Source organism: Neoarius graeffei, chromosome 2, assembly GCF_027579695.1.
Source record: "Neoarius graeffei isolate fNeoGra1 chromosome 2, fNeoGra1.pri, whole genome shotgun sequence".
Classification (NCBI taxonomy): domain Eukaryota; kingdom Metazoa; phylum Chordata; class Actinopteri; order Siluriformes; family Ariidae; genus Neoarius; species Neoarius graeffei.
In genome coordinates this window covers 115,666,203-115,727,150 of record NC_083570.1, presented here as the reverse complement: position 1 = coordinate 115,727,150, position 60,948 = coordinate 115,666,203, and the positions used below count along the sequence as shown (strand labels likewise).

The 60,948-nt window shown below is 43.6% G+C and overlaps 2 protein-coding genes across 2 annotated transcripts; one reads left to right on the top strand and one right to left on the bottom strand.

The window, feature by feature from the left end:
• The first annotated feature begins 1,231 nt into the window (after positions 1-1,231).
• Positions 1,232-21,633, top strand: lypc (ly6 domain containing, pigment cell). The gene is made up of 3 exons (XM_060911587.1): positions 1,232-1,491; positions 19,535-19,657; positions 21,204-21,633. The coding sequence occupies exons 1-3, from the start codon at positions 1,434-1,436 to the stop codon at positions 21,422-21,424; spliced, it is 402 nt and encodes a 133-aa protein (XP_060767570.1). The 5' UTR covers positions 1,232-1,433; the 3' UTR covers positions 21,425-21,633.
• A 4,883-nt stretch (positions 21,634-26,516) lies between these two features.
• On the bottom strand, positions 26,517-39,619 carry clic1 (chloride intracellular channel 1). The gene is made up of 6 exons (XM_060915391.1): positions 39,269-39,619; positions 34,454-34,563; positions 34,175-34,300; positions 28,275-28,381; positions 28,026-28,207; positions 26,517-27,943 (listed from the first exon to the last, which is right to left on the bottom strand). The coding sequence occupies exons 1-6, from the start codon at positions 39,308-39,310 to the stop codon at positions 27,782-27,784; spliced, it is 729 nt and encodes a 242-aa protein (XP_060771374.1). The 5' UTR covers positions 39,311-39,619; the 3' UTR covers positions 26,517-27,781.
• Positions 39,620-60,948: the final 21,329 nt, after the last annotated feature.

Here is a 60,948-nt window from a genome sequence, read left to right as displayed (position 1 = left end):
AAGTCCCTCACCAGGCTCCTATACTCCTCCTCTCTGTCATCCCTGATACACCCCACGATGGCTGTCATCGGCAAACTTCTGAATGTGACACAGCTCCAAGTTGTAGCAGAAGTCCGCTGTGTACAGGGTGAAGAGAAGAAGGGCCAGCACCGTGCCCTGGGGTGCTCCGGTGCTGCTAATCACAGTGTCAGACATGATGTCCTTCAGCCTGACATACTGCTTCCTGTCGGTGAGGTAGCTGGAGATCCAGGTGACCAGGCAGGGGTCCACTCACATCCTGTTCAGTTTGTCCTGAAGCAGTAGGGGCTGGATGGTATTGAAGGCACTCGAGAAGTCCAAGAACAGGATCCTCACTGTGCCATTTCCGTTATCCAGATGCGAGTAGGCTTGATGTAGCAGGTAGAGGATGGAGTCTTCCACACCAACACCTGCCCGATACGCAAACTGCAGACAGTCCTGGGCGTGTTGCACCTGGGGTCTGAGCAAGAAGGTTCTGGGTTCAAGGCTAATGGCCTTTCTGTGTGGAGTTTGCATGTTCTCCCCGTGTCTGTGTGGGTTTCCTCCGGGTGCTCCGGTTTCCCCCACAGTCCAAAGACATGCAGGTTAGAATAACTGGTGGCTCTAAATTGGCCATAGGTGTGAATGTGAGTGTGAATGGTTGTCTGTCTCTATGTGTCAGCCCTGTGATGACTATCAGCTGGGATAGGCTCCAGCTCACCTGCGACCCTGTACAGGATAAGTGACTACAGATAATGGATGGAGGGGTGGATGGATAACTTCATGAGAAAAAAGAAAACGAGGCTGGTGAGGGAAACTGCCGTAATGTAAGTGACACCAAGAACCAACGTGAACCTGAAGACCTTCCACGACATTAACTGTAACGTTGAACAGATAAAACATACAACATTTAGTCTTTAATGAGTACAAAAGTATTTCAGGACTTTGCTTTGCATCCAGCCACACCAACCTGTCTGTCGCTGATTGTTTTTCTTGAACAGAACAGTGTGTGTTAAACTGAGTTCAAAATCAGGACTGATATTAAAACCATGTGGTGTTTTAATCATCGTCCTGCTCTTGTTCATTAAATCCCACAGTACAATGGTGGAGGCAGGAGATCTGCCCAGTGGAAGAACAAGTCTGACATTGTTCATAACATTAATTCAATAAACACACACACACACACACACACACACACACACACACACACACACACACACTTTTCAGGTCATCATCGAGAGCGAGAGAGAGAGAGAGAGAGAGTTACTCATTTGATGAATACTGAGATTAAATTTCAGTTGTGAATGAGATCAGATTTTGATTTTCAGCAGCAACGCAAAAGAGCAGTAAGGAGAGAAGGTTAAACAGACGAGTAAATATAAGCGAGAAGAGTTTTTCTGAAGTTGAACGAGCCTAGACACTGAGACGTGGTCATCATGTCCAGCTCCACAGCCCTGATCTCCCTCGTCCTGCTGAGTCTTCTGCCTTCCACAGGTACGACCTCTGCAAAACACCCTGCTCCATCAGCACTACATCACCACCACGACACACTTTAATGAACTCACAGCCAGGAACGTTTCACACCTCAGCCAGATCTCCAGCACTGATTGAGGCAGGTTTGTTCCCTGACTAATTTACTATATTGTGAAACTTGTACTTTTATATATATATATATATATATATATATATATATATATATATATATATATATATATATATATATAGTAACAGAAGTGTTGTGGACATATATATTCTCAATGTTAACAATGTAGAATTACTTTTTGAAACATAGGAAGGTGATGTTTTAGCAAATATAATTAATAAACATGTGTAGTAGAATAAACATACACATTCTTTCAATAAGATTAACATGGTATATAGCTAGATTGTAATTAACTTGTAACAGACGCGAGATGGACAATCGTAACAGAAGTAATGTAACAGACATTCTGGAACTCATAGGCTTGACTTTGGCATATAAATATGTTTTTATTACATCTCAGAAAATTAAAGTTATCTTTTAACATATCATTCATTAAAGATTACATGTTTTGTGACCTGATGGTAAAAAAGAAATGGTTTTAGGTGAATTTTTAAAAATAAGTTCATGTCCCCATTTCAGTACCCATAAGCTTGGAATCACTCATATATATATATATATATATAATACACCACATATATATATATATAATACACCACATATATATATAATACACCACTTGTATTTTTCATCTGAGCTCCATCCAGGACACAGAGAACCAAAACCGTGACATAAATCTCTATATATCACTTGTGAGGAAATCGATGATAAATTTTGTTTGGATAAATTTTTGGGGGCTTTTTGTTTGTGAATGTGTTGATATAATAAAAAGAAAATCACACATTGGCTTGAAGATATGAAGTTTATCTTTTCATGTTGAAAAACTCGGATTTTTTCATATGAAATACATTGTGGATCTGAGGGGCATATTTAAATAATATTGGCTGGCATTGAGTGGTACAGTTGTGATCAGAAGTTTACATACAGTGACATAAATGTCATCTTGGATATGAATGTCATGGCAATATTTGGGCTTTCAGCAATTTCTTTGAACTGTTCTTTTTCTGTGGCAGAATGATTGTACGGCATACATCTCATCTCATCTCATTATCTCTAGCTGCTTTATCCTGTTCTACAGGGTTGCAGGCAAGCTGGAGCCTATCCCAGCTGACTACGGGCGAAAGGCGGGGTACACCCTGGACAAGTTGCCAGATCATGGGTAATCACAGGGTCAAAATTATACATACAGGGTCAAAAATTTACATACACTCACTGAGATTATTAACTGAGAGGTACTGAAACTTCCAAAACCTCTTTTATCTTGCCAAGGCCGAGGTCTCTTAACTTCCTGTTATTGATCATGATTGACTACAGCTGGTAGCTTCTCTGTGCCTTCATAAAAAGGGTTTGTTTACAGCACTCATTGGATTGACCAACACAGAAAAATGGGAAAGTCCAAGGAGCTCAGTGCAGATCTGAGTAATAGAATCGCAGATATACACAACTCCTGAATGTCTCAGAGCTATTTCTAAACAACTGCAAATTTCAAGATCAGTTCAAACAATTGTATACAAGTTACTATGAGGTGTAGTCACTTTGCCAAGCCACTTTGCTTCAAGAAAACCCAAACTGTCACCCTCAGCTGAAAGGAAATTGGTTTGGATGGTCAGGAACAACCCAGGAACCACCATGGCACAGCCCTGCCATGAGCTGGAAGCTGATGGATCACTGTCTACAGTTCAGATCACCATGGACTAAGAGGCTGCTATCCAGGAAATAAACCCCTGCTCCAAAATTGACACCTTCAAGTTTAACTAAAGTTTGAAGCTGACCACACGGACAAAGAAAAATCCTTCTGAAGGAAAGCTGCATGGTCAGATGAGACAAAGATTGAGTTGTTTGGCCACAATGACCACCATGTACAGAGGGACACTGTACCAACTGGTGGTGGTGGTAGCAGCATCATGCTCTGGGGCTGTTTTGCTGCCAGTGGAACTGGTTCATTGCACAAAGTGGATGGAATAATGAAGAAGGAGGTCTACCTCAGAATTCTTCAGCATAAACCATCAGAAACTTGAATACAACTTGGGAGTTACAACAGGACAATGAACCTAAACATGCATCAGAGCTGGTTGTGGAGGATAAACCAAGCTAACATTAAGCTTAAAACAAGTCCTGATTTCAACCCTATTGAAAATATATAGACCATGCTTATAAATCGAGTCCATGCCAAGAAAAAAAAAATTAATTGAACTCTACCAATTCTACCATGAAGAGTCGTGAAATATCTGACCAGAATTCTGCCAGAAGCTTGTTCATAGTAAATAAAAAAAAATGTTTGGTCAAAGTGAATCTTGCAAAGAGACATTTTACCCAAATATTAGGTGTGCTGTCTGTATATTTTTGACCCTGTATGTATAATTTTAACAAGATGTATGCTGTACAATCATTCTGCCACAGAAAAAGAACAGTTCAAAGAAATTACTGAAAACCCAAATATTGCCATGACATTCATATCCAAGATGTCACTGTATGTAAACTTCTGATCACAACTGTATATCAGATATATTCCATTCAGCTAGCATGATACTGAATGAGTCGAAGACGAGTAGCTGAATGGAATATATCTAGACCATATATATATAGACCATGATAAAAAGCCAGCCAATATCCATCCATCCATTATCTGTAGCCACTTATCCTGTTCTACAGGGTCGCAGGCAAGCTGGAGCCTATCCCAGCTGACTGCGGGCGAAAGGCGGGGTACACCCTGGACAAGTCACCAGGTCATCACAGGGCTGACACATAGACACAGACAACCATTCACACTCACATTCACACCTACGGTCAATTTAGAGTCACCAGTTAACCTAACCTGCATGTCTTTGGACTGTGGGGGAAACCGGAGCACCCGGAGGAAACCCACGCGGACACGGGGAGAACATGCAAACTCCACACAGAAAGGCCCTCGCTGGCCGCTGGGCTCAAACCCAGGACCTTCTTGCTGTGAGGCGACAGTGCTAACCACTACACCACTGTGCTGCCCCCAGCCAATATTATAATAATAATACTACACTCCGCTCTCTTCATATCAGCATACTCGAAGGCCAACACTACCTTATCTGCGACTCGGTGCTGTTAGTGCAGCAGTGAAGTCACCTTCCAGCCGGTGTAGCGTTCATCAGTAGTGTTAGCGAATGCTAATAAAGTGGTCAAGCCAGTGCCATCAAGAGCAAGTAGTACAGGCTAATGACTGAGAAACTAAGATTTCTGTCTCCAGACTCTTCTTCCACGCTGCATGCTCGCTACAGTATTTTTCACTCAGACTTAAGTATTCATTTCCCTGTGTCATTTACTGAGTTACTTTTAAAATCAACATCGACAGCTACACACAACGGAGCGATCTGGCAGCCAAAATTCTCTCAAAATCTTCCATATTTAACAAAGCAAACCTCACAGCCATGTTTGTTTAAAAATTGTCACAGTTGCTCGCTAGCGCATATGTTTTACATTTCTGACGTGTCTCTTTTCCAGTTTCTCGATGTCTGTTGGTATGTTATTCTCTTGTAAATATGTGTGAAGAATATCTAATGAACTTCAGGGAGCCTTTCGGGTGTTCAGCGCGTCTTTCTCTTTCCCAGCGAGCAAAGAAATGGTGCTGTGCGTGCACAGCAGAAAACTCTCTCATTGGATATTCGCATCAGCTCCGACGTGTGACGTCATGTTGTCTTGACAACCATGCAATATCATAAACCATATTCAACGCTCATTCTCCATTGGGTAGAGTGATGTAATGCATGTAGGATAAGCAATATGCTAACAATACTGCATGCTATCGAACCAAATGAATGAATGAAACCCGCTAGAAGGGAATAAAGCACATTTTTATTCCATCGAAAAAGTGTCCTGTATGGATAATAATTCCTGATATTTCACTCTGATGATGTCACTCCCAGTGTTTTCCTGCTGACTAGATGCGCGTTGTCAAAATGGCGAACCGGTTCAAAATGAAAATTTGTTTGATTAACCTGCATATATTTTGTGTGTCTTCACTTCCCTCACTCATGATATATACATTTGTCACTCGAAGATAAACCTCATATCTTCATGTCACCACGTAATATCCTCTCTCTCTCTCTCTCTCTCTCTCTCTCTCTCTATATATATATATATATATATATATATATATATATATATATATATATATAAACAAAATTGGGGTGGAGCTCATTTCTGGGCCAGAAATATACAAACAGAAGCCGAAGATGAAAGAACGAGCATGAGTCATTGCAAATCACAGTTTCAAGTTGTTTTTTTTTAATTATACGTTTATTAGAAACACAAATACTGTATGAAGCTAATATTAAAAAATGGAAATGATCTTTGTCACTGCAAAGTAAACAAGAGCGAAAGAACGCTTTATGAGCTAATAAAAGTTACTGAAAGTCTCTTTCCTTGTATGAGTCATGCTTATAATGAATAAAGGAGTGTTAGCGTGTTGGTGGGGATGTGATCAGACAATACATCAGTCATGAAGTGTTTAGAGAGAACATCTGTGATAATTCTCTGATATTAGTTCCTCAGTGTAGTGAGATGATGAGAACGAGGCTCAGATCATGTGAGCAACTGGAGTTGACTCCTTCAGCTCCCAAAACTCATTAAAAAAAAAAAAAAAAAAAAAAAAAAATATATATATATATATATATATATATATAAAACCCCAATTCCAAAAAAGTTGGGACAAAGTACAAATTGTAAATAAAAACAGAATGCAATGATGTGAAAGTTTCAAAATTCCATATTTTATTCAGAATAGAACATAGATGACATATCAAATGTTTAAACTGAGAAAATGTATCATTTAAAGAGAAAAATTAGGTGATTTTAAATTTCATGACAACACCACATCTCAAAAAAGTTGGGACAAGGCCATGTTTACCACTGTGAGACATCCCCTTTTCTCTTTACAACAGTCTGTAAACGTCTGGGGACTGAGGAGACAAGTTGCTCAAGTTTAGGGATAGGAATGTTAACCCATTCTTGTCTAATGTAGGATTCTAGTTGCTCAACTGTCTTAGGTCTTTTTTGTCGTATCTTCCGTTTTATGATGCGCCAAATGTTTTCTATGGGTGAAAGATCTGGACTGCAGGCTGGCCAGTTCAGTACCCGGACCCTTCTTCTACGCAGCCATGATGCTGTAATTGATGCAGTATGTGGTTTGGCATTGTCATGTTGGAAAATGCAAGGTCTTCCCTGAAAGAGACGTCGTCTGGATGGGAGCATATGTTGCTCTAGAACCTGGATATACCTTTCAGCATTGATGGTGTCTTTCCAGATGTGTAAGCTGCCCATGCCACATGCACTAATGCCACCCCATACCATCAGAGATGCAGACTTCTGAACTGAGCGCTGATAACAACTTGGGTCGTCCTTCTCCTCTTTAGTCCGAATGACGCGGCGCCCCTGATTTCCATAAAGAACTTCACATTTTGATTCGTCTGACCACAGAACAGTTTTCCACTTTGCCACAGTCCATTTTAAATGAGCCTTGGCCCAGAGAAGACGTCTGCGCTTCTGGATCATGTTTAGATACGGCTTCTTCTTTGAACTATAGAGTTTTAGCTGGCAACGGCGGATGGCACGGTGAATTGTGTTCACAGATAATGTTCTCTGGAAATATTCCTGAGCCCATTTTGTGATTTCCAATACAGAAGCATGCCTGTATGTGATGCAGTGCCGTCTAAGGGCCCGAAGATCACGGGCACCTAGTATGGTTTTCCGGCCTTGACCCTTACGCACAGAGATTCTTCCAGATTCTCTGAATCTTTTGATGATATTATGCACTGTAGATGATGATATGTTCAAACTCTTTGCAATTTTACGCTGTCGAACTCCTTTCTGATATTGCTCCACTATTTGTCGGCGCAGAATTAGGGGGATTGGTGACCCTCTTCCCATCTTTACTTCTGAGAGCCGCTGCCACTCCAAGATGCTCTTTTTATACCCAGTCATGTTAATGACCTATTGCCAGTTGACCTAATGAGTTGCAATTTGGTCCTCCAGCTGTTCCTTTTTTGTACCTATAACTTTTCCAGCCTGTTATTGCCCCTGTCTCAACTTTTTTGAGATGTGTTGCTGTCATGAAATTTCAAATGAGCCAATATTTGGCATGAAATTTCAAAATGTCTCACTTTCGACATTTGATATGTTGTCTATGTTCTATTGTGAATACAATATCAGTTTTTGAGATTTGTAAATTATTGCATTCCGTTTTTATTTACAATTTGTACTTTGTCCCAACTTTTTTGGAATCGGGGTTGTGTGTATATATATATATATATATATATATATATATATATATATATATATATATATATTTTTTTTTTTAGTTACAATTTTGACTGGTAATTATTCATCTCATGGCTAAAATCCTTTCTCGATCATCCAACAATCCAAACAGCATTGTTTATTTCACTGTGACTCATACACACAGCTGAGGCTAAGACTCAAACTCACTGCTCACACATTTGAAGACTTTTTGATTAAATGAAGTCACACAACCTTTCTTTAAACACACAATTAATTTATTTCCACGTGATTTTTTTCAATAGGATTCGTTTCTTGCAGTGATTTGAGACGTGCATTTGACTCAAAGAGCTGACTCTCTCACGAACACCACCTCCTCAGCCACGTGGCTCGTTCAGATCTGCTGCACACTGACTGCTTGTTGTTGGTTTTTTTCAGCATGAATCTGATAAATGTTGCAGCGTGACTGAAATGCGGTGGGCGGAAACTGAACAAGCAGAACAGCAAGACTGAGGACAAAGAGCATTTCTGTACACCATTTAACTGTTCATCTAACATGTTAATACATATTTATATACACTCACCAGCCACTTTATTAGGAACACCCACTCACCCACCTGCTGTTCTGTTTTCTGCAGTTCTCTGATAAGCCGATCCCTTGATGCATCAAATCACGCAGATACAAATCAAGAGCTTCAGTTAATTAATGTTCACAGTGTTCAATCATCAGAATGGGAAAAATTGTGATCTCACAGTGATGTGTGACTTTCATTCACTGTGGCATGGGCGTTGGTTTGAGCCAGATGGAGCATGAAGGTTTGAATATTTCAGAAGATCTCCTGGGGTTTTCACACACAACAGTCTCTTGAGTTTACACAGAATGGTGCGAAAAACAAAAAACATCGAGTGAGTGAGTGAGTGAGTGACAGTTCTGTGGGTGGAAACAAACGCCTTGTTGATAATCGAGGTCAGAGGAAAATGGAAAGATTTGAGGTGGTTCGAGCTTTTTTTTTGCCAGGAAGGATATAGTAACTCATATAATCACTCTTTAGAACCGTGGTGAGCAGAAAAGCATTTCAGCATGCAACAGCAGAACACAAGAACACATTGGGTTCCACTGCTGCAGCCAAGAACAGGGATCTTAGAATCAACAACAAGTTCCTATTAAAGTGGCCAGGGAGGGAACATATCAACATATCCCCAGGTCCAGTTTCCCACCTCTTCCTCCTGCAGATTCTAGACCTGTTTACTTTCTCAACTCGTCACTACTATTGTATTTTCAGGCCCAGGTTTAGATTTTGTATTATTATACATGATATGGTGAGATAGAACTGTTCATTATAGGCTCATTATTTCTCACCAGTTTGGACACCAGGGGCCATTATTTAATATCGGCTCTGGATGGCGCCCTTGGCAGAAAAACATAATCTAGTCTCAGGATGAAACCACAACACCACTATCTATACTGGCACCAGTTTAATGCTCCAAGTATCTGTACATATTTGTGTTTAAACCAGAAGTGGGCGTGGTCTACATCATTAGTTATTTATTGAGCTACTTTTTGGTGAACTTTACATTCCAGAAATACTGGAAAACAAGAAGAAAGAAGTCATTTTTTCATTCAGAAATTAACAACCGAGAACATTTTAGAAATATGTTAAATGTTATGATGTTTCCTTTTATATTATGTTATTGAAAAAAACATATGTTTTTCAGCCGTTCTCATTTAAAACCACATTTCAGATGATTATTATTTGTTGGTTGATTTGTATGAATAATCGCTTATTAAAATATTCATGGTTTGCTAAAGTTTGCAGCCCCGACTTTAACAGCCGAGCTCTGAAGCTCTCGAAGTTCATTCACGGTGCTGTAATATTATTATTATATTCAGCTTGATTTTGTGCCCTTGCAAATATTTTTCTCATAAACTGATCAGGAGCTCTGCTTTTACTATCGGCAGTGACTAAATATCTATGGTATAGTATTTCTTATCATGATTTTTTTTATTTGTACCAATGTCTTTCAAAATTATTAATCCCCATTGGTGTTTGTCCTGTTTTGTCACATTACAAGCTGGAATTAAAATTGATTTTTGGGGGGTCAACACTGTTTGATTTACACAACATGCCTACCACTTTAAAGGGGCAAATTGTTTTGTTTTTTATTGTGACACAAATAATAATTAGGATGAAAAAACAGAAATCTGGAGTGTGCATAGGTATTCCCCTCCCCCCCAAAGTCAATACTTTGTAGAGCCACATTTTGCTGCAATTACAGCTGCAAGTCTCTTGGGGTATGTCTCTATTAGCTTAGCACATCTAGCCACTGGGATTTTTGCCCATTCCTCAAGGCAAAACTGCTCCAACTCCTTCAAGTTAGATGGATTGTGTTGGTGTACAGTAATCTTCAAGTTATGCCACAGATTCTCAATTGGATTGAGGTCTGGGCTTTGATTAGGCCATTCCAAGACATTTAAATGTTTCCCTTTACACCACTCCAGTGTGGCTTTAGCAGTGTGTTTAGGGTCATTATCCTGCTGGAATGTGAACCTTAGTCCCAGTCTCAAACCTCTGGCCGACTCAAACATGTTTTCCTCAAGAATCACCCTGTATTTAGTGCCATCTATCTTTCCTTCCGTTCTGACCAGCTTTCCTGTCCCTGCAGATGAAAACATCCCCACAGCATGATGCTGCCACCACCATGCTTCACTGTAGGGATGGTGTTCTCAGGGTGTTTTGCGCCACACATGGCGTTTCCAATGATGGCCAAAAAGATAAATTTTAGTCTCATCTGACCAGAGAATCTTCTTCCATGTGTTTGGGGAGTCTGCCACATGCTGTTGGGCAAACTCCAAACGTGTTTTCATAAGCAATGGCTTATTTCTGGCCAATCTTCCATAAAACCCTGCCCACTCTGCGGAGCGTATGGCTTAAAGTGGTCCTATGGACAGATATTCCCATCTCCGCTGTGGATCTTTGCAGCTCCTTCAGTGTTATTTTTGGTGTCTTTGTTGCATCTCTGATTAATGCCCTCCTTGCCCGGTCTGTGAGTTTTGGTGGTGGCCTTCTCTTGTCACGTTTGTATTGGTGCCATATTCTTTCCATTTTGCTATAATGGTGCTCTGTGGGATATTCAAAGTTTGGGATATTTTTTATAACCCAACCCTGATCTATACTTCTCCACAACTTTGTCTCTGACCTGTTTGGAGGCTTCTTGGTTTTCATGTTGCTTGCTTAGTCGTGTTGCAGAGTCAGGGTCCTTCCAGAACAGGTTGATTTATACAGACATCATGTGACAGATCATGTGACACTTTGATTGCACACAGGTGGATCTTAATCAACTAATTATGTGACTTATGAAGTTAATTGGTTGGACCAGCTCTTATTTAGGGCTGAATATGAAAGGGGGTGAATACCTATGCACACTCCAGATTTCTGTTTTTTCATCTTAATTATTATTTGTGCTACATTAAAACAACAATTCACCTTTAAAGTGGTCGGCATGTTGTGTAAATCAAATGGTGCTAACCGTACAAAAATCCATTTTAATTCCAGCTTGTAATGCGATAAAACAGGACAAACACCAACGGGGATGAATACTTTTGCAAGACACTGTACATACATCTCATGCTGAAATTTCCCTTTAGGGATTGATAACATCATCAATCTGTCTATCTACAATTAAAAAAGACTTTTTTGTACAAATCATGTGTATCCTTGATTGAGAAGGTGTCTTCTTCTTGATTCCTCCGAGTGCATTTTAAGAATTGGTGCATCATTAAAGCTGCAGTATGTAACCCAGATAAACATAACTTTTTGTCATATTTGTTAAAGCTGTCACTTTGCCCTGACAGTACTACTTGAGACTATGTGAATCTGGGAAAAAAATCAGGCTCCTCTGGCTCCACCTAGTGCTCTGAATGCTTTTTGTAAGAATCTAGAGAGCCCGAATCAAAACAGCCAATCAGAGCCAGGAGGCATCTCATAGAGTGTTAATCACGGCCTGTGCAAGCTGTGGGCAGCCCCCGTCCCCTGTACACTCCGTAGTGCATATCTCATGCCACTATGATGTTGCAGTCAAGCTAATGTTAGTTTCCGATGCTAAGGCTAACGGTTTGCGCCGATTTATTTGAAAGTTGATGAAAATATCTTTTTGAAGTGCCCAGGCAGTTGTATAGTGTTTTTTTTGTTTGTCCTGATATTTGTGTGCCTGTGCTCTCAGAGATAAATGTTCTCAGAAGTGGTTTCATTATCATCAGTTTCCCTTTGTGGAGTTAAAGTCCTCCTTAAGGTGCTTCTGTCTTCTCTCATTTCATTATCTCTAGCTGCTTTATTCTGTTCTACAGGGTCGCAGGCGAGCTGGAGCCTATCCCAGCTGACTACAGGGGAAAGGCAGGGTACACCCTGGACAAGTCTCCAGGTCATCACAGGGCTGACACATAGACACAGACAACCATTCACACTCACGGTCAATTTAGAGTCACCAGTTAACCTAACCTGCATGTCTTTAGACTGTGGGGGAAACTGGAGCACCCGGAGGAAACCCACGCGGACAACATGCAAACTCCGCACAGAAAGGCCCTCGCCGGCCACGGGGCTCGAACCCGGACCTTCTTGCTGTGAGGCGACAGCGCTAACCACTACACCACCGTGCCACCTGCTTCTGTCTTGGCAGGGAAAATCCTACTAAGCAGTTTCATGAAGTCTAACATGTCCATCATCATGCACCTAATCTGTTGCTCATCTAGATCCAGTCATTTTGTCCACTTAGGAGATCTCATATCAAACAGGAGTTGTTTCAATAATTCATCGTTGCCCATACAGCAGATGTGCAGAATAGCTTAATAGAAAGGGTCTTCGTTTTCTCACGTAGGCCAGCATTTGATATTTTAAAGCCCCAGTTTAGCTCTCCTTCAACATCTCTTCCATCTTGGTTGTTCCTGTTGGGTTCATTTTTGCGCTTGAATCCACCTTTTACCATTTTACGAAGAAAGCCGTGCCATGCTGCTCCAGTTTACTGCTTATTTATCTCTATTCACGAGAGTTTCTGTTATCAAATAAAGATCTAAGCACTGGAATAAGTGTGTGTTCTCAATCCTGCTGACTGCAGCTTTAAAGATGACGGCCTTTAATCAGTTTCTGTGTCATAAGCCAAAAGATAAAGAATTGAGGAATCAAGGAGATATCAAATTACAGTATTAGTGTTTCAGATCATGCTAATTACTGTCGCTAGATCACCATCATGCCGACGTAGCTGACTAGCATTAACCAAAACACCAAGTAGTCCTCTGATTTCATGTAATGTAACTAATCATAGGACTATTTTTTTATTATGAATAATGTCTAATTTAGGGCGGCACGGTGGTGTAGTGGTTAGCGCTGTCGCCTCACAGCAAGAAGGTCCTGGGTTCGAGCCCCGGGGCCGGCGAGGGCCTTTCTGTGTGGAGTTTGCATGTTCTCCCCGTGTCCGCGTGGGTTTCCTCCGGGTGCTCCGGTTTCCCCCACAGTCCAAAGACATGCAGGTTAGGTTAACTGGTGACTCTAAATTGACCGTAGGTGTGAATGGTTGTCTGTGTCTATGTGTCAGCCCTGTGATGACCTGGCGACTTGTCCAGGGTGTACCCTGCCTTTCGCCCGTAGTCAGCTGGGATAGGCTCCAGCTTGCCTGCGACCCTGTAGAAGGATAAAGCGGCTAGAGATAATGAGATGAGATGAGATGTCTAATTTATCTAATTGTTACACAAAATATGTTAGTATAATAAGTATTAGATGAGATAATTAATTAGATAACATATTAGATTGGCACAGTGGTGGCTCAGTGGTTAAGGCTCTGCATTACTGATCTGGAGGTCATGGGTTCAAGCCCCAGCACTGACAAGCTGCTACTGTTGGGCCCTAGAGCAAGGCCCTTAGCCCTCTTCTGCTTCAGGATCACTGTCATATACCCCCTTGTTGTATGTTGCTCTGGATAACAATGTCTGTAATGTATGATTAGATTCAACTTGACCGACAGAGTGCAGGTACAAAACCAATGAAATGCAGTTAGCATCTAACAAGAAGTGTAAAAGATTAGTATGATGCTATGTTCACATGACAAGCCTCTTTATTCAGATTGGATTTGTCTATTCATCTTGACGGTTCACATTCTGATCTGTAACATGAACACATCTGTCCTCTGAAACGGCTCACGAGACAACTCGTGGTCTTAAATCTGACTAAATGGATGCGCTAGTCGCTAATGTAAGCGGTGCATTTTGCTCTGGAGGACAAACAGTTCCTAAGCTGCACATGATCAGGTCGAGGAGGTGAAAAACAGACAGATGGAGAGATTTTGCGGTTTTCACAGCTGTTGTAGCTCCTCTATTGTTGTTCTGCTGATTAAGACAGAGATTATAGACAAAAAGCAACATGAATACCCCCCAAGCATAACTACATCATCACTCGTTTACTGCAATGCATTATGGGGGATTGCCAGGGTTGGTAGTTGAGTGATAAAGCAGATGCCAGATTAATTTTATGTGAGAGAAGCGATTTTATCGTGCTCTGTCGTAGAAGACAATGAAATTGATGATTTAAAGAGGTGGATAACATGTCGAGGGTTTACAGCAAGACTATAGGCCCGGGATCACGACGCAATCTTAGACTCAAGTCTAAATTTGTTTCTTTGAATCTTCAGTTATTCCTTACCATTTCCTAAGAAGCTTTGTTCTAATGAAATCTTAGCCTTGCACTTAATCTTGATCCAGCACAGTGAAAGTTACAGATGCACTCAGGGGACCCTTACAAAAAAGAAGTTTATTCAAGTGTGCTTCTAGTCTACTTCTTTTAAACTAAAAATAAGAGAGTGTGCTTTCAGTTTACTTTTTATTTACTTATCAGAGATATACTTAATAAAGTTATACATACTTGGCTTATACTGAAAAGTATATAGAAAAGTAATCTGTGGTTGGTGGGTGGCACGGTGGTGTAGTGGTTAGCGCTGTCGCCTCACAATAAGAAAGTCCGGGTTCGAGCCCCGTGGCCGGCGAGGGCCTTTCTGTGAGGAGTTTGCATGTTCTCCCCGTGTCTGTGTGGGTTTCCTCCGGGTGCTCCGGTTTCCCCCACAGTCCAAAGACATGCAGGTTAGGTTAACTGGTGACTCTAAATTGAGCGTAGGTGTGAATGTGAGTGTGAATGGTTGTCTGTGTCTATGTGTCAGCCCTGTGATGACCTGGCGACGTGTCCAGGGTGTACCCCGCCTTTCGCCCGTAGTCAGCTGGGATAGGCTCCAGCTTGCCTACTCAGGTATTTATCCTCTTATGGATCATCATAGAATCCAAATCATAGACACCCACCTCTGTTCAATGATGGTCGTTCCAGGTTGACAAAAATGAACGATCCTCTCTGGCTAAGATGTCTGCCAGTTTTCTGGAAGTCCTCTCATACTCCCGCACCAGTCGAAGGGATCTCATCCCAAAGTGCGTAGAAACATGTCTGTGAAGATACTCAGTCATCCAGGTACATACAGTAGTAATCTGTGGTTGGTAGAAGAGAGCAACTGGACTTGCTAATCTTCTTGCCATCAGAATTCTGATTCAGATTCTATGATGATCCATGAGAGGATAAATACTGGATACTCCCTATTAGTCAGACAGAACTGAGGAAGCCTTTCGGATGAGAGGTGAAACGTTTTCAAGAATCTTCAAGCAAGTCCAGTTGCTCTCTTCTACCAACCACAGATTACTATGTACCTGGATGACTGAGAATCTTCACAGACATATATAGAAAAGTCTAAGTATTTTCAGCTTATACTTAAACTTTTGATCAAGATATACTTAACAAAAATGTAATAAAGTATTGAAATATTTGTGCCTTATGTTTAAGTGGACTTGCCCTGTAGTTGTGCTTCAGCATTGTTCATTCTTAGGTATGTCTGTGGTTCCATATAAGGTTTATTTATTTATTTTAATTTCTACTGAGTGGGATAATATTTTTTTTTCTTTTTCTTTAGAGCTTGGATGTCAATTTCAGTTGTCATTGCCATGTTTTTATACTTTGGCATTTAATACAATGTTGCTTTAAATTTTGATTTTTAAAGAAAATGAATATGTTCTTCATCCTGAGCATCTGTTATTTTGTGAATTCTTACCTTTATAACTTCATTGTAACTTAAGGTACAAAACACTTAAGTTGTCTACTGGTAGTGTGCATGAGGTAAGGGTTAGGGCTAGAAAACCTAGAAAGGTAATTGCAGTAAACTTCAAAACTAAAAAGTGGACTAGATGTATATAACCAGTAACTAATAGTATACTGTGTATTTTTTTATTTTGTTCTTTTTTGAGTCATCATCTATTTGTTTTGTTTTTGTCTTGTTCTTCTCTATTGTGAGTGTGGTATTAGTAGTAAACTTATGTGTAAACATAGGATATACATATATAATTAATTATATGATATAGTCATAGAGAAGGGCGGCACGGTGGTGTAGTGGTTAGCACTGTCGCCTCACAGCAAGAAGGTCCGGGTTCGAGCCCCGTGGCCGGCGAGGGCCTTTCTGTGTGGAGTTTGCATGTTCTCCCCGTGTCCGCGTGGGTTTCCTCCGGGTGCTCCGGTTTCCCCCACAATCCAAAGACATGCAGGTTAGGTTAACTGGTGACTCTAAATTGACCGTAGGTGTGAATGTGAGTGTGAATGGTTGTCTGTGTCTATGTGTCAGCCCTGTGATGACCTGGCAACTTGTCCAGGGTGTACCCCGCCTTTCGCCCGTAGTCAGCTGGGATAGGCTCCAGCTTGCCTGCGACCCTGTAGAACAGGATAAAGCGGCTACAGATAATGAGATGAGTCATAGAGAATTGATATCTGAATAGTTGAAGTAATATACAGTGTATGTATATGTATATATATATATATATATATATAAAAGGAAGCTAGATAATCAATTTATATTGATTAAAGAAGAGCGGTGGGATTAAATAAGTTTTTACTTCAGCCCACTCCTTTTCGGACATGTAAACTCAAACTTGCTTAGTGCGTCCTTGTTTGTATTTTTGTTTTGTTTTCTTTTGTTTTGATTTTGATATTATATTATTATTACCTATATTATCTACGGTTTATTTTCTAATTTAGTGGCTTTTTACATATTCTTGTACAAATGCTGTTTTGCTTTTCTTGTTTTCTGCTTATTTATTCATTGTTTGTTTACATGTTCGAAATAAATTATCATCATCATAGTATATTTCCAATATGTTATAAAGTATACTTTTATAAACTAAAAAGTGGACTAGAAATATAAAGCAAGTAAACTCATAGTATATTTCCCGTATGTTTTTGTAAACTAAAGAGTGGACTACAAGTATAGAACTAGTAAACTATTAGTATATAAGTTTACTTGTGGTATACTTGCAGTACAAAATAAAAAATACTAGTTGTATTCTCAAAGTTTACTTCTCTTATGCCGCTTTTCCACTACAAACGCGGCTGAGCCGTGCCGTGCTGAGTTGGGCTGAGTCGAGCTGAGAGGGGCTGTTGGAGTTGCATTTCGACTACAACCGCGCTGAACCGTGCTGGCTGGAAGTGGGTGGACACATTGGGTGGAGTTAGCGAAAGTGGGTGGACGTCAGATGATGTCGTTAAGCGGCGCAAACAGTGACATCAGTGATCTTTTAAGCGGTAGTCTCACGACCCGAATAGTAAACAATAAACATGGAGGACATGGAGTCGTTAGTGTTGCTGGTCTTGGTGCTGTGGCTTGTTGTCACCGACAACGCGGACAGATACTGGCAAGAGCGTATAGATGAGGCGAGGCGCATAAGGCTTCAGAAATTCTCCTAATTCGTAATTCTTCTCCTTCCGGGTTTACGGTGTTTACAGATCCCAGCGCGCTCGCGGGGCGTGTGTGGGCATGTGAGGACACTCCTCCTCACCAATCAGTGCACAGGGGAGTGTCTGCTCACGCCCCCAGCCTCACTCGGCTCGGTTTGGCTCGCTTCAGCCCCACTCCAAAACCGTGCGAGTTTTAGGGGCTAAGCAGGGCTGAAGCCAGCTGAGTCGTGCTGGTTTTTGGTAGTCGAAACGCGAGCCGTGTCGGGCTGAAGTGAGCTGAAGCGAGCTGAAGTGAGCTGAAAAAGGGTAGTGGAAAAGGGCCATTAGACTTAAAATATACTTTTTATAAACTAAAAGTGGACCAATTTAGTCCCAAGAAGTATTAGATTAGTTTACTTACAAGTATACTGTAAGTACATTGATATCAGTAAACTAGGTACACAAAAGTATACTTAAGGAAATATACTTTAACTTTACTTAAGTATACTTGATAAAATGAACTTGAAGTATACTTCTTTTTGATAAGAGGAACTATTATGAAAAATCAACTTTTGACTGAAATCTAAGATTACTTTGTGATCCCGGGCCCAGATGAACAGCATCAAAACATTTATAAATGAGTAATTAGTAGTTAATAACACTATCAGGAAACATTACAAAAAAAAATCTTTGGAAACCCCACGGTGGTGTAGTGGTTAGCGCTGTCGCCTCACAGCAAGAAGGTCCGGGTTCGAGCCCCGGGGCCGGCGAGGGCCTTTCTGTGTGGAGTTTGCATGTTCTCCCCGTGTCCGCGTGGGTTTCCTCCGGGTGCTCCGGTTTCCCCCACAGTCCAAAGACATGCAGGTTAGGTTAACTGGTGACTCTAAATTGACTGTAGGTGTGAATGTGAGTGTGAATGGTTGTCTGTGTCTATGTGTCAGCCCTGTGATGACCTGGCGACTTGTCCAGGGTGTACCCCGCCTTTCGCCCGTAGTCAGCTGGGATAGGCTCCAGCTTGCCTGCGACCCTGTAGAACAGGATAAAGCGGCTAGAGATAATGAGATGAGATGAGATCTTTGGAAACCCACTGATCTGCCATGTCATGTTCAGTATAAATGCATTTACTTCAATAAATGCCACTAGTGAGGTACACTGAACAGTATACAGACCCGAAGGAGAACCCTTCGTGGTTTGGGAGTTGTATCGGTCCGACAGGCTCGTTCGGCTGCCGAGTGCTTCGGCACATTGAGAGGTAAAGGCCGAAGAATGCTTCTGTGTTTTACAGGCTTTGGAATGTCGCTAGTTTCAGATGATGAACAGTGTTGATTGTTATAATCTTCTATAACCGAAGGCCATTCCACAGACCATGGAAATATTGCTGGGTCACAGTTTAAGTACGTCTTTTTCCCACCAGAGAAATGTAAGCTACAAACATTTGTCCAATTTGATTCATATCGAAGGTTTTCGTTGCGGATTAAACTTCTCCATTTCTTTCTTCTTCTCAACTGGCAGCTGATAAAAGCTCAAATTAGGTGTTCTCTTTGTTGTGGAGACACAGATAGGCACACAGCAGTTCACTTTAGGCGGCATGGTTAAAACCGGTTAGACACAACAATGCAGTGTTTAACAAAAGCCAAAGTAAACAATATAGCGGCGCTGACCCTGGGTATCGCCCATAATACATTACGATAAACAAGCGATGACGTAGTTATGGGTTAGGATCATTCCGATCTGAGCATTCACATTCATGTCAGATAACCACAAATCGGATATGGATCTGATCTTGGACCACATGTGAAAGTGACTCAAATCTGATTTGAAAAGATTGGATTTATGCCCACACAGCCATGAAAACATCAGACCTGTGTTTGTGTGTACCATCTCATCACCATCTCCCTCTCTGTCTCTTCCTCAGCGGTGTGTCTGACCTGTTACGAGTGTTTGTTTCCAGCCATCTCTCCACTCGACTGCCGCCAGTTTCCTAAAACATGTGCTGCAGGTGAGCGCTGCCTGTACAGCACCGCCGTCGCCGTAAAGGGTGAGGACACACACAAACACATACCACTGATCCACCTGTACCAGCACCACACCCGGTATTACAGCCATACTGAGAATAAACCTTCAGTCAGGAGAAAAGAGAACAAGGCCAGACCGAGAACATCCCCCTGAGGGATTCCTGCAGATTCAGCTGGACTGAACTGACAAACTACAGATTGTTCAGAAAATATGGTGCCATTATTTATGTTAATTATTCATGAGTGGTTTTGAACTTGGACTTGCTGGTACCAACTGGTTACATTGAGCAGCTTGGTTGGTCAGACTGGCTCTTGGTGGTCAGGGCTGGTTCTTGCTGATCAGACTGGTTCTAGGATTGATGGTTTTGGACAATCCATAGTGGTTCTCATTGGTCAGACTGGATTCTAACAAGCCAGGTTTCATCATTTTAGGAGATTTGGATGCTGGGTTGGTTCCAGGATGATTTTACAGCAGTTTTGAACACTTGCTCACTGCTTCTCTCTCATCGGGTTTGATGACCAAGAGGATTTTGGAAATATTCAGATTGGTTCTAACTGATCATAGCCTGAGTTTCCCAAAAGCATCGCAGCACAAACATCATCGTTAAATAGTAGAGCGAGCAGCATAATGAATGCTCTTTCTCCTAGTTAAGATGCTCTTAGCGTTAAGAGGCTTTTGGGAAGCCCACCCCAGACCAATTCTACCCTGTGAAAGAGGACTTAGGTAGTTCCAGACTGGTCCGAACTGGTTAGCCTGCTTGCTTTGATGGTTTTAGAGTCTAGTTGGTGAGGCTTGAGGTTGGTTTCATCTCCAAGCCTAACAGTACCTAGACCAGCCTGGGTGACCACCTAAACCAGTTCCAGCCACCTTGGACTGGTATAATCTGGATTCGTAAGCAGGGTGGTGTTTTTGTAAATGTTAGTTTGCTAGCTATATTCATATTAGCTAATACTAAGTTATAGTTAGCTATCAAGTTGTACATAGCTAAATGGAGAGCACAGTTGTGTAGTGGTTAGCACTGTCACCTCACAGCAAGAAGGTTCCAGGTTCAAACCTCATGGCCAACAGGGGCCTTTCTGTGTGGAGTTTGCATGTTCTCCGTGTTTGTGTGGGCTTGTTCTGGGTGCACCGGTTTCCCCCCACAGCTCAAAGACATGCAGGTTAGGTAAAAATACCCAGCCACTGGGGTTGCACAAGCCAGTGCATACTTAGTGCTGGTCCCAAGTCTCAATAGACTGGGGAGGGTTGCGTAAGGTGTAAAAACAAGAAGGAAAAAAAAACAACTTATGCCAAATCAAATATGCAGAACGGATCCACTGTGGTGACCCCTAATGGGAGCAGCCGAAAGAAAAAGATATTTTAAATATTAATTTACACACCATGCAGAAGGAATGATACATGTTGGTGTAGGTTACAGTGGAGGTATGATAACACAAAATTGACGCATTAAAAAGAAATCGAGAAACAGAGGGGCCATGTGGAGATATTTTCCATGTGGTCTTGTTCTGGATGTCGATGTCAGGACCTGAGTGTGAAGTGTGATCTCACTTGTTGCTTTCTGTCCTCAGACACAGTGCGTTTTGTGCTGAAAGAGAAGAGCTGTGCCACATCATCTCAGTGTGGTGTTAGCGGAGAGAAACGCACGGCAGGACTCGTCTTCACCTACACCACACACTGCTGTGATACTGACCTGTGCAACTCTGCGGCCCCGCCCGGTGCCCCCTGCTGGAGCCGAACAGCACTGAGCCTCGGTGTCACGGCGCTCGCTGTCCTGCTGGCCTCATCATGAAACCACACACACAGGATTCTAAACTATCTGTACACTAATCACTGAATGGTTTACTTGTAAATCCTCATGTGTGGCGCACACACATTATATACACACTTGTTTATCTCAAAATATTGGAATATCATGAAAAAGTTACTTTTTTTTCATAATTTAATTAAAAAAGTAACCTTTAATATATTCTATATGCATTACAAGTAAACTAAAATATTTCAAGCCTGTTTTTTGTTTTAATTTTCATGATTATGCGCATGAAAATCAGAAATCCAGTGTCTCAGATTATTAGAATATTTCATTCCAAACTTGAGTAAAACAGTATAAAAATACCATGTATCTCTTGGTCTCATTCGGACCAAAAGTGGTCCAAGGAAGGACAACCGGTGACCCGGCGACAGGGTCAAGGGTGTCGAAAAAGTGAATGCTGGCTAAAACAGAAAGGTGTCAGCATTAACTTTTTCAGCAGTAGGTCTTCTGTGGGATCGAACCATATGTTCTAGCCTTTGCGCCCCATGCAAATCCATGAACCTCTGACACTCACGACCCTGTTGCTGGTTCACCGGTTGTCCTTTGGATCCTTGGACCACTTTTGTTCGGTACTAACTACTGCATACGGAGAACACCCCACAAGATGTACCATTTTGTTTGATGCTCAGACCCAGTCATCTCACCATCACTATTTGGCCCTTGTTAAAGTCACTCAGATCCTTACATTTGCCCATTTTTCCTGCTTCCAACACAACTTCGAGACCTGTGTTCTCTTTCTTGCTGCCTAATATATCCCACCCCTTGACAGGTGCCTCTGTAATGAGATCAATGAAATTCACTTCTTCACCTCCCAGACTACGTTCAGACTGCACCCTGAAACGACCCACATCTGATTTTTTTGCCCATATGCGACCTGTATCCGATTTGTTATTGACAATCTGAACGACACAGATCCGATTTTTTCACATGCGACCCAGGCCGCTTGGATATGTGGTCCTAAATCCGATGCATATCCGTTATTTTCACATGCGACTGCAGTCTGACCGGACAGGTCGCATTCATGCGACCTACACATCATCAACAAGAGACAAACGTCACTATTCTGCGTTGGCTAATCCCGCCTCTTTGGTGGAAAACAACAACATTTGTACAGTTTTCAGAATTTAAATAGACTTTTATAGAATTGATCAAGCTAATGGTGGATTTGGTAGGGACCTGGATGTTGACCTGTTAGCCTGATTAAATAAAACAGTTTCTATAACTGATTTATAACTTAAACCATCCTGTATTATAAGATTGTTCTGGAAATTTCCAGTAATTTGACACCTTCGGTCTCATTAGTCTGCTGCCCACATTAATCAGATTATTGTGTGAGTTCCGCCGCCGCCACAAAAACCACATCGCCAGGTCTCGCCTCACCTCCATAGCAAACTGCACTGGTGTTTCTGCACCTTGAGCCAGCGCTGAGAGAAGTTGCAGAATTCAGCTGGCTATAAACAATCTAAATAAATATTTATAAAAATGTAGAAAAAAAAAAGTTTATTAATCTCATCTCATTATCTCTAGCCGCTTTATCCTTCTACAGGGTCGCAGGCAAGCTGGAGCCTATCCCAGCTGACTACAGGCGAAAGGCGGGGTACACCCTGGACAAGTCGCCAGGTCATCACAGGGCTGACACATAGACACAGACAACCATTCACACTCACATTCACACCTACGCTCAATTTAGAGTCACCAGTTAACCTAACCTGCATGTCTTTGGACTGTGGGGGAAACCGGAGCACCCGGAGGAAACCCACGCGGACACGGGGAGAACATGCAAACTCCACACAGAAAGGCCCTCGCCGGCCACGGGGCTCGAACCCGGACCTTCTTGCTGTGAGGCGACAGCGCTAACCACTACACCACCGTGCCGCCCAAGTTTATTAATATGATGAAATAAATATGTGCAAATTATTAAGCCTGAATTAAGAGTTTGGTAATACAGCGGCCGTATCCCAAATGACTGCCTACTGAAGCTCGAGTGCACTATATAGAGTTTAAAAATCCATTACTTCCTAGTAACATGTAGTGCACTTGTATAGAAATTAGAGAGACATATTTAGGAGTCGGGCGGCACGGTGGTGTAGTGGTTAGCGCTGTCGCCTCACAGCAAGAAGGTCCTGGGTTCGAGCCCCGGGGCCGGCGAGGGCCTTTCTGTGTGGAGTTTGCATGTTCTCCCCGTGTCCGCGTGGGTTTCCTCCGGGTGCTCCAGTTTCCCCCACAGTCCAAAGACATGCAGGTTAGGTTAACTGGTGACTCTAAATTGAGCGTAGGTGTGAATGTGAGTGTGAATGGTTGTCTGTGTCTATGTGTCAGCCCTGTGATGACCTGGTGACTTGTCCAGGGTGTACCCCGCCTTTCGCCCGTAGTCAGCTGGGATAGGCTCCAGCTTGCCTGCGACCCTGTAGAAGGATAAAGCGGCTAGAGATAATGTGATGTGTGATGTGATATTTAGGAGTCAACCCTCGTTACCAGGCTACACGTTTTCATTTCAGTTCAGAAACAAAAACACACACGAGACCTCACACTTTAACACTAACCAGATAATTAAACAAACAAACAAAAAAAAGAAATCATTAAACATGAAGAGTGCGCTTTTTTTTTTGTTTACGTATTACATAGATGTGCTTATAACGTGTCAATTTGCGCATGCGGGACACTTTTGGGTCGTTTTCCGTTCATATTGGAGATCGCATACAAGTCTCATATAATTGGTAATGTGAACGGCCTAACAAAAAAATCGGATTTCACAACAAATCGGATATGGGTCGTTTCAGGTTGCAGTCTGAACGTAGTGTCAGTGGTGTTAACATTATAACTTATCGATGCATCAGTCCAGCTCCTTCACGCTCGGCTTTCCAAGCTCGGCCTCCGATCACTTTTTATTTATTACATAAAAAAAAAAAAAAAAAAAAGTCCATGACATTTTTTCAGTTCTTTATTAAAAGCCAATGCATTTGTGTACTTATAAAAAAGGATACAAAAAAAACCCACAACACACATTTCTATTTGATTATCTTTGAACCAGTTAACGTAGCTGCATCATGGCTGTAAATCAGCAGTGATCTCATCTTGTACACACCCAGAATTCAGTAGAAAGAGGAAGGAAATGACAGTGCAGAAGAAAGAAGAAAAGGACAGTGAGGTTACACACTGAGGGGGTTTTTCCTCTCATGCTATGGATGATCGCACTTCTCTGTTTTACCGGAAACCTGCATCTGGTCTTACTCTACAAACCTTAACACACAAACAATTAAAAAGCAACCGTCAGTCTTGCGCAGCTTCACGTCTTTACAAATAAGGTTTCTAATGTATAAAAATATACAGCTGGGGCCATCCTTAAAAAAAAAAAAATCTGTTTCCTGTCCACCGGGTGAGCAAAAAAATTCAGTCGGGAGGGAGGGATTTTTTTTTTTTTTTTATATATGGATGGATAAGAAATCGCAATGCTGTGTTTGTTTTTTCTTTCAGTACTTTATTACAAAAGCAGACACATTTAATAAAATATGACGGTTTAATCAACTGAAACTTGTACAAAAACTTTAAGTTAGCATTTTAAATGCTGACTGCAACATTTGCAAAACTTTTACAAAGGTACTTAAAATGTCCGACACACGGACTTTTTGTAGTTCTGAATCGAGCGTTAGGCCTAGTTCGGATGAAATTACACTATTAAAATGATCACTGAATGATTTGTTTTTCTGAATCTTTACTATTTTGTTGTTCGCTAGAATACCATTTTGCGATTTCACACTTAAGCAAATGTTTGAAAACTCTGGATCTGCTTCCTTCATGGTGGCTGCCGTTTTTTTGTGCCGCACGGTGCATGCGCAGAGCTGATTCAGTTCTATATTCTGCGCGGAATGCAGGGCTTTCCACAAGCGCCGGCTGCCGGCCGTACAATTAAGTCCAGCCGGCTACTTTAATGACTATTATTTTTGTAGCCCACAGGCTCTAAATATTAATTTTTCGATTTTAATAAAATTAAATGTTTATCTAACGGACTGACAATAATGTCAAACTGAACCGCACTCATTTAAGTTGTGATTCGCGCTGTTTGTACCAATAATAACCACAAATTCCCCGCAGACTTCGTTGATCAAGGGAGAGTAACTCATCCGCGGCCCCGACATGCGGTGTGTGCGCGCACACTCGGCGGAGGCAGTAGTGTGTCGGAGGGAACAGAAGCAGAGATGACGCTTATTTTGTCTCCGGTAAACCAGTCTTCTCTCGTTCAATTACGTGCTGGCATCAAAAGACACCGTTGGTTGTAAATGAACCCAAACTGAGTGGTTGGAGTGCATTTTCGTACACAAATGGAGAAATGTTGGCTGAGTGTGTAATTGTGTAGCCCCACTGCAGACCGTTGTCGTTGTTAATTCATAGCATGCTCAGCTGCGTGAATGTGTCATGCACCGAAAATAAGAGATTTACAAGCCAGGAACGCCTCATGATGCAATACGCAAGAAAAGAAAGAAGATTTACTGCCATTTTACTTTGTATTTGAGTAAAGTGAATAAATAAATGGTCTGTAGAAAATGCATTTAATCCTGGGAACTGCGTGCACAGGAGTTTATTGTGCGTTTACTCCCACCCCCCCGGCTGGCTACTTAATGAGCCTTAGTGGAAAGCCCTGGGAATGCGGAAATGTCAAGTTCAATTTTAGATTTACGAACCCGAAAAAAATGTCGAAAAACCGGCGTTAAAAAAAAAAAAAAAACAACTTCAACTGCACAAACGGCGCTCACCCGGCCGGTGGACCGGAAACAGAGCATTTTTTAATAATGGCCTGGAGCAGTTCACTTACATCACTATTTATATTATAAGTCAGCTGTACATCAAACCGCAACAATCCGTCGTGTTCTGGAATATTAAAGTCGCCATGAAATTAAAATCATTGTTTCAGAGCTTTTTGAGTGTTTCTTGGTGCTATAGATACAAATACGACAATAAAATATATATATATATAAAAAAATCATTAAAAATTGTTTTTGTTGTTGATGCAAAGTGGACGGGGCAAATCACTCTCAGGTAGTTGCAAATTAGTGACCTACAACAGTTGTGTTACCCCCCCCCCCCCCCCCAAAAAAAAACAGAGTGCTCTCTGATAGCTCCGCCCCTTTCTCTATGCATGCGCAAAGCAGTTCAGACTTCATTCCTTCTTACCCTGATTTGAAACGCAGCTCCTAGTCTGAGTGTGTGGTTTTCTGCTGATAGGAGTCAGTCCAACTGCACGGCTGCTCCGTTGCTAGGACACGCTGAGCAAACGGCTGCATGAGGTTTCGTTTCCGAAAGAGGAACAGAGAACGAGTTGATGACATCCTGAGAGCAACCGCTCACACACTTTAGCCAGCCTGCTTTAATTTATCTAGCGAAAGATATCCAAGCTAGCACGCTGCGTTTAGCAGTAACCGTGGGATGTTTAGCTAGCTAACAATTATACCATATTACAGTCAGTATTTTGCGATAGGAATAAATTACAGGCTAGGTATCGAATGAGTTTGTGATTGGCTGGTTAAATTTAACTTAAGCTCCACCCCTTGTGGGTACTCATGCGTAACAATTGAGGTGTGTGTATGTTCAGCTAAGTATAGGAACATGAGATACGCTGTTAGTTTCTGTCTGAACACAAAAAAAACCCCAGCAGTGGTGATGAGATGCTACAGCATGATAGTGTAGAAGAGGGTGTGTGTTGAACGCCTAGCCTGCGTCTGAAATGTCTCTCTAGTGCACAGTTTCCTCTATGAGCTGCTTGTTAAGGGGACGGTTCAGCAAACTGTCCAAATACAGTCTTCCATTTAGTTTAGTCAAGAGCTAACTTCAGCTAGCTATATATAGTTTGAATTTTCTTAACGCCCCCCCCCCCAAAAAAAAAGAGCCACGCCCTCTTCCAAGGCTCCTGATTTTGTGAGGTTAAACTTCACCAATAAACAAAAAGACTCCACAGCTTCATGCTAGCTAGGCACATTGTTACTTTCAGTCAATAGCTAAGCTCGTTCACGCTTGATGACGACGACAACATCTCACAGGTGCCTAGCAACAGAGACTTCATGACAACATAAGATTTTTAAAAAATAAACCGTTACATCAAGAAACTCAGATTTAGGGGTGTGGTTTCTAATCAAGCGTGACCTATAACCCGGTAAATATCATTTTTGAACATATGCAGATGATTTGCGTAATCATTAAATTTAAAACCCCTCGGTCTGTGATTGATATAAAGTTAGCAAGCGTATGCAAATTTTCAACCGTCCCTTTAACAGCGAGTGAAATTCAAACCAATAAGAAACCCTGTGTGTGTGTGTGTTTATATATAAAACTGTGTGTGTGTGTTCATTTGAGAGGTTTAACAACAGACGAGTAGGCAAAGTGGATCTCAGCGTCACTTGGACACGTGGAGGAGAATTCCTCACGAGCGTATGCGGCTTCCAGGTATCGCCATAGTGACAACAGATTGCGAGGGATGGAGAAACCCCGAAACTTAAGGCACACCACCTTAAAGAGAGAGATAACGTATTAGCTCCGTGTGCTGTATTAGACAGTTCACGTGTGAGATTTGCTCGCTCCAATACGTCACCTTGATGATATGTAACTTGGGCAGGAGGTTGCAGTCGGCCAGGGTGAGTTTCTGTCCGTCCAGGAAGGGGCGGGAGGATGTGGTGACTTCATCAGCGCTGTTCTCGTCGATCTCGTCGGGTAGAGGAGAGCTCAGGTAATCATCCAGCTTCATCAGAGCCTTCAGCAGGCCTTTCTCCAGGTCTACACACACAAAATTAATTTATTACTATTATTATTATTATTATTATTAATTATTATTATGACTTACTGTCATTCATGCCAGGGTTGGAGTTCTTGATGTAGGCGGAGAATTTAGAGAAGACATCCATGCCAGCAGTGTTGGACTCGGGGTTATGGGCAGCCAGACGAGGGTATCTGTAGCGTGTGCATGTGTTGGGGGCAGGAACCAGAGAAAGACCGACAAAGGTTAAGAAGAGTGATAGATCAACCAACTGCCATTCATTCATTCATCCATCCATCTATCTAATCATCCACCCATACATCAAACTCATCCATCCATCCATCCATCCAATCACTTTAAAAACCAACCATCCATTCATCCGTAAAACGTATGGGCGCTGTGTGAGACAGCTGCCTGTCCAGTAGCTCTGTAGTTTTTAGCTCTTTAAACCTCTTTTTTTCCACCTTTTTTTTTTTTTACTTTTCTGCTCTTCTTACGAAGACATAGTGTGTTTTACTATATAACATGGGTATATTTAACTTTAACACGCAACCAGGCTTTCGTCTAAACGGGGGAACAGGGGCGCTGCGCCCTCTTACTCTTGGCGTGCGCCCCCTTACCGACTCCGTGAAAACATCCCAGCAACACTACGTGACAATGTGTCTGATCATCAAATACGTTATAATTGCTCCAAAAATATTCCAAATCATAGTAGATACACTGCCAGACGGTGCAAAAACAATCCGAATTGGCGTTTTCCAGACTGAGGCGCCATGTTGTTTAGTTGTCGCGGCTGCTCTCGCGAGATTTGACATGGGTTACATACAAGGTCAGCTGACTTGTAGAGCGAGAGTTCTCGAGACTGAATGACCTTTCACCCACCGGCGTGGGAGCTTTTGACAGAAGTAGTTCGTGAGTTGTTTTTGTTGACACTTGGGCATTTAAAGATGTCATCCCGTGGCACGAAGCGGAAGAAAGCCAAAGACTGTCTGGGGCAGAAGAAGATTACTTTTTTCTTTTTCAATGTTGACAAACAATTTGTTACAATTTCCCTCTCAGATAGCCTCAGAATGTCCCATTGTTGCATTTTTCAAAGGCTTTGCACGGCGGGGGGGGACAACCGGCACCATCTCCCCCCCCGCCATGGTGAGCGCCCTCATACTAAATTTTTCTAGAAAAAACCCTGCGCAACCAGGAGCCAGTTTTCTCTCTTATTCAAGAGAGGAGCTGCTGGTCCTGAAAACAATGGGACGAGCCGGGATACGACACCCCATCCCGGCGGAGCTGAGGAGGAAACCCAGGGGCTGCAAGGCTGGAGCTAAGCTAAAGTCTAGGTTAGCAGACAACCGGTGGCGCTACAAACCATCCATTCCCTCCGTTATCATGGGGAATGTGAACTCGCTGCCGAATAAAGTCGACGAGCTATCCGCACTGAACAACCAGCGGATTTACCGGGAGAGCAGCTAATTTATCTTTACAGAGACATGACTAACACACCTTGTACTGGATGCTAACGTGGACCTGCAGGGATTCACTGCTGCGTGAGCCAACAGAGACACTAACACATGTGGGAAAAGCAAAGGTGGGGGACTCAGCATTTATGTGAACAACCGCTGGTGTAACCCGGGACATATCTCCGTAAAGACAGTTTTATGTTGCCCGGACTTGGAACTGCTAGCCGTTAGCCTGCGGCCATATTATCTGCCGAGGGAGTTCAGTCACGTGATCACCATCTGTGTTTACATCCCTCCGAGGGCAGATGCAGCCGCTGCATGTGAGAGGATTCACTCTGTCACAGCAAGGCTGCAGACACAGCACCCTGAGGCATTTATCATAATTTCTGGGGAATTTAATCACACTACTTTGGACTCTACTTTGGCTGCTTTTTACCAGGCTGTGGATTATCCAACAAGGAACAACAGGACAATTGACGTGCTGTATGCTAATGTGAGGGATGCATACAGAGTCACACCCCTCCCCCCCACTAGGGAAGTCTGACCACAACCTGGTTCTTCTACAGCCGAAGTACACCCCCCTGGTTCAAAGGCAGCCTGCAACAACTAGCTCCATCAGGAGGTGGTCCCCTGAAATGGAAGATGCCCTCGGGGACTGTTATGACATCACGGACTGGGATGTGCTGCTTAGCCCACACTGTGAGGACACAGAGGGGCTGACACACTGTCTGACGGATTACCTTAACTTCTGTGCAGACGTGGTCTCCCCTGCTAAGACTGTACGGTGTTACCCTAATAACAAGCCATGGGTAACAAAAAGTCAAAGCTGTCCTCAACAAGAAGAAGGCCGCCTTCAGGAGCAGGGATAGGGAGGCAATGAAAGCAGCATAGCAGGAGGTAAAACGCTGCGTGAGGGAAGCTAAGGACAGCTACAGGAGAAAGGTGGAGCAGAAGCTGAAGGAGAACAGCATGAGGGAGGTCTGGGAAGGTGTGAAAACCATCACAGGCCACAACACAAAGACCAGAGTCGTTGAGGGGACAGTGGAGAGGGCAAATGAGTTGAATGACTTTTTCAATCGGTTCAACCAGCCCACGTCCCCCCCACTGCAGCCATCTCTCCTTCTTCCCTCAACACACCTCCCCCCAGTCATCACAGCAGCCCCCTCCTCCCCCACCTCAACACAGACTCCTCCATGCATTACTGCAGACCAGGTCAGAGGTCAACTGAGGAAGCTTCACCCCAAGAAAGCAGCAGGCCCAGACAAGGTGTGTCCCCGACTACTGAAGACCTGTGCTGCTGAACTGGGTGAACCACTCCAATGCATCTTCAACCTCAGCCTGCAGCTGGGGAGAGTGCCCACCCTCTGGAAGACATCATGTATCGTTCCAGTTCCCAAAAAGAATTGGCCCAGCGAGCTGAACGACTTCCGACCGGTGGCACTCACTTCACATCTGATGAAGACGTTGGAGCGGCTCTTCCTCAGCCCCCAGGTACAACATGCCCAGGACTGTCTGCAGTTTGCGTACCGGGCAGGTGTTGGTGTGGAAGACTCCATCCTCTACCTGCTATACTAAGCCCACTCGCATCTGGATAAGGGAAATGGCACAGTGAGGATCCTCTTCTTGGACTTCTCAAGTGCCTTCAACACCATCCAGCCCCTATTGCTTCAGGACAAACTGAACAGGATGCGAGTGGACCCCTGCCTGGTCACCTGGATCTCCAGCTACCTCACTGACAGGCCGCAGTACATCAGGCTGAAGGACATCATGTCTGACACTGTGATTAGCAGCACTGGAGCACCCTAGGGCACGGTGCTGGCCCCTCTTCTCTTCACCCTGTACACCGCAGACTTCTGCTACAACTGGGAGCTGTGTCACATTCAGAAGTTTGCCGATGACACAGCCATCGTTAGGTGTATCAGTGACGACAGAGAGGAGGAGTATAGAGATCTTGCAGTCACGTGACCGGAAAGTACACAGACGCCATCTTGTTGGTAAAAAACACAGCTGAATACTGCTGCACTCGTGTACAGAATGGATCAATTTCAACCGACGGACTACACGGCTCATTTTTCTAATGAACAGATAACTAGATATATGTCTAAAATAAACGATCTACAGATTAGTGACCCTTATGGCTTACCGGACGGAGTTTTCACGACCGTGTCAGTGGATGTTGAACTGCCAGAGGTGGAATACCCAGACGTGTATAATTACCTCATTAACTTTCCCTCGCTGTTCAGTGGTGAAGCACTGCGTGCTTATAAATCTCTGGACAGTTATCTTTACAGAAATTCAGGATTTGTCAGCGACTCAGATGTGGCATCTTGTAAACAAGAAAATAATCCTCATTGGATGGGTAAGTCACTTAAGTATTACTAGTACTGCACTGACCAGCCGATTATAGAATAGAATAAGGTAATTCCAGCTGTAATTCCAAATCGTCCGTTTTGTTTACCATGGATCTGGCATTGGAGAGATAGAGGCTTAGCAGTGGAGGTTTGAGTGGCTGTTTTCTGAGCTTAGTCAACAGGCCGGCTCTACAGCCTCGCTTTTGCTTCCGCTCCCGGCGCCGCCTCCTTGGCTTTGCTTCCGATAACAATCCACGGAGACCCCGCTGGTCTCGCTATCTCGTCCGGAATGTTTTTTTTTTTCTCGTCCGGAATGTTGTGCATGCGATGGAAATCGCTACAAACCGTCATTTTCTGCTGGAAACCAATGTCCAGTAAGTCCATACGGTTGTAGTGGATATTGAAGTCCGGTACAGATGAACAACACGCAAAAATAAAAAAATAAATAAATAAAAAAAAAAGTGCACAGGTAGGGAGAGCTTGTAGCTGCAGCCGTTGTAGTAGAATTGTATATAGTAGGGTTTTCCAGAAGAAAAGGTAGAAGTAGAAGCAGAAGTAGAAGAAGAAGGCGGAAATATGGCGTTTGACCGACAAGATGGCGTCTGTCACAATCTGGATCGGCTGTGACGTCACATGCAAGTGCTCCATAGGAGCCTGGTGAGGGACTTTGCTGTGTGGTGCAACAGGAACCATCTGCAGCTCAACACCTCAAAGACCAAGGAGCTGGTCATTGACTTTGGGAGGTCCAGACCAAGGTCACGACCAGTTCTGATCGAGGGAGTCGAGGTGAAGGCTGTGGATTCCTACAAGTACCTCGGGCTGTGGCTGGACAGCAAGCTGGACTGGACTTGCAACACCAAACACTTATACAGGAAGGGGCAGAGCAGGCTGTACTTCCTTAGGAGGCTGTGGTCCTTTAACATCTGCAGGAAACTCTTGTGGATGTTCTATCAGTCTGTGGTCGCCAGGGTCCTGTTTTACACCGTGGTGTGCTGGGGGGGCAGCACATCCAAGGACACATCCAGGCTGGAGAAACTGATCAGGCGGGCTGGCTCTGTGGTTGGCATGAAGCTGGACTCTCTGGTGATGGTGGCAGAGAAGAGGTCTATGGACAAACTATTGAACATCATGGATGATGCCAGTCACCCTCTGCACACCATCATCAGCAACCAGAGGAGCCTGTTCAGTGACAGAATGCTCCTTCCCAAGTACATGACGAACAGACCCAAAAACTCCTTTGTCCCTCACGCCATCAGACTGTACAACTCCTCTCTGGGGGGGAGGAGGGGGAACAGGAGGACAGAGGATGGGAAGGAGCAGTAGCCTAGCCTAACAATAAGCAATACTGGACAATGTGCAATATAAATGTGCAATATAAATTGCAATATCTCTCCTGCCGCCGCCCCCCCTTCCCCATATCTTGTTCTTTTTATATTTGTATATGTAAATTATTTATTTTAATTTATCTAGAAGTTCTCTCTATTTATCTTCTCTGTTTATCTGTAATGACGCTGCTGGAATCTTAATTTCCCTGAGGGAACCTGCCCAAAGGGATCAATAAAGTTTTATCTAATCTAATCTAATCTAATCTAATCCATCCAACACACCATCCATCTATTTACTAAACCATCAAACCCATTCATCCATCCACCAATTTACCTAACAAACCAACCATCCATTTATTTACCCAACAAACCATCCAACCATCATCCCATTCATCAATCCAACCAACCATTTGCATAACAAACCATCCAACCCATTCATCCATCCAACAACTTACCCAGCCATTCATCATCCCATTCATCCATCAAGCCATCCATTTATTTACCCAACAAACCATCCATCCATCATCCCATTCATCCATCAATCCAGCCACCAAATTATACACCCTTCCATCAGTCATCTATCTATAAATCCACCCATCTGTTCATTATCAATAGACCCACCCACCCACCAGTATTTAAATTAACATTAAATGAATATATGGATAGTCTGATGTACTGATACATCATGCTTTTTGTTGTTTAACAAAATAAACAAACAGTACATGATTGTAAAAATAAATAGGATCAATGATAAATAATGGCTTTTTTTTTAAAAAGAGAGATCTGATACTAATCTGAGACACAGATGGTTTGAATGGATAAAAAGTTAAAAAAAGAGTAAATGAATGAGGGTGTACTTAGGAGGGCAGAGGTGGTCCTCGAGAAACTCCTCGATCTTGTTGGTGTCTGTTTTCACTTCCCGTCCATAGAGCAGGAACGGGGGCTGGGCTCCTGGAGCCAGGTCCTTCAGGACATCTGGCTTCCTGAATTTTATTTAGACATTTCATCCTTTTAAATATGGAACTTACAGTGTCAAGACAAACAATGTAGCATTAAACAAACAGGTATGAACAGAATAACATTATGAAGCATATGAAGTGGAAGAAGTAGTGAAGAAAGTGGTGCAACACACACACCTCTTCATGTCAACAGTGGTCACATTAAACGTCACTCCTTTAAGCCACAGCACCATGAAGAGCCTCTGTGAAAAAGGACAGTTCCCAATGCTCTGTCCATCACTGCCCGCCTGCATGTACACACACAACTTTGGTTTATCTCAGGTAACTCATACCAAATTTTTTTAATAATCTGAGAAAGCCGAAAACACAAGCACAATTACAATACAAAAGGTGATTCACACTGTACAGAAAATACAAAACTTATGATTTAAAACACACACTATATATATATATATATATATATATATATATATATCTGTCCCCCCACCCCACTAAAGCCCCCACCACTCGACTCTATAACAGGGAATGTGATACAGAGCAAAACGAACATCATTATTCCTTCACAGCATCACTGCTGAACAGATGGCCAGCGTATTAACCTTTATATGTTTGCTTTCGTGTGTGTGTGTGTGTATAATGGTTGTATTATGTTTTTTGAAGTTTTCAACTTTATTCTTCGAGCTAGTTATGACGTAAAGCTATTGTTCATCTCACAAAAGATTTATATCGGAGTTTATGAATAAACTGAAATGTTTATGAGTCTGAGGTAAACTCACAAGAACAAAAAGACACTCGCTTTGCTTCAGACTCCGCAGGGAGTCATACTGGCTGGCTAAATAACTCGCTTCCTAATTCACTAACCTTTTAAAAAGTCCTGCTGTCTTATTTGTTAGATTTCTCAACTTTTTAAACCAATTACTGATCATCATTGTTCCCGACAACTAATCACTAACCACCACTGTTCCCAATGACCAGTAACAAACTAACATGGTTTCCAATAATCACTGATCAGCATTTTCCCCAATTACTGATCGCCATTGCTCTTGTTGACCAACAACTAATCAACACGGTTCCCAATGACTAATCACTGTTGTTCCTGAATGGCTGGTCACTAATCATAACTTTCACTGGCAACAAATCACCGATCAACATTGTCCCAAATGACCAATCACTGATCGCAATTGTCCTTGATGACCAATAACTAATCAACATGGTTCCCAATGATTAATCACCAATCACAATTGTTTCCAATAATCAGTGATCATCATTATTCCCAATGAACAAACACTAGCCATTTTTCTCAGTGACCTATCACTAATGACTATTTTCCCCAGTAACCAATCACCATTGTTCCCAATGACCAATAGCTAATCAACATGGTTCCCAATGACAAATCACCACTGTTCCCAACAATCACTGATCACCATTTCCCCCAACAACTAATTATTGATCAACATTGATTCAAACAACCAACCACCACTATTCCCAATGACCAATAACTCATCAACCTGATTCCCAAAGACTAATCACCATAGTTTTCTACAATCACTGATCACCATTCTCTCAATGACCAACCACTACTCACACTTTCCAATTAGTCACTAATCAACACCGATCCCAACTAGGGTTGGGCGGTATCCAAATTTTGATACCTTTAAACTGTCTCTGTGTTTTCCCGGGGTATACGGTATTACCGAGAAAAAAAATATTTTGTTTCGGCCTACTGTGTAACGTGCGCCTATACCGGCGGACCTTGTCCAGACCTGCGCCTATGCCTCAAATGTACTATTTAAAAGCAGCATAGCGAATTATGTGCATTGTGGTATGGATTAAGCAGCAAAGCGAATTTTGTGCATTGATGAATGGATTAAGAGATATTTCAAAGTATCACGCAACTCTTCCTTCATCTTGAAAATAGCATTCAACTGTCGTTTACACATGTCTGCGTTGAAACGCCATTTGCAGCACTATTTCACCTGCTCCATCAAAAAAAAGTACACGATGAGCAGGATCATACCCTTTCAAGCATGGGAAATAAAAAAAAGAAAAAGAATCAACCAACACCCAAGTCCGTTTAGACTGCGCGATAAACCATATTCTTCAGCGCAAATGAGGCGAACCTAATTCAAATGCGTGATAGCTGCACAAGGCAAAATCATATGGGCCCACATCATGCCATGGCGGGGAAATTAATAATCAAATGGCCTTACCTTGCTTAAAACGTTGTCTTGATCACATAACTCCTTACAATTATTCCACTTAAATCCATACGGTTTAACACACCCAACAAAGATAGCAAGCGCATTGCTAATTCCCACCAGAAACCTAACAGTTTACGCTACGGTGTTTTCTTCCGTTTCTTCAGTAGATGACATTTCAAACGTTTATTACCCACATCCCAAATGTCATACGTTATATTATTTTACCTTGTTGTTACTCATGTAACCTACTCAAAACACAACTCATTGGAGAGATCTCGTGGAAGTGGAGTACCCCGGGCTATGGTGTGCCTTAGGGGACATATTAGATTTTTTCGATTTTTCTTCTTACATACTTTACACACAGCTTCATCTGTGTTTCCTGGCTCTCCCCTTTCGTTTGGTTTGAAACCAAAATACTGCCACACTGCCGATGTTGTATTTTTTTTTTGCCACTAACTCGTTATCTTGACTTGCCATCTTTCAACCGCGGTCTCAGTCTCTTGCGAAGCTTTCTGTCAGACTCCAAATGTCACGCAGGGTTGCCATGGTAATGACATAAACAACCCTGCACGCGATGAAAACTTCTTTAGGAAACTGATAGAATTAGTGAAAATACGATCACACAGTTATTGGGGATGATCTTCAATTTATTATTTTATATTATGACCTCATGTACTCCATATTTATTTAGATATTATATATTTTTTTAAAATGACGGTAATGAGACCGATACCGTTGGTACTTTTGGATACCTCGGGATACCTTCTTACCGTAATACCGCCCAACCCTAATCCCAACAACTAATCACCGTTGTCATAAGTGACCAATAAATCAACATGATTTACAATTGCTAATCACAACTGTTCCAAGCCATCAATCACTGATAATCATTGTTCCCAATAACCAACCACTAATCATAATTTACTCAACAATCGATCACTAATCACTATTCCCCCAGCAAAATATCACAGATCAACATTGATTGTCGGGATCAATCACCATTGTTCCCAATGACTAATCACAATCGTTCTCAACAACCTACCACTAATTACCATTTCCCCCGGCAACCACTGACCCACAATGTTCCCAATATCCAACCACGGTGATCACATTTTGCTTGTTCAAGCCCGCACTTCCTCATTCTTTATTTTAAACCGTCTCCTTGGTATATTTATAGTAGTAAATGCGAGTTATTTCATCCGTAACCGTATCCTGACTCCTCACAAACACCGCTTCATTCTCTCTGCGATCCTGAGAGAAACGATAGAATTGTGTAAAAACAGAAACGGCCAAACATGACGACTTTCTCCAAGAAACAAATTACAATCTAGTATTTTTTATTCAGATACAAATATTATAAGGGTGGCACGGTGGTGTAGTGGTTAGCACTGTCGCCTCACAGCAAGAAGGTCTGGGTTCGAGCCCCGTGGCCAGCGAGGGCCTTTCTGTGCGGACTTTGCATGTTCTCCCCGTGTCCGCGTGGGTTTCCTCCGGGTGCTCCGGTTTCCCCCACAGTCCAAAGACATGCAGGTTAGGTTAACTGGTGGCTCTAAATTGACCGTAGGTGTGAATGTGAGTGTGAATGGTTGTCTGTGTCTATGTGTCAGCCCTGCGATGACCTGGCGACTTGTCCAGGGTGTACCCCGCCTTTCGCCCGTAGTCAGCTGGGATAGGCTCCAGCTTGCCTGCGACCCTGTAGAACAGGATAAAGCGGCTAGAGATAATGAGATGAGATGAGTTTTGAGATGTAAAGTAACCGTCCAGCGACGACGCTCGGGATATGAAGTGCCCGATCGTGGAGGTACTTTCCTGCGAAGAGAGACAGCAACACTGCAGCTCGCTGGCATTGACGTGACCTTGGCTTGCTTGTCGTGTGCGTGTGTGTATCTGCATCTATGTTTTTGGATGATGATGCAGGTGATTATTGTATAATTAAATATGTTAACTTGCACATGGTGAAAAATGGTGTTGTGATGGTTAAACTACAGCAGGTCAGTGTGAGGAATGGGGAGAAAACTAGTGAACAATACCTGCTTTCATACTGGACAAAAAAAAACACACACACACTTCCCTGCACACAATGACCTCTTTATTAATGTGACTCTGTACCTCAGCCTGGGAAAATATACAGGATTTCCCTCAGGAACTTAAACACACTCGCACTTTCTCTAGGGACAACGCCCCTCTCTCTTTTTTTTTTTGAACAAACTACATCAATAAAACAAACACAAAATACTACTTCAAACTTTCCAAAATGGCGGCGTTGTTTAAAAAATGTCCGTTAGGAACTTTTTTTTTTTTAAATTTCAAAACTTCATTCGCTCAAAGCGAGGCCGCATACAAAAAACCCACGCGCTCCCTATACTAGTGCACTACACACCGCTCTGACATAACGGACAGCTAGGGCACTAGATGTCGACTAGGCGGCCATTTTGGAACGCGGTGTAAAAACACCTTGCACTGTTATCACCAAATAACGTTTATCACAGTTTATTCAGTGGCGTTTTTCCCCCTGGAATGTTTTGTTATCAGGTTGATCCTGATAAAATATAGTTTTGATAACGTGCACTTATTAATCTAGTATTTTAAATAAAGCTGGAGGACAGATAAATAAATAAACAATAAATGTATAAGTTCATATTGATGTTCATACATCATAAGTTTTAATTCAACCACAATGACTGGCAAGTTATACGCTATAATGATGAACAGTAGAATACTGAAACTAATAACTTTAATAATTTTAGTGTAGTTTTGTTTTTTTTCTCCTCAACATAATCCGCCAACTCACCTTCACAAAGAGCTCAATTTCCGGTTGATTTCCCTCGCTCATTTTAGTTTATTTTAACTTAATAACTCCTTTTACAAATCCAAATCCTTTGAAAATACTTTTAAAAACCGTTTTGTGTCCAAAAAAAAAAAAAAAAGTCAAATTTTCATCACCGAGCTGATCCCACTTCCGGTCCGAAATAACGTTCAAAACTCCACGGAAACGCAGAACACCAGCGTGAAAGTGAAGTAAACGTCCCCCAGGGCGCACTCGCAGACTCCTTTTCAAAATATTACACTTTATCTCAGAGGGTTTTTAGACTCGTGAACGCCAAACTCAGCCCACTTCCCTTCAGCGCTCAGCTCCGTCTCCCTGGGTGACCGCAAAAAAAAAAAAAGGATTAGCCGCGTTTGCTAGCACGTCAGTGCGCCCGCCATATTGGAAAGGTCAGTATTGAACTGGCGCCTGATGCAAATCGAAATAGAAGAGCATTTAGGCAAGGGAGTACAAGGGCGCCGCCAGAAATTTTGGGCCCTATGAAAGATTAGAATTTTGGGCCCCCTGACTTTGCCCACCCTCGTCACAATTGCACTATTGTCATTATTTGACTTTTGATAGCCCCCCCGATAGCAGAGGGTCGTTGAAACGACGTAGAGTTTTGGTCAGAATGGTCGGTTTCTGTCGTACGTCAGAAAATCAACGTTGAAACGGCGCCGTGAAACGTCGATTTCTCCGCCGTCTGAGAGGGTCGATTTAACACCGTTGAATCAACGTGGGTAAAGGTTGATCTGTCGACCGTCAGAGAAGGTTGAATATACGACGTTGAACCATCGTCACTTTTGCCGGCCAGTTTTCAACATTGGTAGGATGAGCAACTAATTCTGGCCCGTAGCCAGGGGGGGATCGGAGGGTTCGTTCGATCCCCCCCCGCGACACCGCGCCCCGGACACACATGGACCTTGAGTTTGTGACTTTGTTATTACATTTTATGTATTAACCTACCAGGGACTAGATGAAAACTGGTCAGTGACTAATTCTGGTGCATTTACAATCACAAATGAAAATTCAAGATTTTGCCACACGCCTTGAGCTAGGACAATTGGTAGTGAAATGTGTGATGTGACTGCTAATAAATCATAGAAAAAGTTTTCTACCCAGCATCAAAATACCTATGTCAAACACTTGACTGGTGTCCGTTATTAGCAACACTTTAATCTAGCAAACTGTATATGGCGCTCGCTCATTAAAAACTTCAATCCTAAAGCATTTATGGGTTGTATTGCTGCTTACCTCCTTCTCCAAAGGGGGGTTCAGTGGTTTGGTAGGGCGGAGGTCCCCCTGAGGCTGAATCTGTGCATATTTAGGGCACCCCATTAGTTATGAAACTGGTTATTAGCACTAGTTATTAGCACCAGCATAACGTAATATTTCATCTTGTTTATCACCCAAGTCAGTTCAGTTATTAAAATGGAAAAAATGTCACTGTACAAACTGTAAAAGTGTTCTCTTGATAGGCTAATCCAACCACGTTCATACTGTTCATTTACCATTCGCTAATATTTTGAACACACGTGAGCGATAGCTACCTTTCTTTGGGAAAAACTGAGTGACCAGTTGCCTGCCTCTCCGGTCCCTCTCAGCTTTCAGCTGCCTTTCTTTACGTTTTTGACAGCCACTCTTCATATTTAGCGATCATAGACTGTACGCACTCCACTGCTGGCTGGCTGGCTGCTGCACCGCAACAGAGTAGCAAGTAGCGTTGCACTGATCAGCACACAGATTTAACGCATCGCGCTTCTACCAGAACTGGACCGTACCATTTCGCAAAAGGGGGAGGGTTAAATGGCAATATGTTGAAGAACTCAATAAATAGACAACCTTGTTCAATTAGCTCATTTTACCAGATGGAATATTGCATTGTTGTTATTTCAAAAGTCTTATTAAAATCATTAAAAGCATATTATCAGCCCCTTAAAGGGCCCCATGGCAGTGCTGGGCCCCTAGAATTGTTCTAACCTTTCCCCCCCTGGCGGCACCCATGAGGGAGTAACTTTGATTTTGACATTGGTGGGGACACAAAAGTGATCCAAGGCAGAGCTTCCGAAAGGTGTTTTTTTTTTCCATTAGCAATCATAATTTCATGTCATGCAGATCTTATAGGTTAATGAGGGCAACCATGGCCTAATGGTTAGGAAGTTGGCCTTTGGATCCCAGGGTTGCACCCTTACCTCTTCCTACATCTCCATCCATGGCTGAAGTGCCCTTGAGCAAGGCGCCTAACCCAACATTGCTCCAGGGACTGTCCAACACCAAGTTACATTGCTCCAGCATTCCTTTTCTCTGCAGCTATGCAGTAGCCTAGCTCTGATGCATCCTGTCACGTTGCTAAACCTGCCTAAGGAGCCGCAGCAATACTTTTATGAAGGGTTTCCATACATCCAAAGGATTTTGTTGAGTTTTTAAAGCTCGACGGAAACCCTGCACTTACATTCTTGACTTTGAAGAAGAATGAACGAATGTCTCGTTTTTTGGGAGGGGGGCCATCATCCATGATACTCAAGTCAGCATGCGAGTCGTAGGGCAAGCATGCATGGACATCGAAGTCCAGCTCAATTTGTAGGCTGACGGAGAGTGGGGGGTGCGTGGGGTAGGTCAGGTGTGTACGTGTGAGATACCGGGGGTTGATGGGCGGGTAGTCACGGCTGCTGTGGGAAGTGTGCTGCTTTTACAGCAGATGGAGTGACAGCTGGGATAGCCAACCATGTAAGTTAGCGAGAAACAGGTAGCTAATCAGAGAATGATATCTACGTTAGAGGGGGGATTATTAGCAGTGTCATACATTTAACCCTTTGTGTGCCATATAATCATTGCTCAGGTTAGGACATCGGTTTTATTGATCGTGATTACACAGTAGCGGCTGAATATTGGTAGGGACACGTCCCTAGCGTCCCTACCCAAAATTACGCCCTAGCATTTAGGGTAGTATCTCACTGGGCTGCGACTAGTTGGAGACACAACAATTGCACTAAAATATGCGAATTAGCGACAATTTTCACTTGGAATCACACTGAATCGATATTCGCATATTTTACCGCAATTGTTGTGTCTTCAACTAGTCGCAGGCTGTCGCAGCCTGGCTTTCCCTCATCATCATATCTTGTCGTGCCAGTCCTGCAGCCAGTTCAGGGCTTCTTGGTTAGCTTCATATAGGTCTTGATTGGTGACATTTGGACCCAGTTCACACTCACGGAGAACGTGTCCCATAGTTTGGTTAGGATGACCACATCGACACTAGGCTGAGTTCACCCGTCCCCATTTCAGTAGGTTGTCTTTAGTTCTACCTACTCTGCTCCTGGCTCTGTTCAGGGCAACCCATTCCCTTCTGGGCAGGTGAATACCATGAGGTAGGGACTCGCAAGGACTCTGAAGAGCTTCATTTGGTGGTAGAGTGTCGGAAGCTTTCCAATGGTCTAGTCGGTATTTGGCAGAGTCCTTAGGGTTTAGATTCTGTACAACCATGAAGCTCTTTCTGGACTTGAGTCTTCTTATATCTTGGTAATGGTATAGAAGATGTCTTGGCTTTCCCTCAGCAGGCAGGGAAGTAGAGGAAGCCTCACGGAAACTGACTTGAGAAAGATTCGCGATGGCTTTGTGACACCAGTGGCTATTTTGCGGCTATTTTGAGAGAAATTTTGTTGCATGGATTTTTGAGCATGTTAAAAATTTCAGCAACGAAGCAGCAACACATTACGACTCATGCGATGAAATTGAGAAGCCCTGCGAATGTTTCAAGACACTTTTGAAACACTCTCGCGAATGATGTTCGCAAGCCCAGTGAGGTACTAGCTTTAGTAGGGTGTACACCTCTGCCAAGCCACATATTACAAAATACGGATTTGCATCAAAATCTAGTTAATTGTTCCTTGATCCATGACCCAACTTTCCTCCAAATTTTATCAAAATCTGTTCACTACTTTTTGAGTTACACTGGGGAAAGACAAAAAAAAAATCCTGGATCTGCAGACATATCTGGATTTGTATCAAAATCTACTAACTTTCCATACTCAGTACTCATTCAGTTTCCGTTTCTGGTTGAGAGTACGTCATGCGCATTCTGGCTGCTGCTTCTCACCGGAGCCTTTTATTTTATTTTCTCTCCTTTTTTTGTGTGTGTGTAGTTTGATGTTTGTTTTTGTTTAAGTGTTTTGTCCGCTGGTTAATCCAGCCACTAGGGGTGCATAAGCGTACTCTTGGTGCCGGTCCCAAGCCCGGATAAATTGGAGAGGGTTGCGTCAGGAAGGGCATCCGGCGTAAAACTGTGCCAAATCTAATATGCGGATTGAAAAGAGAAATACCATATTGGATCGGTCGGGGCCAGGGTTAACAATGGCCGTCTCTGGTACTATTGGTCAACAGGGTGCTGGTGGAAAGTATGCTACTGTTGCACCAGAATGGAGAAGGAAAAAGAAAGGGGTGAGGCGTGTTAGGCGAGAGTGTGAAAGATGGAAGGGAAGGAGCTTAGAATTGAGGGTAGGAACACTGAATGTGGGAACACTGACTGGCAGAGCGAGAGAGTTAGCAGGTATGATGGAAAGAAGGAAGTTGGACATTTTGTGTGTGCAGGAGACGAGGTGGAAAGGAAGCAAGGCCAAGAACATTGGAGATGGATGCAAGTTGTTTTATTATGGAGTCGATGGAAAGAGAAATGGTGTTGGTATTGTTTTGAGGGGAGAGTTGGTCAACAGTGTGATTGATGTGAAGAGGGTGTCAGATAGAGCAATAGGCATGAAGTTGGAGATTCAAGGAGTGGTAATCAATGTTGTGTGTGTGTACGCCCCACAGGTTGGATGTGAGAATGAAGAGAAAGAGTCTTTCTGGGAAAAATAGATGAAGTGGTAGAAAGTATACTGAGGAAGGAGTGAGTGCTTCTAGGAGTAGATTTCAATGGACATGTTGGCGAGGGAAACAGAGGAGATGAGGATGTGATGGGCAGATATGGTGTAAGAGAGAGAAATGTGGAAGGACAAATGGTAGTTGATTTTTCAAATTTGAAAAATTTGGCAATAGTCAATACATACTTCGAGAAGAAAGAGCAGCACAGGGTGATGTTTAAGAGTGGAGGAAGATCTACACAGGTGGACTACATACTCTGCAGAAGGGGTAACCTGAAGAAGATTGGAGACTGTAAAGGGACGGCAGGGGAGAGTGTAACTAGACAACATCGAGTGGTCGTGTGCAGGATGAGCTTGAAAGTGAAAAAGAGGAAGCGTGAAAGAGTGGAGCCGAAGATTAAGTGGTGGAAACTAAAAGAGGTTGAACATCAGAAGGAGTTTAGGGAAGAAATGAGATGAGTATTGAGTTGTGATGGAAGTCTGCCAGAAGATTGGGATACTACTGCTGTACTAGTAAGAGAGGCAGCAAAGAAGGTGCTAGGGTGGTCATAGGAAAGGAGGAAGGAAGACAAGGAGACGTGGTGGTGGGACAAAGTGTAGGAAATTATAAAAGAGGCTAGCAAAGAATTGGGACGATCAGAGAGACGAGGAAAGCAGGCGGTTATACAGAGACGAGACAGAAGGCGAAAGCAGATGCATACCAGGAGTTGTACGAAAGACTGAAGACCAAAGAAGGAGAGAAAGACCTGTACAGACTAGCTTGGCAGAGAAACAGGGAAGTAAGGGATGTACAGCAGGTAAGAGTGATGAAAGATGTAAATGTAAATGTGCTGACAAACAAAGAGAGTGTATTAAGAAGGTGGAAAAAGTACTTTGAGGATTTATTAAATGAGGAGAATCCAAGAGAGAAAAAGTCAGATTCGTTGGAGACAGCAAATCAGGAAGCAGAGTTGGTTAGTAAGGATGAGGTGAGGGCAGCCATGAAAAGAATGAAGACTGGGAAAGCAGTCGGACCAGACGGTATCCCGATTGAGGCTTGGAGATGTTTGGGTGAGATGGCTGTGGAGTTCCTAACGAGATTGTTTAATAAGATCCTAGAGAATGAGAAAATGCCAAATGAATGGAGAGTGTGCTAGTCCCAATAAAAAAGAATAAGGGAGATGTACAGAGCTGCAGTAATTACAGAGGGATAAAATTGATGAGCCACACCATGAAGTTATGGGAAAAGGTATTGGAGGTGAAATTGAGAAAAAAGGTCGCAATCTGTGAACAGCAGTATGGGTTTATGCCAAGGAAGAGTGTTAGGACTAGGACTGTTTTGGCCTCTAGAGGCCGCTGTTATTTCCTTTTCATGTCGTGTTTATTTTGGCCTCTAGAGGCCGCCACTGTTCCTGTGTTTTGTGTTTGTGTTAATTGCCTAATTATCTTCACCTGTGTCCTTAATTAGTTTGTCTATTTATACCCCTGAGTTCAGTCCTCTTGTCACGGAGTCTTTGTGCTGTTATGTTTATCTCCAGTTTCCTTTGTACTGTGTTTTTTGATCTTCTTAGCTTTTGTATTTTTGCACTTTGCTTTTCTTTTGGATTATACTCTTTGGTTTTTTTTTGTCTTTTGTTTTGCCCTGTATATAGTGTATATAGTTTAAATAAACCTTTTGATTCTTTTTCTACTTCTGCCTCACGCCTCTGCATTTGAGTCATCCCCCTGGTGGCCTAGTGGGGGTTTGCTGGATTATCACACCAACGAACCAGGTTCGAATCCCAGCAAAACCCTAACAGAAAGACTCCGTCATGACCGACTCAGCAGAGGCTGCTTCAACTGTCTACCCGGCCAACCTTCAGGGAATTATGGCAGCTTTGACACGCTTCGGAGCGACCATGGACGCTCATGGACGTACGCTCACCAGCCAACGTGAGGCCCTCGCTCGCCACGAGGAACTGCTTCAGCAAATTGGGAAAACCCTGGCACAGCTGACAGCTCTGCCTGCATCTCCTGCTCCTGATCCAGTTCCTGCTCCTGATCCAGCTCCCACTCCTGCTCCAGTGCCTCCTGCAATGCTGCCTTCTTCACCTCGTGAACCCAGCCTTCCTGCACCACAGAGGTATGACGGCAAGCACAGTGAGTGCCGAGAGTTCCTTACCCAGTGTCAACTCACCTTTGAGCTTCAGCCTACCACCTACACTACGGATCGCCGCAAGATTGCCTTTGTGATCACCTTATTAGCTGGTAAGGCGCGAGCCTGGGCTACTGCTATCTGGCAAAGACAGGGACCTGAGTGCTTTGATTTCCAGCTGTTTTCTGAAGAGATGCTTCGGGTCTTCGATCAGACAGACATCAGTACCGACGCAGCCCGAAAGCTCATGTCCATCCGGCAAGGAGGAAGCGTCGCAGATTACGCCATCTCGTTCCGAACACTCGCAGCAGTAAGTGGATGGAACGAGACTGCCCTGGTGTCAGCCTTCCACCATGGTCTGTCTGACCCCATCAAGGACGGTCTGGCCTCTATTGGATGCCCAAGTGACCTCGAAACCCTCATCTCACATGCTATTCGTCTGGACAACAGGATGAGAGAACGCCACCAAGCCTTGAGCCCCCCCAGCCTCCCTACCTCTACCTGGAGACCGTCTACCTCCTTCAGTGACTGTCCAGAACCCATGCAAGTGGGTCGTACTCGCCTCTCCGCATCTGAGAGGGAGCGCAGAAGGAGGGACAAGTGCTGCATCTACTGTGGCAAGCCTGGTCACTTCCGAGCATCATGTCCCGAACTCTTGGGAAAAGGACCGCCCCGTCCAGCCGAGGGAGGGTTGTGACGGGGCCTACCCTCTCTCCCGGACTCCCTGGCCAAGGAATCTACATCCCGGTCTCCATCTCCTGGGGTGAGTCTGTCCACTCTTGTCAAGCTTTGATAGACTCAGGGGCGGCTGGGAACTTTATGGATATTCACTTCGCCCAAAGCATCAATATACCTACTGCACCTCTTGAAGTCCCTCTGTCTGTGTCTGCCCTCGATGGCCAAGCGTTAGGTGATGGAAGAGTCACTCAAGTTACTTCTCCAGTCTTCCTCCAGTCTCAAAGTCACAAGGAAGAAATATCCCTGCACCTGATTCCTTCACCTGAGTTCCCAGTTATTCTAGGCCTTCCTTGGCTTACTCGCCACAACCCTCGCATAGACTGGGTAACAAGCCAGGTTGTGGAATGGGGCCCTGCATGCCATGCCTCTTGTTTGCTCTCTAGCTCTCCTGTGTCTCCTGCCGAGCCCCCTGATCTCACCGAGTTATCTCAAGTTCCCACAGAGTACTGGGATCTCAAGGAGGTATTCAGCAAGAGCAGGGCCGCCGTTCTTCCTCCGCACCGGGCCTACGACTGTGCCATCGACTTGCTCCCTGGGACTACCCCTCCTCGTGGCAGACTGTTTTCACTCTCTCAGCCAGAACGCAAGGCCATGGAGGAATACCTCAAAGATGCCCTGGTCTCTGGGTTTATTCGACCCTCCACTTCACCTGCTGGAGCCGGCTTCTTCTTTGTCGGCAAGAAGGATGGGGGGCTCCGACCATGTATTGATTACAGGGGCCTGAATAAGATCACTGTGCGCAACCGATATCCCCTTCCGCTGATGTCCACAGCTTTCGACCTGCTCCAAGGCGCCACCGTCTTCACCAAGTTGGACCTACGGAACGCATACCACCTCATCCGTATCCGACAGGGAGACGAGTGGAAGACTGCCTTTAACACCCCGTCTGGGCACTACGAATACCAGGTGATGCCCTTCGGACTCACCAACGCACCAGCTGTTTTTCAGGCCCTAATCAACGACGTCTTAAGGGACATGATTAACCTATACGTTTTTGTCTACCTCGACGACATCCTTATCTTTTCCAAGACCGTGCAGGAGCACCGCCACCATGTCCGCCAGGTTCTCCAGAGGCTGCTACAGAACAATCTGTTCGCCAAGGCCCAGAAATGCGAATTTCATGTTCCCGAGGTCTCCTTTCTGGGATTTATTGTACGGACAGGCCAACTCCAAATGGACCCTGCCAAGACCCTGGCCGTCCGGGATTGGCCTACTCCCAAGTCCGTTAAGGAGGTTCAGCAGTTCTTAGGATTCGCTAACTTCTACCGCAAGTTCATCAGGAACTTCAGTTCTGTGGCAGCACCCATGTCAGACCTCACCAAAGGGACAGGTGGATCTTATGGCTGGTCTCCTCAGGCAGAAAAGGCGTTCAAAGACCTCAAGGACCGCTTCTGCACGGCACCCATTCTGGTTCTCCCAGACACCTCCCAACCATTCATCGTGGAGGTGGACGCCTCGGACAGTGGTGTCGGCGCGGTGCTCTCTCAACGTTCGGAAGGAAAGCTGCACCCCTGCGCTTACTTCTCCCACCGCCTGAGTCCTGCTGAGTCCCGGTACGATGTGGGGGATCGAGAACTGCTAGCGGTCAAACTGGCCCTTGAGGAGTGGAGGCACTGGCTGGAGGGAGCACAACATCCATTCCTGGTTTGGACTGACCACAAGAACCTGGAGTACCTCCAGCAAGCCAAGAGACTGAACCCTCGACAGGCTAGGTGGGCCCTGTTTTTCAGTCGGTTTGACTTCACCCTCTCATACCGCCCCGGCTCCAAGAACACCAAACCTGACGCACTGTCCAGACTGTTCTCTGCCACTAACAGGGAGAATGAAGTCGGGCCTATTATCCCTGTGTCCCGGATTGTGGCCCCTGTCCGCTGGGGTATTGAGGAGGCTGTCCGACGAGCCCAACGCCAGGACCCCGGTCCTGGGACGGGGCCACCAGGCCTCTTGTACGTCCCACATCAAGCCCGGGCCAAGGTTCTCCAGTGGGGTCACTCTTCCCCTCTCACCGCCCACCCGGGAGCTCGGAGGACCCTGGACTTCCTGAAAAGACGCTTCTGGTGGCCTAACATGGAGAAGGAAGTAAGGTCATTTGTCCTGTCCTGTGAGGTTTGCACCAGAACCAAGAACCCACGACAGCGTCCCCAGGGTCTCCTGCATCCTCTGACCATTCCCCGGCGTCCCTGGTCCCACGTGGCAGTCGACTTTATCACGGGTCTCCCTGAGTCACAAGGTAACACGGTCATTTTGGTCTTAGTTGACAGATTCTCCAAGGCCTGCCGCTTCATACCACTGTGCAAACTCCCCTCTGCTCTTGAAACTGCGAAACTTTTGTTTAATCATGTCTTCCGAGTCTTTGGTCTTCCACAGGACATCGTCTCAGACCGAGGGCCCCAGTTCTCCTCCCGAGTGTGGCACGGGTTCTGCAAGGTCATCGGAGCCACTGCCAGCCTCTCCTCTGGGTTTCACCCACAGTCCAATGGTCAGACGGAGAGGCTCAACCAGGACCTGGAAACCACCCTGCGAGGCCTGGCTATGGATAACCCGACATCGTGGAGCACCTGGCTGCCATGGGCGGAGTACGCCCACAACACCCTGCAGTCATCGGCCACCAAGCTGTCGCCATTCCAGTGCCAATTCGGGTTCCAGCCACCTCTGTTCCCGGACCAGGAGGAGGACGCGGGGGTGCCCTCGGTCAACCAATATGTGAGACGGTGTCGCAAGACCTGGAGCAAGGTCAGGAAGACCCTCATACAGACCTCCAGAACCAACCAGACTCAGGCCAACCGCCATAGAAGACCTGCACACGCTTTCCGCCCTGGGCAGCGTGTTTGGCTGTCCACTAAGGACCTTCCACTGCGGGTGGAGAACCGCAAGCTTGCTCCTCGCTACATTGGCCCCTTCAAGGTGGCGCGCAGGGTGAACCCTGTCTCCTACCGGCTCCAGTTGCCCCGGACTCTGAGGATCAACCCCACTTTCCATGTTTCCCTGTTACGGCCCGTACTGACGTCTACGTATGCCCCTGCCCCTAGGAACCCCCCACCCCCCCGCATCTTCCAGGGGCAGACTGTGTTCACTGTGAATCGCCTGCTTGACTCCCGCCGGGTCCGCGGCGGGTTGCAATATCTGGTGGACTGGGAGGGCTATGGTCCTGAGGAGCGCTGCTGGGTTCCTGCTCGGGATGTCCTTGATAAAGAACTATGTCGGGACTTCCATTCGGCCCATCCGGATCGCCCTGGGAACGTCAGGAGACGCTCCTAGAGGGGGGGGGTCCTGTTAGGACTAGGACTGTTTTGGCCTCTAGAGGCCGCTGTTATTTCCTTTTCATGTCGTGTTTATTTTGGCCTCTAGAGGCCGCCACTGTTCCTGTGTTTTGTGTTTGTGTTAATTGCCTAATTATCTTCACCTGTGTCCTTAATTAGTTTGTCTATTTATACCCCTGAGTTCAGTCCTCTTGTCACGGAGTCTTTGTGCTGTTATGTTTATCTCCAGTTTCCTTTGTACTGTGTTTTTTGATCTTCTTAGCTTTTGTATTTTTGCACTTTGCTTTTCTTTTGGATTATACTCTTTGGTTTTTTTTTGTCTTTTGTTTTGCCCTGTATATAGTGTATATAGTTTAAATAAACCTTTTGATTCTTTTTCTACTTCTGCCTCACGCCTCTGCATTTGAGTCATCCCCCTGGTGGCCTAGTGGGGGTTTGCTGGATTATCACACCAACGAACCAGGTTCGAATCCCAGCAAAACCCTAACAGAAGAGCACGTCAGATGCAATTTTTGCTTTAAGAATGTTAATGGAGAAGTACAGGGAAGGCCAGAGAAAGCTACATTGTGTGTCTGTAGACCTGGAGAAGGCATACGATAGAGTGCCGAGATATGAGTTATGGTATTGTATGAGAAAGAGTGGAGTGAATGAGAGGTATATTAGAGTGATGCAAGACATGTATGAGAACAGTGAAACAGCAGTGAGGTGTGCAGTTGGAACGACTGAATGGTTCAAGGTGAAGGTGGGACTCCATCAAGGATCTGCTTTGAGTCCTTTCTTGTTTGCCATAGTGATGGATAGCTTGATGGACGAAGTGAGGCAAGAGTCACCATGGAACATGATGTTTGCGGATGATATTGTGATATGTGGTGAAAGTAGAAAGGAGGTTGAGCTGGGTTTGGAGAGATGGAGGTATGCATTGGAACGAAGAGGAATGAAGACGAGCAGTAGCAAAACAGAATGCATGTGCATCAATGAGAATGGGGATGAGAGTGAGTGAAGATACAAGGAGTAGACATAAAGAAAGTTGGTGAATTCAAGTACCTGGGGTCAACTGTGCAGGAAAATGGAGGCTGCGATAGTGAGGTGAGAAAGAGAGTGCAGGCAGGGTGGAGCAGTTGGAGAAGGATTTCGGGAGTCATTTCTGATAGGAAAATCCCAGCAAAAGTGAAAGGTAAGATGTATAAGACAGTAGTGAGACCATCTGTGATGTATGGATTGGAGACCGTACCCTTAACAAAGAGACAGGAGGCAAAGTTGGAGGTGGCGGAGTTGAGGATGTTAAGGTTTGCAATGGGAGTGACGAGGTTGGACAGGATAAGGAACGAGCACATCAGAGGGACAGCACATGTGGAGAGCTTGGGAATTAAGCTAAGAGAGATGAGACTGAGATGGTATGGGCACATCCTGAGAAGAGATGCACAGCATGTGGGAAGGAGAATGTTGAGGATGGAGCTGCCAGGCACACGAAAACAAGGAAGGCCAAAGAGGAGATACATGGATGTGGTGAGAGAGGACATGAAATTGGCAGGTGTGGTAGAGAAGGATGAAGAAGACAGGGAGCATGGAGACGAAAGATCCGCTGTGGCGACCCCTAATCGGGAGCAGCCAAAAGTAGAAGTAGTAGTTTTGTCCGCCGGTGGTGGTGTAGCTCCGGACCCAGTTTCGGGCGTCGGTTCCCTCCAGGCCTTGGTTCGCCGTGGGTGATGTCTGTGCTCCTAGCTCTGGACTGCAGTGAGCTTGTTGCTCATTTTAACATTGTGGTTGTCCAGCGCTCTGTGCAGCAGTGCTTTAGTGCTTGGCGTGATGTTCCGAGTGATGCTGCTCGGTGGCGTGGTGGTGGCTGTGCAGGTGGTTTGGGACATACCAGCACTCTGCATGGCGGTGCTTCTGTGCTCGCTTTGTGGATCCATGACATGGTGTTCCGAGTGATGTTGCCCAGCGGCGTCGTGGTGGCTGTGCTGGCAGTGTGGGACTTGTTTTTGTGCGCCTTTTGGTGGGACTGTGGCTGCTACATCATTGGAATGACATCCTGACCTTTATTTGGTGGACTTTTTTTTTCCCTATAATTGTAAAGCGACCTTGGGTTTTGAGAAAGGCACTATATAAATTGAACTTATTATTATTATTATTATTATTATTATTATTATTATATTACTCAATTGTTCCTTGATCCATGACCCACCTTTCCTCCAACTTTCATCAAAATCTGTTCACTACTTTTTGGGTTACATTGGGAAAAGCAAAAAAAAAAATCTTGGATCTGCATAGACACAGTGTCTTGTAAAAGTATTCATCCCCCTTGGTGTTTGTCCTGTGTTGTCGCATTACAAGCTGGAATTAAAATGGATATTTGGGGGCGTTAGCACCATTTGATTTGATTTTTGGGGATTACAGGGACGGATCCAGACCGATGCACCCAATGCACGTCCATCGGTCAGAAATATATGTGCACCACTTGGCATCGGTCACAGGGCATTTATTTACTTTACCACTAGCTGACATGGGCTGTAGCCACACTCAATCAACAGCCCAGTGGCTCAGGATCTGACCACCTGTGGAAATGGTGATGCTTACCTGACCTAATTACCTGTATTTTCATGATGCTTTGTATAGTGTGACCTGCAACAAAGAATCTAGGTCAAACCAATAAAATGCTCCAGGAAGAGGTCATTCTACCACTAGCTTGATCGTGCAACAACAGCAGTGACAATGGCAATAAAAACGTTGAAGTTGAACTTGTAACAAGGGAAACGTGGAACATTTTTCATCAAGAAAGACAAGAATGGTCAGCTATATAGCAGTTTATAATATCAGTATTGTGAATGCCGAGTTCATAATGATATGTATGTACATGTGTCTCTTGATGTTCCTGGTGGATACTGGAGAATAATTAAGTAGTTGTGCCTAGTCTTTTATAGATTTTCTTATTTCCATAGTGAAAACACTTAAAACTTTAATTTTTTTTCTAACAGAAAAATTTTACAATTCATATGAACTTGTTACATTGTTATTAAATGTGATTTATGTATGCAATATGAAAACATTGCTAAAAAACTGATTTACACAACATGCCTACCACTTTAAAGGTGCTATTTTATTTTATTTTTTTTATTGTGACAAAAACAATAATTGAGATGAAAAACAGAAATCTGGAGTGTGCATAAGTATTCACCCCCTTTCGTATCTTCTTCTTCTTTTGGCTGTTCCAGATTAGGGGTCACCACAGCGGATCTTTCATCTCCATTGCTCCCTGTCTTCCGTATCCTTCTCTACCACACCTGCCACTTTCATGTCCTCTCTCACCACATCCATGTATCTCCTCTTTGGCCTTCCTTGTTTTCGTGTGCCTGGCAGCTCCATCCTCAACATTCTCCTTCCCACATGCTGTGCATCTCTTCTCAGGATGTACCCATACCATCTCAGTCTCATCTCTCTTAGCTTAATTCCCAAGCTCTCCACATGTGCTGTCCCTCTGATGTGCTCGTTCCTTATCCTGTCCAACCTTGTCACTCCCATCGCAAACCTTAACATCCTCAACTCCGCCACCTCCAACTTTGCCTCCTGTCTCTTCGTTAAGGGTATGGTCTCTGTGATGTCCATTTTTAAAGTCCAAGTTTCCATGAGCCATGAACAACGGAGAGCCAGGCGGGATTAACGCACCTCTTTGTTTACGTTGAAAATTGAATTTATTGTCCGTTAACAAAACATAAACTTGAAAGAAAAGTGGTGGTAAAATTAGTCCATAGATGTAATGCCGACAAAAAAGCTGTTTCGAAATGAATGTAAACTAGAGAGTGGTCAAAAACAGTGTGATTGCCCGCCCTCCCATTATCCATCGGCCTCCAACTAACACCTGTGCCCAACACCATGTACCCTTTGCCCCTTCAACGTCACATCAAAGATGGCTGGTCACCACATCAGGCAGGGAAATGTAGTTTAAAACCATAAATCATACAAAAATGACCATACTTCAAAACAAAAAGTAATAATTCAAAGAAAAATAAGAAATGGCTATAACAGTCTCCAATCCATACATCACAGCTGGTCTCACTACTGTCTTATACAGCTTACCTTTCACTTTTGCTGGGACTTTCCTATCACAAATGACTCCTGAAATCCTTCTCCAACTACACCACCCTGCCTGCACTCTCTTTCTCACCTCACTATCTCAGCCCCCATTTTCCTGCACAGTTGACCCCAGGTACTTGAATTCACCAACTTTCTTTACGTCTACTCCTTGCATCTTCACTACACTCTCATCCCCATTCTCATTGATGCACATGCATTCTGTTTTGCTACTGCTCGCCTTCATTCCTCTTCGTTCCAATGCATACCTCCATCTCTCCACACCCAGCTTAACCTCCTTTCTACTTTCACCACATATCACAATATCATCCGCAAACATCATGTTCCATGGTGACTCTTGCCTCATTTCGTCCATCAAGCTATCCATCACTATGGCAAACAAGAAAGGACTCAAAGCAGATCCTTGATGGAGTCCCACCTTCACCTTGAACCATTCAGTCGTTCCAACTGCACACCTCACTGCTGTTTCACTGTTCTCATACATGTCTTGCACCACTCTAATATACTTCTCATTCACTCCACTCTTTCTCATACAATACCATAACTCATCTCTTGGCACTCTATCGTATGCCTTCTCCAGGTCTACAAACACACAATGTAGCTTTCTCTGGCCTTCCCTGTACTTCTCCATTAACATTCTTAAAGCAAAAATTGCATCCGACGTGCTCTTCCTTGGCATAAACCTGTACTGGGCAATTCCATGTAAATGTCAACCTCACCATGCAAAAATAAAGCAACATGTAATACATCAAAACCACTCCCAGAGATATCACCTAGGCCTGTATTTTACAGATGTGAATAAGTTGAACCAATTTGTAACCAACCTAATATGTCACTGTCAGTCTTTCTTTCTTATAATGTAAACCCCAAGCTAAAATCAACTTTGATCATGTACAATTCTAAATTATTGCCACAAGCCACAGAAATGTATGCTAAAATCCACAAAACAGCAAAACAATAGCCATCCTAAATATTATTTAAGAACTTTGATAGTTTTAGCTGATATTTAGAGAGTTTTTCAAAGGGTTATGGTGGTTAAATTGCTGATTTTCTAAACATACGCCATGTCTATTTCAGACGCGTCACATCCATAACGGAATTTCATCACATCCATAACGCTGACTTTTCCTTCCGAAACTCTGCATGAAATACAAAATATTTTAAACAAAGATTTTTTAATATTCACCTTGGACCCCTCTATCAAATGGATATCTCCATTTCGACATTAGGTTTACAATTTCACAGAGTTTGATAAAAATGTACAGTCACCCAAGAAAAGTGATACTTTTTCTGTCACATCCATAACGCATCTTTTATTGGCATTTTCTGGCATGCCCTAGATGTACTATGGGAATTGTTCTTGTTCTATCACTTCTCCAGTATGGTACAGCCTTAAAATATGCAACACCTGTTTAAATACTGGGAGACAATAAAACATGCACTGGACCATTTGTTGCCATTTTGAGTTCAAGTGTCACGTCCATAACGCTGGAATTGCCCTACTGCTGTTCACAGATTGCTACCTCTCTCACCTCCAATACCTTTTCCCATAACTTCATGGTGTGGCTCATCAATTTTATCCCTCTGTAATTACTGCAGCTCTGTACATCTCCCTTATTCTTGTATATTGAGACTAGCGCACTCTCCATTCATTCGGCATTTTCTCATTCTCTAGGATCTAATTAAACAATGTCGTTCGGAACTCACCCCCTTTTTTTGCGATCATGGGAAACACCATTAGGAATTCACCCCTTTCATGTGAAACCCCTAAATAAGAGCTGGTACAACCAATTCACTTCATAAGTCACATAATTAGTTTATTAAGATCCACCTGTGTGCAATCAAAGTGTCACATGATGTCTGTATCAACCAACCTGTTCTGGAAGGACCCTGACTCTGCAACACTATTAAGCAAGCAACATGAAAACCAAGGAGCCTCCAAATAGGTCAGAGACAAAATTGTGGGGAAGTACAGCTCAGGGTTGTGTTATTAAAAATATCCCAAACTTTGAATATCCCACGGAGCTCCATTAAATCCATTATAGCAAAATGGAAAGAATATGGCACCAATACAAACGTGACGAGAAGGCCGCCCACCAAAACTTACAGACCAGGCAAGGAGGGCATTAATCAGAGATGCAACAAAGACACCAAAGATAACACTGAAAGAGCTGCAAAGATCCACAGTGAAGATGGGAGTATCTGTCCATCGGACCACTTTAACCTGCACACTCCACAGAGTGGGCAGGGCTTTATGGAAGAGTGGCCAGAAAAAAGCCACTGCTTCAAAAAAAATCATGATAAGAAAATATGTTTGGAGTTTGCCCAACAGCATGTGGCAGACTCCTCAAACACATGGAAGATGATTCTCTGGTCAGATGAGACTAAAATTGATCTCTTTTGGCCATCATGGGAAACGCCATGTATGGCGCAAACCCAACACCCTAAGAACACCATTCCTACAGTGAAGCATGGTGGTGGCAGCATCATTCTGTGGAGATGCTTTTCATCTGCACGGACAGGAAAGCTGGTCAGGACTGAAGGAAAGATGGATGGCACTAAATACAGGGTAATTCTGGAGGAAAACATGTTTGAGTCGGCCAGAGACTGGGACAAAGGTTCACGTTCCAGCAGGACAATGACCCTAAACATACTGCTAAAGCTACATTGGAGTGGTTTAAAGGGAAACACTTAAATGTCTTGGAATGGCCTAGTCAAAGCCCAGACCTCAATCCAATTGAGAATCTGTGGCATAACTTGAAGATTGCTGTACACCAACGCAATCCATCTAACTTGAAGGAGTTGGAGCAGTTTTGCCTTGAGGAATGGGCAAAAATCCCAGTGGCTAGATGTGCTAAGCTAATAGAGACATACCCCAAGAGACTTGCAGCTGTAATTGCAGCAAAATGTGGCTCTACAAAGTATTGACTTTGGGGGGGGGGGGTGAATACCTATGCACACTCCAGATTTCTGTTTTTTCATCTTAATTATTGTTTGTGTCTCAATTTAAAAAAAAAACAATTTGCACCTTTAAAGTTGTATGTATGTTGTGTAAATCAAATGGTGCTAATTCCCCCAAATCCATTTTAATTCCAGCTTGTAATCCAACAAATCAGGACAAAAACCAAGGGGTATGAATACTTTTACAAGACATTGTATTTGGATCCTGGATCCACATACACATCTGGATTTGCATCAAAATCTACTCAATTGTTCCTTGCACAATGACCCTCCTTTCCTTCAAATTTGATCAAAATCTGTTCACTACTTTTTGAGTTATGTTGGGAAAAGACAAACAAATGGAGGTGAAAACATACCCTTCTCCAACAAAGTTGGCGGAAGGAAATAAAATTGACTGTTTTTCATCATTTTATGTTCAGCATCATAAATTATTTGTTTTAGATGTCTGTGTATATATATGACATCACACACACACACACACACACACACACACACACACACACACACTTTATTAGGAACACTATAGTAATACTGGGTAGAGCTGCTCTTTACTCTCAAAACACAGTTCATAATTTCACAAGATGATGGAAACATTCCACTGAGATTCTGCTCCATGTTGATAATTTCATCTCACAATTCTTGCAGATTTTTCAGGTACACTTTCATGCTGTGAATCTCCCATTCTATGAAAACCCAAAAATGTTCTACTGGATTTGGATCCGGTGCCTGAAGTCCAGTGAAGAACACAGTTCACTGAAGAACTCATCCTCATGTTCATGAAACCAGTTTGAGATGATTTATGCTTTGTGACATGGAAGCACATGGTCAGTAACAATACCCAGATACGCTGTGGCATTCAAGCAATGAGTAATTGGTATTAACGGCCCAAAGTGTTCCATGAAAACATTCCTCACACCATTACACCACCTCCACCAGCCTGGACTGTTGAAGGAAGGTTGGATCCATGGATTCTTGCTGTTGGCACCAAATTCTGTCCCTACCATCTGTGTGCCTCAGCAGAAATCGAGATTCATCAGACCAAGGTACATTTCTCCAGTCTTTAACTGTCCAGTTTTGGTGAACCTGTGCCCACTGCAGCCTCAGCTTTCTTGGCTGAAAGAAGTGAACCCCAATGTGGTCTTTTGCTGGTGTAGCTATTCTGTCTGCCTCAAGGTTCGACATGTGCATTCTGAGATGATTTTCTGCTCACCACATTTGTACAGAGTGGTTATCTGGGTTATTCCAGCCTTTCTGTCAGTTCCAATCAATCTGGCCATTCTCTGTTGACCTCTCTCACCAACAAGGCATTTCCTTCTGCAGAACTGATGCCCACTGGATGTTTTTCTTTATTGCACCATTCTGTGTAAACTCTAGAGACTGTTGTGTGTGAATATACCAAGAGATCAGCAGTTTCTGAAATACTCAAACCAGTCCATCTGGCTCAAACCAGCACCCATGCCACAGTAAAAGTCACAGAGATCACACTTCCCCCCCATGCTGATGTTTGATGTAAATATTAACTGAAGCTCTTGACCTGTATCTGCATGAGTTTACAGATTGTGCTGCTGCTACATGATTGGCTGATTACAGAACTGCATAAATGTACAGGTGTTCCTAATAAAGTGAACTGAGTGTATAGTGAATAGGATGTCATTTGGGACACGCCCGCAGTGGATTGATGATGGTGTTGTGTGGACTAAATACAATAGTGAATAGGGTGTGTTCAGAGCACTCATTTCAGCTTTACGGTCTATAATGTACTACACCACAACACACAAGAGATGGCGCCATTGGCTGGTATTGAAACACTGCTCCGTTATTAATTGCAACCTCAATATGGAGAAGTGAAAGTTAATGATGAATATTTATACAAAGTATTTTATTCCATGTGTTTTATACAGCAGTTATACTGAGTGTCTTACAGAGTCTTTATGTTGTGTTTACATGAAATGTTTACCCTGTGTGTTTAGGCCCAGTGTTTACTGTGTGTGTTTGTACCTATTGTTTACTGTGTGTTTAGGCCCAGTGTTTACAGTGTGTTTATGCCCAGTGTGACCTCAGAAAAAGCATTGTTGATGCTCATCAGGCTGGAAAAGGTAGCAAAACTATCTCTAAAGAGTTTGAACTCCACCAATGATTGTGTACAAATGGAGGAAATTCAAGACAATTGTTACCCTCCCCAGGAGTGGTCGACCAACAAAGATCACTCCAAGAGCAAGGCGTGTAATAGTCGGCAAGGTCACAAAGGACCCCAGGGTAACTTCTAAGCAACTGAAGGCCTCTCTCACATTGGCTAATGTTAATATTCATGAGTTCACCATCAGGAGAACACTGAACAACAATGGTGTGCATGGCAGGGTTGCAAGGAGAAAGCCACTGCTCTCCAAAAAGAACATTGCTGCTCGTCTGCAGTTTGCTAAAGATCACATTGACAAGCCAGAAGGCTATTGGAAAAATGTTTTGTGGATGGATGAGACCAAAATAGAACTTTTTGGTTTAAATGAGAAGCGTTATGTTTGGAGAAAGGAAAAAAACACTGCATTCCAGCATAAGAACCTTATCCCATCTGTGAAACATGGTGGTGGTAGTATCATGGTTTGGGCCTGTTTTGCTGCATCTGGGCCAGGATGGCTTGCCATCATTGATGGAACAATGAATTCTGAATTATACCAGCGAATTCTAAAGGAATATATCAGGACATCTGTCCATGAACTGAATCTCAAGAGAAGGTGGGTCATGCAGCAAGACAACGACCCTAAGCACACCAGTCGTTCTACCAAAGAATGGTTAAAGAAGAATTAAGTTAATGTTTTAGAATGGCCAAGTCAAAGTCCTGACCTTAATCCAATCGAAATGTTGTGGAAGGACCTGAAGCGAGCAGTTCATGTGAGGAAACCCACCAACATCCCAGAGTTGAAGCTGTTCTGTACGGAGGAATGGGCTAAAATTCCTCCAAGCCGGTGTGCAGGACTGATCAACAGTTACCAGAAATGTTTAGTTGCAGTTATTGCTACACAAGGGGGTCACACCAGGTACTGAAAGCAAAGGTTCACATACTTTTGCCACTGACAGATATGTAATATTGGATCATTTTCATGGGGCAGCAAGGTGGTGTAAGTGGTTAGCATGGTCACCTCACAGCAAGAAGGTTCTGGGTTCATGGCCAGCGGGGGCCTTTCTGTGTGGAGTTTGCATGTTCTCCCCATGTCTGTGTGGGTTTCCTCCGGGTGCTCCAGTTTCCTCCATAGTCCAAAGACATGCGGTTAGGTTAATATGGGACGGCCTTGGGCTGAGGTGCCCTTGAGTGAGGCACCTAAGTGTGTGATGAATAAAGTTGTGCTTTCTTTTTCTTTCCTCAATAAATAAATGACTAAGTATAATATTTTTGTCTCATTTGTTTAACTGGGTTCTCTTTATCTACTTATAGGACTTGTGTGAAAATCTGATGATGTTTTAGGTCATATTTATGCAGAAATATAGAAAATTCTACAGGGTTCACTAACTTTCAAGCACCACTGTATTGTGTGTGTTTATGCCCAGTGTTTACACTGTCAGTTTACGCCCAGTTCTTCCGCCAAGGGTTTACGCTGTGTGTTTACGCCGAGTTTTCTCTGTGTATTTATGCCGTGTGTTTATTCTGTGTGTTTT

What these genes read in the sequence shown, in the direction of transcription:
- lypc (XM_060911587.1), top strand. Translation starts at nt 1,434, where the DNA reads ATGTCCAGCTCCACAGCCCTGATCTCCCTCGTCCTGCTGAGTCTTCTG. An exon ending in GAGTCTTCTGCCTTCCACAG is followed by an intron (nt 1,492 to 19,534) that starts GTACGACCTCTG and finishes TCTCTTCCTCAG; the next exon opens with CGGTGTGTCTGACCTGTTAC. An exon ending in CACCGCCGTCGCCGTAAAGG is followed by an intron (nt 19,658 to 21,203) that starts GTGAGGACACAC and finishes TTCTGTCCTCAG; the next exon opens with ACACAGTGCGTTTTGTGCTG.
- clic1 (XM_060915391.1), bottom strand. Translation starts at nt 39,310, where the DNA reads ATGAGCGAGGGAAATCAACCGGAAATTGAGCTCTTTGTGAAG. An exon ending in GACCACCTCTGCCCTCCTAA is followed by an intron (nt 28,382 to 34,174) that starts GTACACCCTCAT and finishes CACACGCTACAG; the next exon opens with ATACCCTCGTCTGGCTGCCC. An exon ending in CAACCCTGGCATGAATGACA is followed by an intron (nt 28,208 to 28,274) that starts GTAAGTCATAAT and finishes TTGTGTGTGTAG; the next exon opens with ACCTGGAGAAAGGCCTGCTG.